Source organism: Juglans microcarpa x Juglans regia, chromosome 4D, assembly GCF_004785595.1.
Source record: "Juglans microcarpa x Juglans regia isolate MS1-56 chromosome 4D, Jm3101_v1.0, whole genome shotgun sequence".
NCBI lineage: Eukaryota > Viridiplantae > Streptophyta > Magnoliopsida > Fagales > Juglandaceae > Juglans > Juglans microcarpa x Juglans regia.
This window is the reverse complement of record NC_054600.1, coordinates 21,157,259-21,229,347: the sequence shown is the minus strand read 5'-3', so window position 1 is coordinate 21,229,347 and position 72,089 is coordinate 21,157,259. Positions and strand designations below refer to the sequence as shown.

General features: G+C 35.3%; 4 protein-coding genes and 1 long non-coding RNA gene across 6 annotated transcripts; 3 read left to right on the top strand and 2 right to left on the bottom strand.

Annotated features, from left to right (window-relative positions):
• Window positions 1-4,530: 4,530 nt before the first annotated feature.
• LOC121259435 (putative DUF21 domain-containing protein At1g03270) lies at window positions 4,531-10,989 on the bottom strand. The gene is made up of 13 exons (XM_041161030.1): window positions 10,647-10,989; window positions 10,491-10,567; window positions 10,265-10,348; window positions 10,062-10,175; window positions 8,724-8,807; window positions 8,446-8,517; window positions 7,942-8,009; window positions 7,229-7,316; window positions 6,549-6,622; window positions 6,094-6,466; window positions 5,583-5,629; window positions 5,419-5,494; window positions 4,531-4,921 (listed from the first exon to the last, which is right to left on the bottom strand). The coding sequence occupies exons 1-13, from the start codon at window positions 10,885-10,887 to the stop codon at window positions 4,835-4,837; spliced, it is 1,485 nt and encodes a 494-aa protein (XP_041016964.1). The 5' UTR covers window positions 10,888-10,989; the 3' UTR covers window positions 4,531-4,834.
• A 1,569-nt stretch (window positions 10,990-12,558) lies between these two features.
• LOC121260210 (protein WHAT'S THIS FACTOR 1 homolog, chloroplastic) lies at window positions 12,559-14,154 on the top strand. The gene has a single exon (XM_041162048.1). It carries the CDS (start codon window positions 12,559-12,561, stop codon window positions 13,771-13,773), a length of 1,215 nt encoding a protein of 404 aa, XP_041017982.1. The 3' UTR covers window positions 13,774-14,154.
• A 2,850-nt stretch (window positions 14,155-17,004) lies between these two features.
• Window positions 17,005-17,884, top strand: LOC121259436. The gene has a single exon (XM_041161031.1). It carries the CDS (start codon window positions 17,143-17,145, stop codon window positions 17,701-17,703), a length of 561 nt encoding a protein of 186 aa, XP_041016965.1. The 5' UTR covers window positions 17,005-17,142; the 3' UTR covers window positions 17,704-17,884.
• A 9,747-nt stretch (window positions 17,885-27,631) lies between these two features.
• Window positions 27,632-52,555, top strand: LOC121259437. The gene is made up of 3 exons (XR_005939587.1): window positions 27,632-27,969; window positions 36,912-36,929; window positions 52,545-52,555. It is a non-coding gene; the product is annotated as an uncharacterized LOC121259437 (long non-coding RNA).
• Window positions 52,556-67,801: 15,246 nt separating this feature from the next.
• On the bottom strand, window positions 67,802-69,456 carry LOC121259434 (adenylate isopentenyltransferase 3, chloroplastic). 2 transcript variants are annotated; one of them, XM_041161028.1, is made up of 3 exons: window positions 69,296-69,456; window positions 69,046-69,130; window positions 67,802-68,849 (listed from the first exon to the last, which is right to left on the bottom strand). In XM_041161028.1, the coding sequence occupies exon 3, from the start codon at window positions 68,840-68,842 to the stop codon at window positions 67,838-67,840; it is 1,005 nt and encodes a 334-aa protein (XP_041016962.1). In that variant the 5' UTR covers window positions 68,843-68,849; window positions 69,046-69,130; window positions 69,296-69,456; the 3' UTR covers window positions 67,802-67,837. The 2 variants fall into 2 exon arrangements, with proteins under 2 accessions (XP_041016962.1, XP_041016961.1); XM_041161027.1 differs by lacking the exon at window positions 69,296-69,456 and having other exon boundaries at window positions 69,046-69,276.
• Window positions 69,457-72,089: the final 2,633 nt, after the last annotated feature.

Sequence of the window (72,089 nt, the reverse complement as noted above, 5' to 3'; positions counted from 1 at the left end):
GTGGATCAAGCACAAAAGCAACATATATCATCAAGTTGAACCTATTTGTGCTACCCCAATACTTGTCATACTTACTTCTCATATTTATGCCCATAGTACAAGTGATAATATCACTACTCAAGCACATATCATTTAATACATCTTCAATTGTGTAAAGTTGCTCAAAATATACATTAGCAGTCACATACAAAGAACCAGAATGTTCAATGTAACATCATAAAAAAATTTCAGCAACTCTACAAAAGTCCGTGCGTTTTTCCAATCATCACTAGTGAGGTTCACAAATTGTTCATCCACAAAAACAAATTGTTCAAATGCTTGTTTATATTTTTCAGTGGTACTCAACATCAAATATGTGGAGTTCCATCTAGTAGGAACATCCAAGCAAATCATTCTCCCAATGATCTTTTTTCATTTTCCGCACAAACCTTGAACTTGGCAAATCTTGATGGCGAAAATTTTACATACCTGACGACATCCCTAATCTTTGTTACAAATTCATAAACATCCTTTAAGCTGTCCATAACAATTAGATTCAATATATGGGTAGCACACCGCATGTGAAGAAATTCACCACCCAATATAGTACAATCATTGTCTTTTATTCTCCTCCTCATGTAATCAACATCAACATCATTTGAGGAGGCATTGTCAACTATAATAGTCAAAATTTTATCAACATCCCATTCATTAATCTCAAGTCTAACACCCTCCCAATAGTTTTGCCCCTATGGTCAGGAATTTGACAAAACTTAAGTATTTTTTTATGCAATCTTTAATTGCAATTAATAAAATGTGCGGTAATGCACATGTAGTTCCTATTTTGCACCAACGTCCAGGTATCGGTGGTAAGACAGATTCTTTGACCATCCAACAATTTCTTTAATTGTATCTTTTCTTCGTTATACAACTTAATACAATCCATTTTTAAAGTGATTCGGGATGGCAAAGTAAATCGAGACTCTAAATCAGTCACAAACTCAACAAACCCTTCATGCTCCACTAGCCTAAAAGGCAATTCACACCTAATAAAAAACTTAGCGGTTGACACCTTAAGTTTTTCTGCATCATACTTCACTATACCTTGTGGGCTACACACTCTTCCCTCCGCATCCCTCTTAACACTAGATGATTGACTTTTTTAACTCCTTTAAGTCTATGAGGAGAAGTTTTACATGCATTCTGGAGGTGGTGTAGCATAGATGAAGTGTCATTCTTGTAGTGGCAACTGTATAGTTTAGCGCAATAATTACACTGAACTTTTGGGTTATCGTGGTCAATAGGTTGCACTTTAGTAAAGTGTTTCCAAATCACCAATTGGTTACTAGGTAATTTTTTTTTTATTTCTTGGGTAAAGGTGGGATGGAACGAGTAGTCTGTTGTGTATATGTGGATGAATGAGTTGGAAGACTCCCATGTTCCTCCACATCCATTGGAATAGACGAGGAGTTACCACCAACCCCTTGGGTTGTACCGACATTACAACTCACAGAATCTTCTTTCATATGTTATTAAGTAATAAAAAATACCAAACATAATATAATAAATAATCAAACACTAATATAATCTGGATTATTCTAACGATTAACACTCGTTAGAATAATCCAATTAGGTAGAAAAATGGTTTGTTAAATGAAATAAATAATACAATGGAGAAATTTCATGACAATTTAAGTTTTTAAATTATTGGGTCCCTGGAATATCTAACCTGTCATCTCTAAATAAAATATATCCACTTTTCATTCTTTAGTCTTGGGGTCACAGATTGCACAAACTGCCTAGATACCAAATTAATTGCTCAAATCATAATTAGATTGGAAAAATCAATTGCAAGTATAAGATTTTTCATGTAAAAGGAAGCTACATTTAGATGTTATGAGATGAGATTTTCCTAGATAAATGGGTTGTAAACAGATATATTGTTCTGTAAACAAATATATTTAAATCTACCGTATACAACCTAGTGACTTAAAACCCATATTTTAGAGGCCTAGTGATAAATCAACACTGCCATATACATGATTCTCAAAATATATGATTATGCCATATACATGATATACATGGTAGTCAACATTGCCATATACATGATTCTCAAAATATTTTATGATTCTCAAAAGATATAAATATATGATTCTGCCATATAAATCAACACTGCCATATACATGATTCTCAAAATATTTTAGGGCCACCTTATACATGATTATGTTTGATGAACTCAACAATATATAAATCAATTAGCACTACTTGAGCAGAAGAGGAAGCATCATCCATTAGACAACAAAAGATACTAAAATAATTTTCAACCCAAACCCAGATCAGACTCATGGAGAAACCCAAAATCCAAACCCAAACTCATATCTGTTTGATACTTTTCTCTCTTGGAAAGCCAAAACTAGAAATCCAATGGAGAGAGAGAGAGAGAGGACTCACGATGGAGGCAAGGACTTAGGGAAAGGCCAACGGCGACGGAGATGCGGCGACAAAGATGTGGCGACGAAGATGCGGCGGCGACAATGGGGTCGCAGTGATGAAGAGGCACAGACTTAGAGTTTTTACCTTTTTGCAAGCGTAAAGAGAGAGAGAGAGAGAGAGAGAGAGAGAGAGAGAGAGAGAGAGAGAGATGGATTCGAGGGGGGGGTTTTCCTTAAGAGGCGTAAAAAGACCCAGGTACCAGGTTTAAAACCCGATACCTGTGTTTGTAACCTGTATTCGGGCCGGAAAGGTACGGATTTTTCAATCCGGGTTCTGACCCGGGTTTGATTCGGGCCGAAACCCAGAACCGGATCTAGGTTTTCCGGGTTCTGGACCGGGCTAGGAAAAAACTTGGCCCAGTTGAATAGACTTAGCTTCGTCTAGGTCTGTTTGGATAGAGAGTTTAGATGAGATAAGATGTTTTTTTTTAAATTAAATAAAATATTGTTAGAATATAATTTTTTAGTATTATTTTTATTTTAAAATTTGAAAAAGTGAATTGTTTATTATATTTTTATATGAGAATTTGGAAAAGTTGTAATAATGAAATGAGATAATATGAGATGAGATAGGTTTTGGTATCCAAACCGGTCTACCTTTCCCTCTCAAAGGACGATCCCAACCCCGAGTATATATCTCTCTTTCTAGAAGACCGTCGTGATCAGTGGACGAAAGGCCCTGATAGCCAATCTACCACCCAAAATCCAAATGGAGGCACCCGCCCCCCATGGAAGGCAGGGCCAGCGGCCACCTATCTGCCGGGTGCAAGTAGCACCCCTACTATTGATAGTGATATGATTAAAATAGTTATGGTCTTGTGACTCTTGTAATTCGGGATAATGAAGGACAAGTTCTAGCCACATTACGTGCATCTTGAGGTCTTAGAGCTTAAGCTCTCTTGTGCTGCATGCTTGGCTCCGAATTCTGTCAAGACCTCTCGGCATACCGCGAATTCGATCGGTTAAAGGGTGATGCTAATTTACAAGTGGTGAATACTCTCATAAAGGAGGAAACCAACTGGAGCTTCGTGGGTTTATTGATTGAAGACACAAGGAGAGTCCTAGGATTATTTAGAGGGTGCTGGAATGTGAGGCATGTGAATCGATCGTAATGCAAACATGAGCGCTGGCTCATTTGTTAGCTTTGGATTCATTATTCATAGTTCTAATTATATATATTGTAGACATTGAAGAAGTACCAGTACTACCATGCATTCAGTCAGTAACTATGGTTAAATAAATTTTTTTTTTTTTTTTTATTAAAACAATATTAATAGACTCTTCAATTGATCGAAAAGGCCGATCTACGCTAAAACTTTATTGCTTTATTTTCTTTTGTGCTCTTATATTTTTGATGATATCGGTAATTATTCATCCTTTTTTTCTTCCTTTTTTGAAAGATGGCGTCTTTCTAGATGGATTCATTATTCTCCTTGACAAATCTAAATGCTTTGCAACTCACCTTTTGACATGAAAAAACCCATAAAAAAATTAGGTTTTTTTTTTTTTTTTTTTGATAAAAAACCTTAAAAAATTATGTTTAATTGTGCGATCATGTAAACTTTTTCCTATATAATAAGTTAAAAAAAAAAATACATATTTATGAAAGTTGCTAAGCTCATTAGTCATTTTTATAAAGGATTTCTGATGTAACATCCTATACTATATTAATCAAGAATAATAAATGAAGTCATATACTGGCTTGATGGTACTCTTCAATTTTTTAGTGTAGGAGGGTTGACTGGTAACAGGAGGTTCTTGTAGGAGATTTGGATACTCATGTTTTGGTTTGTTAAAGTAGATTTAGTTTATGGACTGGAGTTTGTTCGGCCTTAAGTCTATCAGATTTGTAATTATGGCCTTGTCTTGGTTGTTCAGCCTATGGCCTTTTTGTTTCTCTTTTCGTTAGCCGAAGGTACCTGCAGTATACGTACCGAGAGAATTATCATGTATTTTCATTCTGTAATATTCAAGAACCTATTTTGTTTTCTCTCATTTTCTCTCTCACTTTTCTGGAAGAGCTCCCCTCGAAGAGAGCTAGCTATTTCCTTTTAATATTCATAAGGGATCTGTTACACATAACTAGTGAAACCTGTCTTGATCTAGTCCGAGAACTGCTACCAGTAAGTGGTAACTATCACTTATGTCTCCAACTATCACATACAAATTTACCTGATTTCAGTATGGACATGTACAAAACAAAAGAAGTAAAACCTTAAATACTTCAAAATATCTGCAAACTACGGTGCTAGCTAGTGTCGTACAGAAAAAAACAAAGCTCCAACTTCACGGCCATCTTTCTCTAGCAGGTCTTTTGACTCATCTCTCAATGCCAAGAGGCTCTCCTAAATTCCCCGAAAACTTCATTGTATGGGACTCGTCCTCCGGGAAAGAAGGGAATCATCCTCCACAAACTTCTTTCGGGCTTGCCCTTGCCTACTTTGACCTCCCTGATCAATAGCCAATATAAAATTAGATAAATACAAAGTTTTTCAGATTAGCTCGCCAGACTAAAAATCTCATGCATAGGATATGAGTCCTGGACGTAAAGAGAGCTCAGAATCATGCTAAGCACCAATGTGTATTGACGAAGTTATTTCCCCTACTTTTCTCTGAACCTTTTCAGCCTACCACAGAGGCATGTGAAGTTAAAGAGTCATGTGATTTCCAGGCACATCAAAAGCCCAGAGAAAAGTTGGGAGTCATATATTTCGATGAGATCTGGTAATAAACAAGAGTTCCACAAAATGCAAAGTTGGTGACAAGCTTTTTGTTAAAGAAATGGGAGACGTTCACTTATCCACCCTTCAATTGACACTGAAACATGCTAGCATATAACGTTAAAATCCCCCCTCCACTTCTGATTATAATTAATGTTCCCTGGATAAGGGTCAAGTTGTGAGTGTCATGAAAATGCACAATTAACAAATAAATGATTATTACTCACAGCAGGTTTTTGACCAGTCAACCTCCGATTTGATGGAGGCCGTGTCAAAGATGAAACAGCTGCAGCCACACGTATCCTGCACAAGTCATTACATATTTTGCATTCACTCATGGCTCATACCTGACTGCAAATAATAAACTAAGCAAAATCAGAAGGAATCATACCTTTTATGTACATCAACATAAACATCTGTCTCATCTACAATTTCCTCCTGCACTAAGAAAAGGTATTATAAAGAAAGAAAAGCATCCATAAATTATGGATAAAAGGTGCAAATTGAAATAATATGTGCAGTTCTGTTTGAGACATATAACATCAGATTGTGAACAACCCCCACAAGGTACATTTTTCTGTGAGTCTGGGCTGCTACTCAGCAAAGGTAATGACAAGTCAACAGAGAAAACCCCTAGGGGTTGGCTCAAGTGATATGGGCCCTGATATTGGTGGTATGCTCCCTCCAGATCTAAGGTTCGAATCCTCTTGGGTGCAAACAATTTCTAGAATCGCACTGGGGGAATTTTCCCTTGAATTACCCAAGATGCACTTGCGGGAACTCCTTGTTGATGGCCTGTGCACCCTTGGGATTAGTCGGGACTCTTTTCTCGGACACCCGGTGCCAATTAAAAAGAAAAAGAAGAGAATTCTAGATCCAAGAAGTGTAGAAGCTGAACTTACTTGTAGAAGCTCTTCAAAAACATCCTCCAGAGTAATAATACCAATTACTTCCCCATCTTCAATATCCTCAGATAAATGGAACACGGAGTTTGTGGCAACACCATTGTGTTGAACATTGGGTCCGTTTGTGATAGGCCTCGGAGGTTTCTCAATGTCAACGACAACTCTTTCTGATTTCTCATCATTGCCAGTTAGCAAGGGGGTAGTCAGTTGAGAATTTCCATAAGCAACTTTGCCCTCCTCAAATTTCTCCCCTTCAACTATAGGATGAGGGTTCTTGCTCTTTCCTTTAACCTTCACTACAGCTGCCATATGACTGCTACCCTTTTGAAACTCATTGAGGATATCATACAAAGGCATATCTGATGGAACCCTGGGACATGAATGCATGAGAATTCATATGTTTCACATAGAAAGAAAGGAACAGAACAGATACTGAGTAGACGAGGGCACACCTAGGAACTCTTCGAATGGAAACAGCACTGACTGGAGTTTCTGTTTCTGCTCGCACTGTGAGGAGACTTTTCACCTAAATCTCAAATAAAGATATATTCACAAAAAGGAATAACAAAATCCATAATTGGCTTGCTAACAACAGCAAGAACCCAATTCTTCACATGTTAAAAAGAAGAAAGGAAAAGGGAAAAATATATGTGCACCTCCTGAATTGCCACCCCTAGTGCAACATGGTATCCAAACTATCACTTTTGAGATATTGCACCCCCAAACTACCATTTATAACCAAATTGCACACTCTTCTGATCCTAATGTTAAGTTGGACGGAAAATGACATGTGGCTAGCATGTGTAATTTTTGAGATGAAAGGAGGCAAACTACCTTGTAGTCTATTTTTAAAGAAAAGGAAAGGAAACAAAAGCTAAAAGTGAAAATTTGAAAGAGAGAGAGGTTGCAGCCCTGCCAATGTGGGGAGGGGGCGAATACCGCCCCCTCTTGGGATTGATTGCCCACATGCAAGCATGCATGTCTGCCAGACGTAGTCTATTTGATGATGAGCATAGTCTGAAGGCACAATATCTCAAAAATGGTATTTCGAGGTATTATATTACAAAATGAATAGAAGTTTGGATGTGCAAAGTATATTTTTCCAAAAAAATGCATCAGTTTGATAACGCACCAGCAAGAGACCAATAATATTTTTCGTATTTCCAGAATATATGGGGACACGACTATGACCTCGTGCAAGAATTTTCCCAATTGCTTCCCTGCTTACAAAGGTGATAAACATCTTTTTACGAGTTCACTTCTGATCTATAAATAGATATGTAAACCTTAAGGAACAAACCATAACCAAATAACAGGGAACAAAACAAAATGGTTATGCAAATCTTGTTCACTGGCAGATGGTCCTAGAAGTCCATCTCGTTTCCTACATTTTGCTGACAAGAGCAGCAGAGACAGACAATAAGCAACCAGGAACTTCTCCTGGAGACTAAGATAATGTCCTTAGGCCTAAAACAGCACTCCCATTAATAATTGTTGCACATCCTCTCCATGCCAATATCCACTGCCAACTTACTTTTCCCATTTATAGATACAGTATTAATTTAGAAACCAGATGAACCCTTATTCTTGCATAAGAACAAAATAGGCCACTCCAGTTTTAGACAAAACAGTACAGAAGACATATTCATGAAGGCTGGCCATTATGCGATAATCATTTATATTTCATTCAATTCTTCTGCGGCCAACAATAGCTCCTAACAAGTAGATTTGCCATCCAAATGCAAAATTAACATAAAAAAAAAAGAAGAAGAGTTGTGTCACCACTATACCACAACCAAAATGAATAGGAAGTTTAGAGAAAGATCAAGCTGAAGCCAAACTGACCAGTCCAGTTTCGAATTAACATCCAAAGAAAATGTTGATTCTATAGGTGTCATAGCCTCCTCTGCAGTCTGTGTATTCCGGGGAACATTATTATGATCATTTTATAAAACAAAGGGAAAGTTAATAAATAAAGAAAGATTTTAAAATTAGCTCTCAAATGGACACAAACCAGAAAACTGGAGTCAAACTAAAATATTTTAGAGCAAACGAAGCATAAGAAGAAGTTTTGAACAGACACCAACAACTAAGTGACTAAGACTATATTATGCATTGACCAAGAAAGAAACTGTTATGGCAGATGATAATAACAAGAGTAAGGACCCAAACTGGCAGATATTAGGAAGTACCACCTCGAAAGAAAGTAGGTGTCCAAGTTAGAGCCCCTAATCTTTTACTTCAGAAATGCTTTGAGTACTGCTTCGAGTATATGAATTTTTTACCATGAAATGCAAGTACAGAAAATATCTGAAGCCTTTCAAACGATTCCTTGATAGCAACAATTACCTTTTCAGTCAAATCTAGTGCTCCACTGATAATTGTTGTCTCATCATGTGTGAGTTCGCCACCCTTGCCCGCCTAAAGTTCCAAAGCATAAGCTAAAATTTGAGAGAGAGAGAGAGAGAGAGAGAGAGAATTGGATTCCTAGCTGTAGCCATTTCAACATTTGTTTACAACTTTAAATTCACCCAGCTCATATTGGTTCAGTAACAAATATTTGAACCCATAAATACAGGCAAGCTAAGTTGTGGCCCATCATCCAGACTTCAATATGAGCAGGTTACCTCCTTGCTGTGGATAGAGACAAGGGCTTTCAACTGAGCTCGTCTGAACAGAGCATCATTATGTCCAAGTACAGCATCCAGAACCTGAAACCGGGTTAAACTTTAATATATGCTCAAAATCAGTGACTACCTAGTGAAATAGAAGTTTAAAGTCAATTATGCAGCTGACCAATGTGAAGAACCACCATGATACAAAGTCATGCATACATTATTGCATCCAATGTAATGCTAAATACTATTCCACTAAGGTTAAAAGGTGTCTGCGCACGTGAAATATTTTTTATTTATTTATTATTATTTTTTTTGGGGGGGGGGGGTGGGTTCGCGGTCCAATGAGTTGGGCCTCACCACTAAAAAATGTACGACTAAAAGGATGGAGTTTACTTTATACCGATTAACATCTGAAACTCTACATTAAGTGTCCTTGTGCACTCTCAGATGAGTTTCCTTTTACAAAAGAGAACAAATTTTGAAAATGAACAGGCCATTTCAAATTCCAATTCAGTCTTTATTTTATATTATATACTCTCCATGAATCACTAAATGATGCCTAAATATACATACGAGTGGCTGCCATATTGTTCAAAATCTCTTAAGTTCGGTGCACCTTGACAATTGAAAGAAGAGAGACATTTACGAGGTCCAGCCTTTGATTCCCTTCGTTTTACAAAGCATTACCATTATGGTTCCCACACCTCTAGCAGCTCAGAAGAATCTCACGGAGCATAGAGAAAACCATATCAAGTTCATTTTTTTTTTTGATGAGTAGAAAACCATATCAAGTTCATACTAGCCCCTTCTAGACTATAGCATAGCATGTCCTGCAAACTTTCATTTGCTTGTATCTCAACATCTCTATTAAGATGACCAATCGCAGTAGAGTTAATGAGCAGAAAGGAAATGAATTTGACCGATCAAGTACAAATTTTTGAAAGTTAAAACATCTGTGGCAAAATTTAAAAGTGAAGCATCTAAACTCCTCTCATTATCATGTTTCATCTCTTATAAGTTGTGTCCAGACTTCAAAACATTTTCCATCTTGCTACGTTTTAACCAGGAAAAGGTCAAATCTAACTTATAAAAAAAATCATATTCTAATGTACTATACATTATTTAACTTGTAAGCAACTTTGACACTCCACAGGAGTTGAACCCGATAACTCATCGACCACCCACACTTAGTATGGAAGTGTCATTTATCCCAAAGGCTTTTTGTTCCTAATCCAATATATTCTAAACGTCTTAGGGCACCCAAAACACTCATGCAGCAACTAGTGGTAGAAAGTGACCTTTTCCATGTTCACAAGATATCCATTCATTTCAGTTGTGAAACGTTACCTTTCCAATAGGGTAAGCAATTGGATAACAGATGATCATCAGAACACGCACAAGCCGCACAAAGTTTGCACCCACAGAGAGTCCGTATCTTGAGCATATTGCTTGCGGTATAACCTGACCCAATATAGTTACTTATACGTTACTCCCGGTTCAGGCTATAGTAGTTAAAACCCGAAGCCCTATCAATTACAGAAATACTCTACCTCTCCAAAAGCCAGAACAAAAGTTACAGACAGCAAAACAGCAACAAAGGGGTGAAAAATCTTATCCAGGTATATAGGAAGGGCCTGCAAAGAGCGGAAACCAAGCACAGTAAAAAAAATAAAATCAAGGAAATGCTACGAATTTGACACGCTCTTCCATTTGTGAAGTGGGTTATCTCTTTCTCCCACCAAAAATAGCTCGGCAGTAGCAAACTATTAGAATTACCTCCATAGCGCAAGCATTACACAGAAGCAAAGTAACCAGAAGTTGGTGCTGCTTTTGCACCACCGGTAAAATAGCAGCTGCACACATCAGCAAAATTAGCAAAATCTAAAAAATTTAGAGCTTTCGAAACAGGAAGATTTTCGGGAATGGACGGACCGGCTTGCTTCTTCTCGGTGGGGGTGCCACTACGCTGAAGGATCTCGAGCTCGACGGGGCCCAATGACATGAGGCCCAAAGTGAGGCCAGACATGATGCCGGCAAAGAGGACGAGCAAGCACGAGAAAATGGCGTAGATAAACCACCAAGGAGTCCCGAACGGGATGTCCTCCGACTCTAAAACGATGTCGGTGGTCCGGAACATGGTCCGAGCTAGGGTGAGGGCGTTCAGTAACAGCATCTTCCAGTTTCAGTGGTTAGAGTCGAGGCAAGACAAGACAACATTACCAGGATTGGCGAATAAAAATAGAGTGACGGTTTCTGTCTTGTTGTACGGGGAGGGGGCGGGGAGGACTTTATATGCGGTGGGATTTTGACAACTTTTTTAATTATTATCCTGTTTTATAATTGTTTTTTTATTTTAATTTTTTTTTCCTAAATAAAATAAACTTTATTGTTAAATATATTTAAATATAAAAAAATTATTTTCATCGGATACCATTCATTATCTCACATCTTATAAAAAAATTCCACAATTTATAAAAAAATTATAAATATAAAATATAAAAATAAATAATAATTAATGCATAACATTCATCTTATATATTATATTAAGAATAGGATTTATATGCGTGGGATTTTCACAACTTTTTTAATCATTATCCTGTTTTTGAATTTTTTTTTATAAATAAAATAAACTTTATTGTTAAATATATTTAAATATAAAAAAATTCTTTTCATCAGTCACTATTCACTATTTCATACCTCACAATCTATAAAAAAAAATTATAAATATAAAATATAAAAATAAATAATAACTGATGCATAATATTCTTCTTAAATATATATCATAGGAATATATTCCTCTAATAAATACTTTATATGTTCTAATAAAAGTTAGAAAAGAATTATTAAAAAGGAAAAACTTCTTTGCCTACTTGATTTGCTCACTTGTTTTGACCGCTGGTCATTTTTTATTATTATTATTATTATTATTATTATTTACTTAGTGATTAAGAAAGTGATTTTAAGTGTATTGGTATATTTTTTTAAAAAATAAAAATATATTAAAATAATATGAAAAGAAAAAAAAAAAGACTGGGCAGCACGCCCAACGATAAATGCCAGGCAGCAGAGTAGCATTGCCCTTATTAAGAGCATTGGCAATAGACTAGCCAAATGCCAATGCAAGTCCAAACTTTAGCTAGATGTGAGAAAAAGCCTCCACATTGGACTAGCCAATAGTCCAAAGCTTAAGACTTGATGAATAGTAAATCTTAAATCCTCTTCAAACATGGCTAGTTACTATTCACAATGGAAAGCAATATTTAATTATTTCATCACTTCCCTGTCTCTTTAAATGGTAAAACATGTATGGTATGCACATTATTTCTACTAATTGATAGAGTAGACACATTATTTCTACAAAGCATGAAGATCTAAGAAATATATAAATTGTATTTGTAAAAAAAAAAATAAAAAAAATGAAAAAAATTATATTATATTATTATTTTAACTTTATAATGGTTAGTCCAATATGAACTCACCTAGTCAAAAATTGATATTATAGCAAAAAATTAAGATTCTAGCTATTATAGGCTGAAAGCCCATCCCAATCTTTCGGTTAATATATATCGCAGGAATATATTCCTCTAATAAATACTTTATATGTTCTAATAAAAGTTAGAAAAGAATTATTAAAAAACAAAATAGCCTTGCCTAATCTACGGGATGGGTCATTATAGGCTGAAAGCCCAACCCAATCTTTCGGTTGGTTGGTTGGGTTAAGCTCAAAGACGAGCCCTATATCTAAAACCCAAGATTTCTTATGCTTCGCCCTCTCTCACCTTCTACACCAAAATTCTCTGCAGCTGACTCTGCGTGGCTCTGCTTGATCATTCAATTTCCAGGTATGCTCTCGAAAACGCACACCATTTCTTTCTACTTCAATCACAACCTCAAACCCGCAACCACTTCTCACACAAACCCTTTTGTGAAATCCATTTCAAGCCTCAAAGTAGTCTGGCGCAAGGACCGGAAACTAGACCAAGCCATTGAGAACGACAAGCGGTACAAGCTCTGTGCCCGCGTCGTCAGAGAGGTACTTAACGAACCGGGCCAAGTAATCCCACTCCGGTACCTTGAGAAACGCCGCCAAAGAATGCGGCTCACTGTGAAAATCAAAACCTTTCTTGCCCGAAACCCAGGTTTATTCGATGTTTACTATGACCGAATCAAACCCAAAACCGAGCCGGTCAGGTTTCTCCGAATGTCGGAGGGGCTCAAAGAATTTCTCGAATATGAGAAAAGGATTTATCTTGAACATGAACCATGGATAATATCCAAACTGTGTAAGTTGTTGATGATGTCTAAGGATAAGGTTCTTTGTGCTGATAAATTAGTAGAAGTGAAGAGGGACTTCGGCTTTCCGAATGATTTTCTGGTTAACTTGGTGCCTAAATATCCGCAATATTTTAGGCTAGTTGGGTGTCCGGGTGAAGGGCAATCGTTTTTAGAATTGGTGTCATGGAACTCAGAGTTTGCGAAATCTGCCATCGAGAGGAGGGCGGAGGAGGAGTCGAGGTTGACGGGGATTCGAGTTAGGCCCAATTTTAATGTTAAACTTCCGTCGGGGTTTTTCTTGAGGAAGGAGATGAGGGAGTGGGTCAGGGATTGGATGGAACTTGATTATGTGTCTCCCTATGAGGATGTCTCACGTTTGGATCAGGCTTCAAGCGAAATGGAGAAGAGAACGGTAGGAGTTCTCCATGAATTGCTTTCACTTTCAACACATAAGAGGGTTCCAGTGCCAACATTGGGGAAGTTTAGTGATGAGTATAGGTTCTCAAATGCGTTCTCGAATGTGTTCACAAGGCATTCAGGGATATTTTATATGTCTTTGAAAGGTGGGATAGAGACAGCAATGCTGAGAGAAGCATATAAGGATGATAAGTTGATGGATCGGGATCCTCTACTTGAGATAAAAGGTAAGTTTATTGAGTTGTTGGAAGAAGGATGGCGAAGGAGAGCAGAGCAGTTGATGTTGCAAAGGGAAGAAGTTAAGAAGGACATGGAAATGATGGCAATAAAGAATGGCATTGATGATAGGTATGCCTTTGATGAGTGACTAAAGACTTGGAGAACTGCAATGGTTGTGAAAGGCATGAGTGGCAACATGATCAACATTTGCTGGAAAGGAGGACTTGATACATACCTAGGATGATTGTTGAGGTTAAACTGCATGTTGTGTTGAGAAATTGTTGTATCCTGGTGTGTACAGTCCAAATTTTGCATCCAACTTAAATGGAGATTTGTTGATGTCACTGATTTTTTTGGACGGTTAAATTTCTTTCTTCTCTCAATGTAGTTGGTAGGGAGTTGCTTTCCGCAGGGTAGCAATGGACAGCTTATAGTAATGCTTTGTAGATTGCCATATAAGAAAATTCTTCAACTGGCATCCCATCATAGATAAATATTTGTACTTCTACTCCTATTGGAGTTTGTTAAATCATGTGTATGTTGAGGATTTTACTGAAAAAAGAATTCAAAATTTGTTGTGTAGGTGCAACTCATGGGTTGCATGACCAAGCATCATAAAATTAATAGCTTGCACCAAGATTGTAGCAATTAGAAAAAAAAAAGAATAATAATATTTATAGTATAAGAGTTACAATAATAATAAGAACACTGCATTACATAGCTAATGAACTTTTAAATACTTCTGTCTTCTTCGTGTTGCTGTTGCAAATCAAGTTAGTCATGAGTTTTCAACATTTATCCTTAGTTATGATGCTCTGACGTTCTGTATAAGAACTTACAGAAATCTATATCTTAAATTTGGCTGGAGTTAACAGATTCTAATATCATAATGTTAGAAACTCAGAAAGTTTTTATGCATTACGCTTCATACACTCCTGTACATTGATGAAGACATATTAAAGCCTTGCTTGTGTTGGCTGTGCTTAAGAAGGCACGGTGAGAGATGACATTGACATTTTGTACACTCTCAGACTCAGTGAAGTCCCGACATTTTACCATGATTGTTGTCCATGAAGGAATACTTATGGAGCTGAATAAGTGAGGACTTTTAGGAATGGATTGATCTAAGACTCCTTTGCATGTCATTATGATGATAAGAGGGGGTGTACTAGTGATAGGGCACAAATTGGGGGAAAGGACAAAGGAAAGAGTGATGCTTCTCTAGCGTGAGGCTCCTATTTACTCCCTGAAGAAATGATATTATCAAGGATATAACACATAAAATAAAGAATTCAGATAGATGGGGTAAACTAATGAGCTTAGATATTAATGAACTTGATAAAAAAGGTTATTTATTGGAACAATACTCTTATTGATCTATTAACAACAAGTAGATCTATGCCAGGTGAATTTGTAATGTATCAGGAGATATTGGTACAATCATTTGGTTATGCCATTTTGAGGTTTGCTCTAACTAAGATATTGCATCGTTTGCCTCAATGATGGCCTTTTTGATCTCATCTGTATAGTAGCACATATATGTATTTAGTGATCGTTGAAGGGATAATGAAACCAATTATAGAGTTGATGACCTAGCCTAGCGACATCCATCCCTTGTCTCCGACCGGGAGATAGAGATTAATTTGTGAGCTACTAAACATCCTGATCTCTGATATGATATATATAAACCTATGTTCTGGGATGGAAAGTTTAATGCCTCTGAGATTCGGCAAAGACCCTAGGCAAGGCAAAGGGGAGCCTTTTGTTGGGTTTCTTGCTTGTTTCCTTGGTTAGAATTTGACCTTTATAAGAAGTTTGTGTTGCATTAAAGATGGTGGTTAAATCAGTGTCGTGTTATAAAACTTTGATAGCCTATCTTCTTGGGTCTTCTCATAATTATGACATCCCATTGCAGTTGTGAGAATTTGTGATAATCATCAATTTATGATTCATGGGTACAGTTCCTGGAGGCCCAACGCATTTTTGCTGGATTCTAGTCGTATAGTTGTATCTTAGGGTTCCATGTATTCTACCCATAGCGTTGTTTCGTAGGACTCTAATGAAGACTCTTTTAATAATCCCACGAGACAAAGTTCCTATTTATGCTCTTGGTCACGTCATGATGAATGGCACTAACAGTAACTTGCTTCCAGTGTAGTGGGGATTTCAATTTTTGTGAAAGCCTTTGAATTTCAGCAACATGTTATATATTCAAGTTGAAGGAAAAATGCTTTGATTTCTGAGATGGTGAATGGGATTTTTATCCAAAGTTGCGTTTTGTTGAGTATAGCAGTTGAAAGCATTATGGTATTGAGTTGACTGTGGTGTCCTGAAGTGGACGTTGAAGTTGTTGCATTAAAGTTCCTTGACTGCACTTAGCTCAGCTGGATTTGGTTAAGATTTAGACCTCTTTTAATATCCAAACACTCAATTCTCAAATCAATAAACTCATATCAACTCAAAATCTCTTTATACGTGAGACCCACAACCTTTTTCAATTTTTCATAAATATATCTAAACTCATTTTAACATCTAAATACATTTAAACTCATCTTAGGTGGACTCTACAGAATTCACTTCACCATCTCAACTCACTATTATTCATAGAGAGCTTAACTTAGCTTAACTTAGCTCAACATCCAAATGTAGCCTAAATTGATGTTCTTTAGAGCATTGATAGTTCGATCTGTCTTCCAATACCAATTCAAGATGGTTATTTTTTTAGCCACTCGGCTTGTGTTACAAAATAGTTCATCCACAGTATATTTGGCAATTTGGGTTATCAGAAGTGTACTTCCGAGAAATTTCTTGTAGAGGACACGTGCACCTTCAGAATTAGTTGAGATTTTATTTATGCTCACTTGGTACTAATCAAGAAAAAATATATGTACGAGTCATGCTACACCTACTGGGTGTAGCACGAGAGATGTCACCGATAAGGCTAAATGACTTTTTTTTCCATCATTTTTTTTCATACATTTTTTTATACTCTTAAACATTTTAAAAAAATAAATCACAACATTATTAAAAAAATACGTACTTAATCATTAAGTAAAAAGAAAATGAATAACCATCCTTGAATATTTCATCGGTGGCTTTAGCATTATTGTATATGTATATATTACATTGGCAACGTAGAGTTTCAGGTCTAGTGCATTCAAGTACGAGTTTGGTTATTTCTTGTTTTCCAAGCTTTTATAAGAGTGCATTCTTTTGGTAGGAAAGAAGTTGGTATTGAGAGAACTTTTAATAGCGGCTTGTGAGTTACCTAACAGACTCTTCACACGAAGCAAATGAGGGGCTCTTTATTCAGAACCTAAGCTCTTCCATACGTATACCGGCAAACAAAACCTCATTCTCTTGGTCATCCCACCAGTGAACCTAACTAAAGGAAACAAAAAAAAGCCAAAGCAGCCCACGAATGCAACTATTTAAATGGAAGCAAGGACCAGTGTTTGAACAACTTGAACCATTCTCTTCCCTATCTTTCTGTATGTAACACTTGAAACACATCGAGATGGCTCATATGGAGAAAGTCAAGATTGTTACTGTTACATTGATACTGTTTGCAGCGTTCATGGTGCTCCCGCCAAAGACGGAGTGCATGCTAAGGCCGCCACCACTGAGGCCACCACAACTGGCTCCCCGTCCTCTTTGTGCGTCACAATTTTCACTTGCAAACTATGCTTGTGCACTACTTCCCTTGAACCCATTACCACCCTCTCCTCCTTCCCTCAGCGTTAGTGCTGTTAATGTTGCTGCGGATGACGACGACGACGACAATGATGATGATGACCATGACCATGATCATGATAACGAAGAGCACCATCACACCCACAGGCATAGGCGAAGTCATGGCGGGCACCAGCGTAGGCATAAGCAACACCATCATTCACAAACCGTGGACAATTGTTGTCGGTGGGCAAGTCAGGTGGACAGCCAATGTGTTTGCGAGCTGCTATTTCTCTTGCCCGGTTTTGCAAACTTCCTCATGAGGCCTTTGCACGATTACACCCTGCGTATTAGTGACTCTTGCAACGTTACATACACGTGCGGTGGGACAAGAATAAGAGCTTGAATGGTGCATTTACGTCACGATGCAAGGTGGTGCTTGGTTCATACTTAAGTTTGGTGTAGTTTTGGTTGTTTTGTGGGTTTAGATTATAGTCATCTGCAGGTACTACCTATTATTATCACTTAGCTGTTTCGGTCTATTAATAATTTTGCGCATTCGTAATAAATTGAAGTTGTTGGCATGAGATTATACTCCAATTTTCTAAATTCCCATGAGCAGTAGCAGTGTTCAAATTCCTTGGGAATCGTATCATATAGCCTTTTGCGGCAAAACACGAACGGGAGAGAGATGATCTTGTTAGCTCAAAGCCTTTCAATGCAAAAACATGTGCACAAAGTAAAAACTATGGTTTTACTTTTATATAGAGTTACAGCCCTTCCCCGCTCCCTCAAACCCTTCTCTCCTGAAAAATCTTTTATTACTCTATTAACTTGTTTGGAATATTTGTTTAATTTGTCGAGATTCAGAAGTTCTGCGACATTCGAGCTTTGATAAACACTTCATTGGCATTGTTTGGATTCAAAAAGTATCTTAACTAATTTCATCTTATCTAATTATTACAATTTTTCTAAATTTTTAAATAAAATACAATAAACAATTCAACTTTTTCAAATCTTAAAATAAAAATAATATTAAAAAAATAATATTCTAACAATATTTTATTCAACTTTCATCTCATATCAATTCACTATATAGTCGAGAGTTTGAATCCAACTTAGGCCTGTGAAACGAGCGGACTGGATGTAATTTGACAATTGCTAGATGCATGTAGGACAACTACCTCCACAATATATTCCCGACAACCTTGTTCTTTAAGGATGACAATATATGACACGTGCAATTCGCGAGCTTAATATGAACATAATATAAAATAAGTGGGTTTGCTTTAGATATAGGCGAGTTTAGATCAAAATGGGTTGACTCGACAATACTTGATTAATAAACGGGTCAATCTGTAAAACCTACAATTAATCCGAATAACACGAATAAATTATATTTTTAAATTTTGTAAGTATTTATTTTATGTTTTTAATGTTGTTGGGATGTAATATTAATATTAATATTTGACTGCTTAATTATTTTATAAAAATATTAATTTTCTTACATTTTATTGGTTTGGATATTGAGTATAAGATATTTTATCATGAATTCAGTTGTAATTGTAAATAATTTATATAGTTATACATGTAGTATGCATGAAATTATATTAATGAAGTCAAAACAATCTACGAGTAAGTTCAACCCATTTATTTGAAATGAGTTTAATGAGTTGTGTTGTTCAAGTTAACTTAATAAAACTTAATTATTAAATAGGTTATGTGGGTTTTGTCATGTCATACGTTATTTTATGAGTCGTGTTAGGGTTTTAACTAATAGAAATGCTAAACCCATACATGGGGGCTCCCGATAGTTTTTTTTTACTTAATAATTAAGAAAATATTTTTTAATGATGTTGTATTTTTTTTTAATATTTAAAAGCGTTAAAAAAATACATGAAAGAAAGCAAAAAAACAAAAATTTCACTGTCCAGATCCCCTTGTGTGGCTGTAGACCCACTCTTTAACTAATACTCATGATTTGGAACTACACGAATTGTCACTTGCTTGTAATAGATTGTCAAACATGTCCACCACAACACATTTCTATTGACTTGTCGCCATTCATAAATATTGAAAATATCACTTCTCAAACAACTACTATTAAAGCTAATTTTTTTTTTTGGTCGCGGATGAATTAATAAAACTTATTTTAGTGGAAACAAGCCTTCAAGTCCAATTTTTTTATAAGTGCTACAATTACAAAAAGATTCCACAAAAGTAAACTCACAAGTTGACATAGTTTCATACGATATGTTAGATCTACTTTACAGTAAAAGTAGTTTTACAATCTAACATACTATATCAAGTTATGCCATTTTGTGGATTTACTTTTGTAGAATCTCTTTATAGCTAAAGCATTTAGAAAAAGTCTGGATGTAGGCATCGTCTGCAGCTCCCCGTGCACTACTTCATACGTGGATTCAAAACGCACCGTTTAGAAGAAATAAAACGGTGCGTTTTGAACTTCTTCTTCCTTTGCTAGATGCCTGATTTCCCTTCTCCCGGTCTACTTGAGTTTCTTCTTCCTCTTCTCCTCCTGTACATCTCCTTCTCCTGGTTTGTAATACAAAACCCATTGCCAACAAAGTATAGTCTGCAATACGAAACTCAGCGGTGCAGAGAACTGCTGGATCTTCTGCAAGGCGCGGGAGCTTCTGCAATGTGTCGATTTCAATTTTGTCCTAGGTAACTAGCTCACTACTCCATCTCAGTCCATTTTTGCATAGATTTTGCTGTGCTTGAGGATTTTTCCATGGGTTTCCTTCTCACTAAAAGGAAATGGAGATATTAGACAAATATTTTTATTGATCCCGACCAAAATACAGGACCATTTTCCATCACAATGGCTGGGGCCCTCCATTACCGTATGTTCTCCATCATTTACATTTTGGATTTACAATGAAACCCTAGGTTTTCATTTTTGCTCCGTTTCCTTTATTTATGGAGTGCATTTGTTGAATTAGAATGAGTAAAACTCAAATTTTATTTATGGAGTGCGTTCATTTTTTATTGATCCCAACCCTAGATTTGTTTTATTAATGATTAAAACTCAAATTTTGTTGAATCATAGAAAGACTTATAGCCCCAGTACATAGGCATTATAATATGCTTGCTTAGTTAAATGTTGTTGTGCATGGGATACACAAGCAATATTTAATATGCATGTATAAAGATACTTAATGGTTTGATATGGGGAGTCAATATTGCAAAGTAGAAATCATTTACTAGAGTGGATAAAAATGAGATGGCAATGAATGACTTGGTGAAAAGTTGGATTTTGAACCTAATTTCAATTATAATTGGTCGTTAAAATATTAAGACAATTATTTCTTAAACCCTTTTTCTTGTTTGTTGTTTTGTTTTGTTTTTTGGCATAAACATCTTATTATGGTTGTTTGCTAGTACTTACTGAGATGAGACCCGAAGTTACTGATGTGGAACTAGTTAAGGTCAGTATGTAGTAGTTATGAATAATTATAGTAATTTTCATTAATTGTTGGTGTTATATGTTTTCTTTTCAATTTATTTTTTAATTTTTGCTTCTTGTTGTTTGTTTATTATCTGAATTCTACTCACTTTGGAAAGCATTATGTTTAAAAACAACCTGAGGTTTGAATTTGTGTTACAAGCATCGTGTGCTGATGTTATTAAACTCTGTCACATGATGTAAAGAACACTAGCAATAACAGAGGCTTTGCTTTTGTTGACTATTATAATCATGCATGTGTTGAGTAATCAAGGCAAAAGATGATGAACCCACAATTTAAGCTAGGTGATAATGACCTAACCGTGAGCTAGGTTGAGGCAAAAAATGCTGATTATTTTGTTCTCTTCTTTTTATTTATTTACTTATGAGTGTTTATAGCTTCCTGTTTTTTCCAAATTTGAGAAGCAACTATTTCAGTTTATGTTACAAGAAGGTAGGGCGTTGTAACAATTGTTTTTGTCACTAGTGAAGGAAGCTAAATTCTTTTTTAGATAATCTCACATTCTTTGTATACTCAGCACATGGCATGATTATAATACTTAGCACATATTCTCTTCATTCCTTCTTAGTTTTGTATACAATCACACATAAGGCAGTTTATTCTAGCTTCATTCCCAGATTTATAATGTCATTAAGGACGGAGGAAGAACTTCAAAAGAGAGAAAAAGAGATTGGGAAGAGGGAGTTGTCACTACACAACAATCAAGCCCATCGTTGTAGTCAAGAAGCCGACATGCAGCATGCACACACACTTTTTCATGCCTATTTTCTAATATCCATAGTTATTTACTTGTATTTGATACGCTCGAAGTGAAGACGACTTTGTTTTTGTGTTTGATAGGAACTTAGCATTTTTAAGTTGAGACTTTGTTGTTATGTACTGAAGACTTTATTTGCGATTAGTGATCTTCAATCCTGAGACTTTATTGTACTTTAATGTGCTACCTCTTTTTAACAAAGTTTGTATCTGCGTGAAATAAACTTGCTAATAAATCACATGTTTGTGGATTGCCAATAAATTACAAGTTTATGGATTGTCAATAATTACAGGCTTATGGAATCAAATTCTAAACTTTCAAGCATTGTGATGGCATGCCATTTCTATGATAGAGAAAGAAATACTTCCATTTTGGCCATCTAGATTTTGTCTGATCTTTAATATATCCACATCCAGATGTATATTTATAATTTATACTCAATACATTAATCCAATGAAAAAAAAAAATAAAACAAATATCATTCCCATACATTGAGTACTTGGATACAAAGTCAACTTTACACAAATAGAGTACTTGGATACAAAATGTAGGCTCAAATACTAGGATTCATAAAGTGAGCTTAATTTTTATATCTATATGCATAAGGGAATCTTCTCGTGCTCCAGTGAAATGTCGACGTGACACCCAAAATAATACTCTTTTGTTGTACCTAATATGATAAATAAAACTAGAGTTAGATGTTTGCATAACAGTTTGGACATATTAATTAATGAGTAAATTATAGAAAACAAGAAAAATCACTCCCAACACACAAGTTTCAACAAACCACCAACCACATAGGTTTACTCTAACAAACCACCAACACATAATACACTCCAACAAACCACCAACAATACATGATTTTTAATTCCAACAAATAGCCAACACGCAACATACTCCAACAAACCACAACCAACACACACCATACTCCAATAATAGATCGAAAAATTCTTGCTAAGAGAATATATTTGGCTGTGTTCCATCTGCCATCTCTAGTTGTGTTTCATCTATTCCTAGTTGCATCTGTGAATGTAATAGCAGATAAAATAAGACTCACATAAAAAAATACAAATACAATGAACTCTTCAAAGTGGTAATTATACACTTTCTTGTATATCCATCACTGGATTTTGTATACTTTCTTGTGTCTCCATCACTTGTTGTTGTACATTTTCTTGAGCTAATAGTTTAATGTCTAATCCACGCCTCTGACAACATAAAAAATAATTATCACTTTTAAACCGAGTTGAAATGGTACGTTATTATCAAATACTTTTTTTATGGGTAAAAATGTATGTTATTATCAAATACTCAAAGAAAAACATTAGGTAATAATGAAAATAACTTAAAAATTAACAAGCACTCACCAGTTTACTTTTTCCTGTATCTTTTTTCTTTTTAACAGCCTTTGCTTTTATTTTTTTCACGTGTTCCTCCATCATCGACATTCTCCTCTTACATGGGGTCTTCCCTTGCCTCTAACAACATGGAGATTTAGCACATTTTTAGAACTTCTTATGTGGCTGCATTTACATTACTAACTCCAACATTAGAATCCATGTGGTGGGGTTTCAAGATGCGGTATACCTCATTCATCGCATACAACTTCAATACCATATTTTCAGTATGCCTATCACACGATATTGCATTTATTATTATCTCATAACAAATTGTCAATAGACATTTATATCTTTCAGTTTTAGCCCTTTGATCAACAATGTCATAACTGCTCGAAATAATAATATACATGTGTTTTATGTCCTTTCTCCATCGGTCCAATATATACTTTTCCGGCAACCCATGAACTTTCTTAGTTGAAAATATGGAAAGAATATGTCTGCATATTATCTATTGCATATCAAACAACCCGCAAACACACTTCACCTCACACTCAGCCTCATTAAAGTAAACAATAGAAGTAACTTCCTTGATAAAATTTTCAGCCTTAACTTCATCATCGACCGAGTAAGTTGCGATTACTCCATCCATTTTTTGGAAATGACAATGACAATATATCATTCTCATTATCTCTTGTTGAACCTCTCTAAACTTTGCATTTGTATATACCTCTTGAAACTTATTCTCAAGAGCCAAGTGTGATATGTAAGGAATAGTGAAGTTAAATGAATGGAAATCTACTTGGTTTTCGTTCTCAATTTTTTTCTTCAAGGTATTGTCGAGCTGATCAACAAACTCTTTAAAGTTTGTCCTGGCATGTACATAGCCATCAAAGATAGCGTTCATGCTTTCACTATGCAGAGTTGTACTCATTCCAGCTCAAAATGAGTTTTTTAAATATACCAGCCCAAAATTCTTTCTCCGCATATAAGCTTTGCAACCATGCATTTTCATGCAAGTTGAACATATCCTTCACGACATCCCAAGAATTCTCAAACTCATTGATAATAAGGGAGTTATAGACACAAGATAGCAACTTACTTTTCAGGCCACATTGGTATTGAGGATGGAAACAAGCTTTTCATGGACGTTTTGCAATATGTGCTACAAGCAATATCTATGCCGCGTGTTGGGAAAGAAAATGGAGATTGCATTTTTGATTGCGCGATCTTGATCTGTAATATTGATTGCGCGATCTTGATCTGTAATAATAGTATTCGGCGCTTTTTCACCCATGCAATCAAGCCAAGTTTTAAATAACCATACAAATGATTCTGTATCCTCACTTGAAATAAGGCTTGCACCCAAAATGATTAACTGTCCATGGTGATTTACACCCATGAAAGGTACAAATGGCATTCCATACTTATTTTTTAGGTATGTGGTATCGAATGTTACAACATCTCCAAACTAGATGTATGCCCCTCTACTATGAGCGTCCGCCCAAAATATATTTTTCATCCTATCATCATCATCCACATCCATTAGGCTGAAAAAATAATCATTCTTCAATTGCATCATTCCAAAATACTCAAATATTGCTTGAGCACCACCTTTACCAAGGCATAGGTATCGTGCCTTATCAATATAGTTACTACAATCTTTTTCTTCAAACGGTAGGTTTTCAAACCCACCAACCTTAGTCACAAGAGCATAGAAACTCTTATTCAATCATATACTAGCTTGATTATTTGTATCCAGCACCCTCCTAACAAACTCATTAGCTTCTCTATTGCATCTGAAGAACCTAGATTTTTTTGGACTGAGCACATGATTGTGTATGTTAAAGATTGATGTGACACACAACTTCCCATCCTTCAACAACACATTCATCCTTGCCTTACAATCTGTCTTGATTGTGGGTCGAGGCTTGGAGACATTTTACTTCTTATTCCTTGCCTTGCCACCACGAGCACATCCCAGAGTGACATATTTGATAGTCTCATCCTTCTCCCTTCTACTCCTTTGTGTCATTACTCCAAAACCATATTGTTTTCCGTAATGTTTATAGTAAGTCATCAACTCATTCTCAGATTCAAAGCACATTCATACTTTTGGCTCCTTAGTGATATCACCCCCATCAGTAGGATCCACATGTAGTGATCCAGAACTGCCAGATTCTTTGGTATCAACAATATTACTCAAAGATGCAGTACATTGTGCTTCAACTTCTATCGAGTCTAGTGTGGTCTCACTAATTTTTTCAATAAAATTACTTTGTTGCACTTTATTTTCTTGCAAATTAGAAGAAAAAATTATTGTATGATAATATATCTTCTAATAATTTAAAAGACACAACATATGAAACCGCCATTACATCACCTTGCCAACACATGGATCTGGTTTGGCATTTGTCAGAGGAACAACTGCTACACTAGAATTTACAGCTACACTAGAACTGAAAGCTACACTAGAGCTGGCGCTGGTTGTGGGACTACACATGGGAGCAGAAGTAGACATGACAGCAGAAGTATCCATTGTAGCAAAAGTAGAGTATGGGTGTTGCTACAGCTAAAAACAAAAATTTAAAAATAAATAATTAGACTAAATATTCAAGTTTATAAAATTAAAACACATGAACTGTTTTACCATCCAATGATCACTTGGTTGTTCCATGGATATGGGTATGTAGTTGGAGGAGGTCTCAACATTGGTATGACGGAACTATACAAGGTAGCAGAACTACTTAAGGCAACAATGCTTGACATAGCAACGGAAGTAGAGTTCCATGGTTGTTGCTGCAGTTTTTTAAAAAAATTAAAAATAAATAATTAGACTAAATATTTAAGTTCATAAAATTAAAGCTGATAAACTACTTTACCATCCAACGATTACTTAGTTGCTCCATGGATATGAGTATGCAATTGGAGGAGGTCTCATCATTGGTATAGCGGAACTATACAAGGTAGCGGAACTACTCAAGGCAGTAGTATTTGAAGTGGCAGCAGAAGTAGAGTTCCATGGGTGTGGGTTGGCACTTGGAGGAGGCATAAAATGTGGTAGCCACAAAGGAGGCATTGTACTGTAGTAACTTGGCATGTAGTTTGAAAAGTCTAGATAAAGTGGTCTTGACCTGTCCTTACATATAGGAGCATAATGTTAATCAACCCAGATGGGTAGTGACTACATATATATTAAACACACGCCAATTGTGTGTGTTGTGTACAATACTTGGGTTGATGGATTGGTGAGAGGAGGTGTTATGGGGCATGCATTTTCTTTTTCTTTCTCCATCTTCACAATTACAAATAGAAGTTGAAATATTTACTAAAATGTTAGAAATGTCTACCGCCGTATCTCTTAAGAAAAAGATCATCTCAAGTACATTTGAAATAGATAGTTGATCTAAAATATATGGAAAAAAAAAGTTCAACAATATTTCAAACTATATAAGAGAAAGAAAATTCCAAATGCAACATAAAAATTGAATGTGCTAACATTATTATGAGCTTCCAAAGTTAGGAGTCAAATGCATTTAAGAACTTCAAAAATCTGCTTTTTGGTATCCAAGAAACTTGAACCCATTTCCTGAACCTTTTCAATTGTTTTCTGCACCCACCCTCATGCTTTGCTCCCTACTTTGCAAAGCGGGCCCCTAGCTTATTACCTTTTTGACATTTTGGTGTTGGATCTTTGACTTGAAGTTCCCCACACTCACACAAATATATATATTTATATTTAGTTACAATAATCTTTAATTTGTAGTGTTTTCAGTTTTAGTAGATGCCTGATGTCCACCTCCAGAGATCTCTCACATTTTTTTTCACATTCCATAAACAGAGATGTCCTTTACTAAATATTTGTGGGAAAATGTTAAATATTCTACCTTAATTATCATGTCCAAAATGTGGTAATATTTATTAATCTTATATTTAATTTTGGAAAATAATAAAATTCTATCTGATTAAATTATTATTAAGCAACACTATATAAATACGCAAATTAAGCACAATGCCATAATGATGATGATGATGATGATGATGATGCTTAAATAGGGAGTCTGCATGGGAGCTCTACCTCCAGAGGAGTTAATAAGCAAGAACACAATCACATTTGGTTCATCACATATTTGGAAGGCTTCACCGAAAGCAAGAAAAGAACAAAAAAATAATCGGCAACATTTACCAAGAAAGAAATGAGCTTACTTAGGTGAGAGAAGAGACTATGTAGTCCTTGGGGAGACTGAGATTGCAAGCCAAGTCTTCTTCATTTTCTTTGAAATTTTGGAACCTTATATGGTTTTCCCTCTTCAACTGCCTTTTTCAATTTTTTTTAATAAAATGCGCCATGTCAGCACGGTGCACAGGGACTCTGCATCCATACACTTGTAGGTAGCGGGATTGAAGCATTTATCTTGCAAGAGAAATAAGGAACATGTTGCAAATTATTTGTAGCCACAAAGATTAGTTATATATTATTAATCATTGCTAGTGTCGTGTTTCCCACAATGTAATTCACAAGAAGTAATGTATATTTGTTTGCATAGTTTATAATTTGCATCACTTTCTAAATGTATGTTTATTTGCGATGAAATATCTTTCTAGAAATAATTGATTGCGGGATGTTTATTTTCAATGGCAACAAATTGTGGGAAATAACTCTGTTGAATTTTTAGGGCATTTTTTCATTTGCTGAGAATACAATTAGCAAGGAAGACGCAAGTAAACTTGTAAATATTATACTTTTTTTTTTTAAAGAAGATGACATAATCCCAATTTTATTGATAGCTCTCACTTATGGCGGAGGAATACCGTGGTTACAAGCAGATGCCTAGGGGTTACATACAATCATAGAATCCAAACCTAGGGATCAAAAAAGATATAGACTAACTCAAACCCTATACAGTTATTCAATATAAACAAATAGAACTCAAATCTTAATGAATCAATTTAAACCAACTAGATCTGAATAAAACTGAATAGTGTACTAAAAACCTGCATAAAACCTACACAGAAAATTGCATAATCCAAATTGGTCTTGCTGAATAGCTTCAACAAAGAATAATAATAAGAAAATAAACGTGGAAGTGAAAAGTCACAGCACCAGACCCCTGCAACCTGCACTAAGCAAACTTCAATCTCAAAAAAGGTGAAGAACATTTATCAAGGCGCAACAAACCTTTAAGTCTTCTAGGAATAAGATTATGAGCACGAAGATCCATACAACAACTACGGACTCATTCTTTAGCAAAAAAATAAGCCACCATATTGCATTCATGAAAGGCATGACAAATACAACAATTAAGAGACCGAATAAGCTCAATCACCTCTTCCCAAAAATCCCATAAGTTCCAGTGGGAACATTCACCACGATGAATCCATGAAAGCATCATCATAGAATCAATCTCAATTATTATATCCGATAATCTTAGATCTTTACAAAGTTTAAGGTCATTTCTCAAAACCCAAAATTAAGCTACAATATTGGTCTGAGTTTGGTAGTGGTGAGAAAAGCCTGCAAATTAATCTCCTTTATGATCATGAACCACACCACCACTGCCAGATAAGCCGGGGTTAACAAGTGAACAACCATCTATATTTAATTTTCAGTAACCACAATCAGGAGGTTGCCAAGCAAAAACTTTAGCTATAGTAACCCGTGGCATAATGATAGGACATTTAATGCTCCGCAATATCTCTTGGTCCCAAGTAGAACAAGACATGAACTTCATAGACACCACAAACACATTTTGAATCCGCAATAGAATAGCTGACACAATATGCTCCCAAGTGAATTTACCATTTTTCCATACGAATCTTACAATGGAAAAACCAAAGTCTCCAAATAATCATAGTTGAAATAAGACCACGAACTATCCCCAGCTGAGAAGAGCATTTGGCTTTCAACCACCAAAGAAAAACTCGATCAAAAATACTTTGACCTCTCCTATATCGCACCTCTAACCTCTTAGAAAAGAATTCCCAAATTTTTTCAATTAGAAAACCATTCCCAAACAAATGTTCTTCCGTTTCAATAGCATCTTTATCTACACAACAATGGCAGCGGGATGGTAAATGAATACCGAGATTTTTAACATTTGCATCAACAGGTAATGCATGATTCCAAAATTTTCAAGCAATATAAGAAATTTTATTTGGAATACCTCTAAGCCAAGTCCATTTTGCCCAGTGGGGAGGGTCTAAATGAAGTCTGAAAATATTTCATGCCCCCTTAGTCGAAAATTTACCATCTGATAAAGGAACCCATATGAAAATATCTGAACCTTGCTCCAACCAAATATTAGATTGTAAGATTTCACTGCATAAATCAGCCCCAACCAAAGTAGAAAGACGATAAGAATCCCAACCGACTGGAGATAATAAATCACAAATCTGTAGCAAAAGGGACTCAATCACTTGAGCCCGACTAGCTAGGACACCAGATGGTTGCAAATATTACACTTTGGTATGTACATCCATTAATTTCATTACCAAAAAGCTACGTATATACGTACATACATTGAACTATATAATAAATAATTATAATGAGGGAATACTCCTCTAAATTTTTGTCATAATGTATTAATTTCTTTATGCTAGTAGTTTGTATCTCTAGCGTGATAAAGGAGAGCGACATCTTTAGTGGCCAAGCTCCCTTCTCTTTTCCTTTTGAGGTGTTAGGTGGTATGCCTGGAGTTAAGGAGCAATGAAGGTTGGCTTTAAGGCCAGTCGTGAGTTACTAAATAAGAATTGATTATTTATAATGAAAAAGAATGTATACATAATACTTTTCACAACATTTTATACAATTATGTTTTAAAATGATCAATATTTTTATAAAATACCTCATAAAAGTATCATCATTTTACAAAAATATCATTATTCTAAAACATAATTGTGAAATATATTGTAAAAAGTGTTGTACGAATATCATTACTTATTTATAAATCAATCATCCTTCCCAATATTGGTGGTAATTTTTTTTGGTTTTTTGAAGAACTCTCTAAAAAATCCATTCTATGTGGCAAAGCATCTAGGTTGTGTGCATTTTGAGTATCTAGTTTATCTACATAGTACACTCATGCACCGTGTGGAGACGAACTCAGATCAATCGAAGATTGATAAACAGGATTCACTTGTGGAACAACTACAAAAACTAAGCTTGAGATTCTTGGGTTATATGTGGAGACTGGTCTGTGAGCAGAATATTGAAGAACAATGAGTTTGCTCAACATACGCTCGACAGTGGGCTCGAGCGATACTCAACCTGTGAGTTTGCTCGAGATGCGCTCGATAGTGGGCTCGAGTGAGACACAAACCCTAGTGTTCGCTCGACCCACACTTGACACCTCGCTCGAGCCAGTGTTCATTGGTTGTTCACTCGATGCGCGCTCGACACGCCGCTCGAGTAAATGACATAGTTTTTGCCAGATTAGGTTTCCATAGCCATTTACTATAAATATGTTATATTTGACTTATTTTGTATGACTTTCAAAATATTTTGAGAAAGAACAATTATCAAGTGAGTGTATATTGTGTGAGAGAGCAAAAAGTCCTAGACAGTGTGAGTTAAGATTGAGTGATTGTAATCTCCTCTGGTTAATAAGATTTCTACAGCTCTGTCGACGTAGGCAATTTGCCAAACCACTTATATTGTGTGTCGTGTGCTTGGTCGTGTTTGCTTTTACTTTAGTTTACCATCATTGGTGTGTGTGTTTTAGCACAAAAACTGGTATCAAGAGCCAATGTCAGATTTAAAGGAGAATGATGGTTGGAAATAAAGTGAAAGCACTCAGGATTGAGAAGTGCAACGACACTGATTTTGGGTATTGGAAAATGCAGATCAAGGACTATTTCTATGGGAAGAGGCTCCACCTTCCACTGTTGGGAAAAAAGTCAGAGAGCATGGATGATACTGAGTGGACCCTATTAGATCGACATGTTTTGGGGATTGTTCGGTTGACCTTGTTTAGAATAGTGGCACACAATGTCAGTAAGGAGAGAACCACGTTGGATTTCAATGCGACTTTGTCAGGTATGTATGAAAAGCCATAGGGGAATAATAATGTACACTTGATGAAGAAATTGTTCAATCTGAAGATGTCAGAAGGTATGTATATGGCCCAACATTTGAATGCATTCAATACGATCACAAATCAACTATATTCTGTGGAGATTGAGTTTGATGATGAGATCAGAGCATTGATTCTGTTGGCATTGCTGCCAAATAGTTGGAAGGCCATGAGGATGGTTGAGTAGTTTAGCCAGCAAAATGAAACTGAACAACGACGATGTACGTGACATGGTCCTTGCTGAAGAAGTACGTAGAAGAGACTTGGGTGAATTCTCGGATTCAGGATCGGCCCTGAATATTGACAATCGAGGCAGAGGACATGACAGGTCAAGCTCTAAGAGCAGGGGGAGCAAGACTAGATCCAGGCACTAGATCACGTGCTGGAGTTGTGGCAAGCCAAACCACATCAAGAAAAACTACAGGAATCAAGAAAGTGCTGAGGATGATGCTGTGAATGTAATGGCAGAAGAAATTCATGATGCCCTAATTCTTGCGTTGCACAGTCGATTGATGATTGGATATTGGATCCAGGGGTTTTGTTCCATACCACCTCACATCGAGAGATCATGCATAATTATGTTGCTGGTAATTTTGGGAAGATGTATGCAGCTGATGGAGAGGCACTAAATATAGTGGGAGTGGGTGATGTGCACATCACATTTCCAAACAGGGGCGTGATGACTTTACAACAAGTCAAAAACGTTCCAGATCTGAAGAAAAACTTGATCTATGTGGGACAGCTTGATGACAGCGGTTATGTTATAGTGTTCTCTGGAGGAGCATGGAAGATCACTAAGGGTTCATTGGTTTTAGTGCATGGTAAGAGATCTAACTCTTTGTATTTCACCTCAAGGTCCAATGATGTGTAGGGAAATACAAGAGTGCAAAAAGGCAGACTTGATCACGCGAAACATATGAGGAAGCCAAAGAGAGTCAGCTTTGTTGTTCCTCATGTAAGCTTGGGAAAGTTGGTTGAGGTTGTCAAGATTCGTTTAAGACTGAATACTCCTAGTGCAGTGGGAGTTATGAGTTGCCCAGTGGATGTGCTGACTAAAGGCGATGTACGTGAAAGACTGAACTTGGATTTGACTTCAATGCTTTTTCTGGCTTGAAGACAGGAGTTGTGAATTGCAGAGATGTTAGGGCTTGACTGGAAATAGTGGCTGGCATATGAAGACCCAGCCTCCAAGTGGGAGATTGTTGGGTTGCATGTGGAGACTGGTTTGTGAGCAGAAAATTGAGGAATAGTGAGTTTGCTCGACATGCACTCGACAGTGGGCCCAAGCGAAGCTCAACCCTTGAGTTTGCTAGAGGTGCGCTCGACAGTGGACTCGAGCGATGCAGAACCACATATATTGTGTGTCGTGTGCTTAATCATACTTGTTTTTACTTTAGTTTGTCATCGTTGGTGTGTATTTTAGCACAATAGAGATATATTTTTCTTTCTACTGTGAATTTTTTTTTTTCAATCCCGCTATGTACATGAGACTTTGAGCAGGAGAGCTGTGCAGGGGGCCATATTAGCATACATTAAAAAAATAAAAAAACAAAATAAAAGAAGGAAAAAGTAAATAGAGATGAAAAAGAAAAGGAAAACTCTACACACACACAAAAAATTCAAACATTTTTTGATCCGAGAACCTTCAAAACTTCGAAACTGTAGTTCTCCATTGCTGTAATCCATCTCCTGCGCAAAGCATCTAGCATTTTCCGACCCGAGAACCACCACCTCACCAGTCATCTACATCAGGGTTATCTCTGGCAGTTTTGAACACTTCACTTCTACCAGGCTTCATCATCATCTATGGTAAGTGGATTCATTTCTCCCATTCCTATAAAAGTCTATTTTTCATGAATTTGTTGTTTAATCTTTAGAATAATCTGTGGAATGTTAGGGAGAAATTTTTTTGAAATAGAAAACACTTCCCATGATAGAGATGGAATAGAAAGCTTGCATCTTTCATTACACTAGCTATACATTAATCTAACCAGACAAGGGGATTCAACATCTGCCCTTATGTTGATGGTAGAAGTTTCCCCTGCCGTTTTCAAAGGGCCCCCTACCACACACCTAACCAAGATCCCCCATTTAATTGTTTTACTTTTATACACAAAAATCAAAATCCAGAAAATCCCCTTCCCCTGCCCCATACACCCAGGTTAGCTTGATTGCGAGTTTTCTCATTACAGTTTGGGAAGAATATACTTGAAAACTTTCACACTATTGAGTTTCCTTCAACCCATGCATTTTTTAAAGCATGTGAAGTACATTTTTTAAAAAAGTATAATTTAAAAAGTTGATCACATTATGTGTCCCTTTATTAAAACAACAAGTTGTACTGCTTGTTCACAAATTATGAATCATCTATGGAAATATACATTTTTCATCTTCAAACAAGTAAAGATTTTATAATTTGTACCCAAACTTGCAAGTATGATGCATTACACGGACCTTATACCTAGAAATTATTGATAATTGGTACCCTTCATTCAATTATTGATCTTAAATCTAGATTATAACTATTAACTTATGTTATATTATCTTCACATATGCATCTTGGAGTGGATGGAACACAACTGGATAATAGGGATGGAACACAGCCAAATGTTGGAGATTTTGCATTATGATTTCGAGATGTATTTAAGTGTATTTTGGAGATCTATTGTGATTGTAAACAACATGTAAGCTCGTGATTGCAATGTGTAGCTTATGAAACCATTGATGTATGAACCATATAACTAACTACTATATGTAAATATATCACTCTTTCAACATGTTTGTAGTAATCACAAATCATGTTGTCTTTAATATTACAGTAGTGTAATATAAGGAAGATAATGACTCTTCAATTTGTACAATATGTCCAAATCAAGTATTCCAAATAGTTTCATAATACACAACAGTCCAAATAGTTTCATAATACACAAGTAACAACATTCCGAATACTTCCATAATACACAACATCCCAAATAGTTTCATAATACACAATATTCAAAATAGTCTCTTACATACAATGTACAAAGTTTCCATTAAGTGGGGTTTCATTTTGATTGTATCAAGTACATGGTTATTAATATGGTAGTAACCCAATAAACACAAAGTAGTGTTTGTTCATGCCGGATGTCTAATTGTTGCCTTTCAATTTCAACTTCTTTGTTGTGGACTTCCAACTCCCTCTCACAATTTCTTTCCCTCTTTGCTGAAGCTCTTCCTCCTTCCAATCCAAGTAAGCTTCTATCTTTACCAGTTCTTTTTATCAGCCTTCACTACTATCTGCCCAAGTAAACTTCCAATCCATAATTTAGGCATGCAACCACTAAAAACAAGGCAATGTTAGCAAAGCAAGTTAATTTATATAATTGTTGGCCATCCCAACCCCACAAATCATTTGGCTATAAGTTTTAATGGCAAACACATCAGATGCCATTGGTTTATTCTCAAGCCTTGCTCTCTTTGCCAAACTGTAAAAAACCAAGTGTAATGAACTGTACAAGAAAAGAAAAGTGTTCGTTAAAATAATTGGTATAAATGACAAGCTACAGAAAATAGCAAGCAAATTGATATCTTCTTGCCTTCACTAATAAAGCACTATAATATTTGGACATATCTCATCACCAACTAAAATAATATGCCCTGCCCATTTCTGATGAAAGGGAAGGAATTAAAGCTAGAACTTGGTGACACAAATTACAACATTATAACTCACCACTGAATTTGTCTAGCATTAATCTAGAAGAGGCCCTTTCATCATTGCACTGTCTTTGGCTCTCATCAACCACTGTATTCTCTAGATCAACTTTTTATGTCTACACAGTAGGTGCATAAAGGAGAATGATGGTATATAACCAATGTGTCATCAATGCCCTGAACAATGATACTTGTTTTGTCATGATGTAACCACAAATTAACTTTAGCACCAATGCTTTTGCTATGAAATGTTTCAGGTCTTGTATATTTTACTGAGACTTTTGTAATAGTGAGTCTGTATTAACTGGTTTAAAATAGAGACAAAAGACAACAATTTCTCAGGAATTTCCTTGCACTCATATGACTTGAGAAAGTAATCACTAATCGCCTAGTTAGAATCAGCTTACCAAAAAGAAATTGGTTAGAATTATGCCTCCAAAAACAATAATAAACTTACTGAATTAAAAAATGAAAAGTAACTATTATTATTTTGTATGTAACAATACCACTTCTTGTAGAAGCACTAGGGGCGCAGTCCAAGTACACGAGGGTATATTTCCTCATCCATTCCTACTGCATTCTCCTTACGGATTGCTAAATTTAACATCAAATCCATCCAACAAATAAAAGGGAAAAGAACCCTGCTTTAATGATTTATATTATAGCTCACCTTACAAGATGATAGACTGAAATGTTCAAGTTCATGGTAAGATAGGATTGGAACTGATTATTTGAAATGAATACCAAGTGTGTTCCTGAAACGCATAGTATCAAAGGATATCAATTGATAGAACCTAATATAGGGGACCTCTAGAATTCACTAATTTTGAGAAATCCCTATTTATTCAACAAATTAATATACATACACATAGAAGATATGACACCTCTAATTTCAAGGATATTAAACCAAATCCAAATATTAAACCAAATTCTTCCTTCATGTTCTTAGCTTTTGCCTTTGCTTCCTGCAAAAACGTACCCATGAAAATAACTCAAATAAAAAAAGAATAACTACAAATCCAAATCATGACCCCACAAACAAAAACACTAAAGAAGAGACTAATCATTGACTTTAAAGATTCAAACCACATGGACATAGTAATTGAGAAAGAACCCAGAATCTGAAGATGGCATGCCTGTCTTGTTAGAGTTTCTAAAGCATATGATTGCTCCTGAGATGTTAAGCGGGTCCAAACCTCCTTCAACTTCCAACGAAACCACGTTCTGTCGGAAGCTCTATTTCTTCTCATTCAAGTCCTTCAACAAAGGATCAATCTCTCCAGCCGATACCAGTCATGACGAAGAAGACGGAGGAGGGAGATGGAGGGGGAGCACGAGATGGGTTTCAGAAACTGGGAAGGGAAAAAATCGAAAACGCACTGTATTAGTTCCACATAGACTCCCGAGTTTTATTCGTGCGCATATCTGCGCAAACTCTCCTGCATATAAAGTTTTCCTTTTTTTTAGACATAGCATTGGTATTAGAGCCTCTATTTTGTTCATGTTATAAGCATGCCTAATATTTTTTTTTTGGTTATATTTATTGAGAGCGAGGCACTGTTATTTTTTCATTCCTGTCTCTCTATTTGTTGATGAGTGTTCTTTTTTTTTAACCATGAATCGCCATGATGGAGAGTCCCTTTGTTAATAATCAGTTTTACAAAATTGAGTTTGACCCTTATAAAATTGAGAAACTCTTATGAACTACGCACGACACATGCTTAAGCACCATGACCAGGTGCTGCATGCCATCGTACGTAGCAGCCACAAAGAAGTGCGGAAGGCACGAAGAGGTATCGTGCGCGCCGTGGTGCTGCACAGGGTGATGGGCCTAGTCTTATCATACATGTAGAATCGGCGGTGGTAGCGGTGCTTCACTACCACAATTTATCTGTTTTTTCATGGTCAGTGTTTGTGCTAGAATACTTAAAAGTGTAATTGTATTCAATTGATACAAAAGCAATGTACAGAGTTGCCTTTTATAGAATCTAGACTACAAAGAATCCAGAATATTCTGAAGTATAAAAATCTATTATACAATGGCAATAAATATACGCATGCAACGCATGCACTGCAGAGTTTGTTACGATGGAGTCAAGATCAAGTCCTGCTGCTGTGATGCAATTTGGCTAACAGACAGTGTAGGGGTAGCTTTGTCCTTAACATCCCCCCTCAAGTCGAGCAGCAAAGATTGCAGATGAAGACTTGAACAGAGTGATGCGAAACAAGAAGGCGATAGAGTTTTTGTAAGCACGTCTGCGAGCTAGTCTTTACTAGAGATGAAAGTGACTCGTAAAGATTTGTTCTGCACCCGATTTTGCACGAAATGAAAGTTTATTTCAACATGTTTAATACGTGCGTGAAAAACGGGATTAGAAGATAAGTACATGGCTCCCATGTTATCGCAATACAGCAGGGGTGAACACTTTAGATGGACACCAAGATCACGATAGAGGCGTTGGAGCCAGATGACTTCGACAGTAGCATTTGCAGCAGCCTTGAATTCGGCCTCAGTTGAAGATCTTACAACTGTTGGTTATTTCTTTGATGACCATGAGACAAGATTAGAACCAAGAAATATGCAGTAGCCGTTTGTAGAACGCCGATTGTCTGGGCATCCTGCCCAATCGGCATCAGACCAAGCAGTAAGCTGAGCAGGTGATTAGAGAGAGAGTTGCAAGCCAACAGTGGACGTGTGCTTGAGGTAGCGAAGAATTCGCTTTACTGCTTGCCAATGAGGCACTTGAGGGCTATGCATGAATTGGCACACTTTGCCTACAACAAAGGCAAGATCGAGTCTTATAAATGATAGGTACTGCAATGATCCAACTGTACTCCAATATAAGGTGGGGTCTTCAAAAGGTTGCCCAGAAAAGACACTAAGCTTCTCGGAAGTGGACATGGGGGGTCTTTACTGGTTTTGCATTCTACATATTGGTGCGATGCAGCAGATTGGTGATGTATTTATGCTGTGTGAGGAGCAGACCCTTGGAGTTATAAGAAGCCTCGACCCCAAGGAAATAGTGCAGGTTGCCCAAGTCAGTGATGGGGAAGTCACGGCGTAAAGCTGCAATAAGATCATATATGTACTGCATGGAGTTCCTTGTGACCAACAAGTCATCAATGTATACTAAAACAAAAGTAGTGATGTTTGTAGAGTGATGAATAAAAAGAGAGGAATTTGCTGTAGAAATAACAAAACCAAGATCAACCAATCGAGAGCTTATGCGTGCATACCAAGCACGAGGTGACTGCCGAAGGCCATAGATGACTTTATTTAGTTTGCAAACAAATATGGATACTGAGGATGTGAGAAGCCAGGTGGCTGAGTCATGAAAACCATGTCATGGAGTGGCCCATGTAGAAACGCGTTCTGCACATCATACTGATGGACAGACCAATTTCGAGATACGGCAAGTGCGAGCACAGTTCTAACCGTTGTTGCCTTAACCACGAGATTGAAATTTCTTCAAAATCAATGCCAAACTGCTGAAGAAATCCTCGGGCAACCAATCAGGCTTTACGACGTTCAATCGAACCATCGGCAAGTCTTTTGGTTCGGAACACCCATTTGCAGGTGATGGTGTTTGTTGCTTGTGAAGCAGGGACAAGGGTCTAAGTTTGGTTGGCAAGTAGGGCTTGAAATTCTTTAGCCATGGTGTCACGCCATTCTGGATACTATTTAGCTATGGTGTAAGTAGCTAGAGTTTCAGGGATGGGACTAAGATCAGTGAAGAAGGCACAGGGTAAGGTCCATTTGGTGGTGCCATCATGAAAAGTGGTGGGTCGAAGAGAGTTGGTTTGTGAACGAGTAACCATTGTGTGTGTGTGCAATTGAGGTGGTGAAGACGATGGACTTGGTGATGGTGACGATGGAGTTTGTGATGGTTCTGCTGGAGTTGATGCAGATAACGGAGAAGATGGAGATATAGGGGGAGATCCAAGAATAGATGAAGAAAGCGAGTTTGAGTCTGTCGGCGGATTGGACTGAAAATTGGGAAGAATTGTGTGAGTGGGCTGGGAAGGGGTAGTGGGCTTCGGTAGGGATGAGTAAGGGAAGTTGTTTTTGTTAAAACGGACATAAGATGTACGTGCGGCTAGTGGGAATGTGATAGCATAAAAATCCACGGTGATTTGGACTTAAACCTAAGAAGACACATGAGAGGGAACGAAAATTAAATTTGCATGGATTATAAGATGTGGTGAGAGGCCAACATTCAGATCAGAAAACTCGTAGAGAATTGTAATCTGTTTGGGCTTTGTGAAGTAAAAAATGGGGTGAGTTATTTTGTAATGTGGGAGATGGTAACAGATTAATTAAATAAACTGAATGAAGAAATGCTTGAGGCAAAAAATGGAAAGGTACAGATGAGCAGATGAGTGGGCTAGTAGAGTTAAGCCCGTATCAACTATGTGACGGTGCTTACGCTCAACGATGTTGTTTTGAGTATGAGTATAAGGACAAGTGAGTCTATGAGTGATGCCACACGATTTTAAGTAATTAGAAAAGGGGCGATATTCACCCCCCCAATCGGACTGTAATTGTAAGATTTTTGTATTATATTGAAGTTCAACATTATTTTTAAATTTAATGAAGGCATCGAGAGATTGAGATTTTGCTTTGAGTGGAATTAGCCATGTGTATCGGGAAAAATCATCAACAAAGGTAATATAAAAACGATAATCATCAGGGGACACATAAGGGGATGGACCCCATAAATCTGAAAATATAAGCTGAAATGGTGCAGTGGATTTATTTATTCGTTGATAAGCAGGTGATCTATGATGTTTGGCCTGAGCACAAGCATTGCAAAAAGGAATTAAAGTGCACTCAAAAGGAAGTTGATGCTGCTAGAGGATGGATTGGACGAGCTTGATGGAAGGGTGTCCAAGCCTAGTGTGCCAAAAAGGAACTGAGAGATGACTTGAAAATGTAGAAGGTGGTGAAACTGGAGTTGGAATTGTATAGAGGCCGTTACTTGTGGTCCCTTGAAGAAGACGCTTTCCTGACTTGCAATCATGAATAGAGAAAGAGTTAGCATAAAATTGGAAGAAGACATTATTGTCGATACAAAACTGGAGGATAGAGATCAAATTTTTTTTAAAAGAAGGAACACACAAAATTTTATTTAGAAGAAATTGAGATGAGGAGGAGAGAAAGGTTGAACCAGAGAGTAAGATAGGAATCGAGGAGCCGTCACCAACACAAAGTTGCTCACCACCACCACTGGTGATATGGTTTGTGGCAGCGGTATCAGGATACCAGTTGGTATCGAGTGAGTAGTTGGTTGAGGTGAAGTTGGCTGTCATGGGTGATGGATTGGTATAGGCTTGATTGATACAGTACAAGCAGTCGATAGCGATATGGCCTTGGCGATTGCAGACCTGACACACCACACGTTGATCAGCGGAGGAAAACGAATTAGAAGACATGTTACCTACATAGTTGCCATGGCCCCGATTTGATCGTCCACCATTATGTCTGCGATTAAAGTTGCGTCCACCACGATTTCCTCAACCATGTGAACCAGAGGAAACTTTTGCAGTAAAATTAGCAGAGGCTTCCATTGGGAAAGTGCTAATTTCACAGTGATGAAGTAACCGGGCTTCATGAGCCAAGAGGTGTCCGAGTAATTCCTCAGGAGAAATTGGAACAAGCCGAGTAGTCACAAAAGTGACTAAGCCATCATAATCTGGATCGAGTCCAGCAAGGAGATACGAAACGAAGTCCGCAGGAGGGAGAGGACGACCCACAACTGCCATGACATCAGCAAGGCCTTTAGCTTTGCGAAAATAGGTAGAAATGGTATCGGCACCCTTTTGAGAGGCCAATTGAAGTTGGGTCTGGATGACCTGAGCTTGAGAAACGGAAGCAAACGTTGATTCAAGGGAGGTCCAAACAGCTCTTGCGGAAGAACAACCAACTACTTGGGCCATTATAGATTTAGATAAAGAAGAAATGAGAGTGGACATTACTTGTTGAAACCAGAGTGCGTAGGCTGGGTTTGGGGTTTTGTTATCAAGCATGAGTTTAGGTGGTGGACAAGAACCATCAACATATTTGTAAACTCGATTTCCATGAAGATACGGAACCAATTGGGTTTTCCAAAGTAGATAATTATCATGATTGAGTTTCACAGCAATGATGTGGGAGAAATTTCATTGTGGGAGGGAGGGAGAAACAGAGGATGATTCAGATTCAACCATGGACGATGAGTCCTTTTTAGGCTCTTGATACCATGCTAAAATATTGAAAAGTGTAATTGTATTTCATTGATACAAAAGCAATGTACAGAGTTGCCTTTTATAGAAGCTAGACTACAAAGAATTCAGAATATTCTAAAGTATAAAAATCTGTTATACAATGGTAATAAACAAACGCATGCATTGCAGAGTTTGTTACTATGGAGTCAAGCTCAAGTTCTGCTGCTGTGATGCAATTTGGCTAACAGAGAGTGCAGGGGTAGCTTTGTCCTTAACAGTTTGCAACATAAGAACCCTAAAATTAGGACAATAAAATAATTTTAACTTATTTATTATTTTTTGATATTATCATAAACACTTTTAATTTTGAATAGTATAATTTTTTCATTTATTAAAGGATAAATGTAATTAAGATTAGGTTTGGATAATGAGTTGAGATGAGATGAGTTGAAATGAAAGTTGAAAGTTCAATAAAATATTATTAGAATATTATTTTTTAATATTATTATTATTTTGAGATTTGGAAAGTTGAATTATTTATTATATTTTATATAAAAATTTGTGAAAGTTATAATGATGAGATGAGATGAGATGGGTTGAGAGACCTCTCAATCCAAACCGAGCCTTAAAATCTCCAGTTTAAAATATTCCTCATTTGAAAATCACCAATTTAGATTTTACTAAGTTTTGAATCCTAACCCACTGACCGAGTTTACCTTAAAATCAACTACCGATTTTTATACGTAACTCTCCTGTTTCTTAAAATCTTAGCCACCCCACAACTATTGTCTTATAAAGAACGACTTCCTTGTGCAATTTCATCGAGTCGGTTCCTATAGCTTCTTTATACAACTCCATCAAGTCGGTTTCTCATGTCTCTCACCCTCCCTCTCTTCTTGGTGATCACGATCGAGTCTTTATTCTATGGAAGCCAGTGATTGACTTTGAGTCGAACAACTTGAACGATTCCTCGCTCACACACGCACATTGTAGCATTCCTTTCCTCAACAACCCTGCACAAAGATTGTTGGCCGACCACCTCCGGTCGTAGCTCAGGCACCCCAAATCTGCCACACCTTCTTTCTCTCGATGAGTCTCCAACACTAGATGTTGCTCTTTTTTTTTTTTTTCCTCTCATTTCCTCAACCTAATTGTTAATGCCTTAATTTGCATAACAGAATTGAAGGAAATAATTATTTCTTATCCACGATAATGTTCGGATATCGATATAGTACTCTTTGCGTTCATCCATGAAAATAAATAATAAATAAGTAAATAAAAATAAATAAAAGAGACACAAGAATTTACATAATTTGCCATAATGACTACATCTACAGGTTGTTTGAGAGTGAAATTCACTATAATGGACAATTTTACAATCTCTTATGACCTCACGTATCTCACAATATAATAGAGAAATTTAGGAAAAATCCTTTTTGGAGTTGCTATGTGTGGTGGAGTTTGTACGTAGAGAGGTTCTATGGAGAGCCTGTCAAATTTGTGGAGATCTCTACCTTATATAGAGATCTATTTTTTTGGAGTAATTGAGTTCAACCTGCCTTGTAAAGTATTTTTCTTTTAAAAGGTTGAGTCTCTTTCTTTTTAAGAGTCTAGTGTATCTCTTTATCTTATCTTAATCTTATCTCTTAGCTTGATATCTAGTTTCACCACACGCTCCCTTCCTCTTTCAGCGTTGCACGGTGCCTTTTTCTGTCGGTAAGCCTTGCCACACGTTCTTTCCTTTCATCTCTCAAGTGATTGTTTGCTTTCAAATGGATAATGTGCCTTTAGGCCCTTTAGCCCATTTCGGTTAAGCATGTGCAATATTACACAAATGCCCTTCAGCCAATGCACGTGGCATATGTAGCCTACTTTCAATAGATGTCTTTTAATGGTTTTTCCTTTTAGCAAATATTGGGTAACCTCTAAAATATGAGTAATGTTATATACAGTTGTGAAATGTATAAATATTGTATAGTCACTTTAAAAAAAAGTAAAATTTACTATTAAAAATTTATTTTTTTATGTGGGTCATGTATTTATTTATTTTTTTAAAAATAATTATACAGTATTTACACACGACTGTAATTATTATTTCTAGTAAAGTATTCATATACAAGCTGTAACGATTAAATTATATTATTGCCCTTAAGATCCAAAGTATTACATCTAACCTTTTAAGTTGGGCTGATTTCACGTGGGCCTTGCTTTTAGGTTGGGCTTATTCCTAAGTTCAACTAGTATTTTTACGTTGGACTTATTTTTACAGTAGATTGTGTTTTAAGTTTGGCTAGTCTTATTTTATGTTAGGACAGAAACTCATATTTTTACAGTAATTTTTACAACTAAATTTCAGCAGTAAATATAAAAGTTTAATTTTATTTTGAACACTTTAATCTGATTTAAGTCTATTTTACTAAACGAATTTTCGTTGTTTACGTTAATTGATTTTGGTATAATTATTTTATTAAGTTGTAAATTAAAGTGTATATATGTTATTAGACTTTAAATAATATTATTATTTATTAATTTCGGAATATAACAGAATACTTATTAAAGTTATTTTCATAGTATATATTTAATTAAATAGAGTGTTATAGCACGTCTTTTTAAAACTTTATTGACGTTTAATATTCCGTGAAGTGAAAATTCAAAAGCAGTAATATGAGGTAAGGCCAGTTCTTTGGAAGCCAATTTTTACATACCATGCATGTCATGATATCTGTAAACACTTCATTCATCATAATTCATGATCACGTTTAATTCTACATTTTATAACTATGAACATATTATGTATGTAATGCATCTTGCGTTATATAAAATATGTAAGTTTTCATAAGATCAGGTGTAAGACAAATATCATATTACTAAGATGTTCATTCAGATGCATGGTACCAATGCAGTTAGAGTGGATGTGTAAATTAGAATCAAACGTGATCTACCACAATATATTACTATCAGATGATGCACAACCTTGCACACAAGATTATGTGTGTTGGCCAATCAGATTAATCAAATAAATCATATAAGTTAAGATCAATTGTGATAAGAAAAGTCATGCATATCATTTGCATATACACGAATAGTTAATGATTTAAATTCTCTTAAGCACGAAACATTTTATCAAAAACCTATATTTATTATGTTTATATTGTGGTAGGTTTCTTATTGATTTATTTTAGTTTTATTTCATATTTTTAACTACCCAAATGAGGATTATGATAAGCATGAGAAGGCATGCCAGACTTAGATGTAGCAAACTGATAAGATTTAGTTATAGGCTTTTTAGTTAGTTTTTATGATAGACATTTTCCAATTCAGTTATTTGAAAACTTTGATTATATTTTTCAAGACATGTTTTATTTATAATTTTTTGTGAAATGAATATTTATTGTAGTAAATTATGAGATCCCTTGCCTAACATTATTTATAAAAATAAGCCTAAGGAAATGGGGTGTTATGCTGTTCATATGAACAGTACCATGAACATGTGAGGAAGATGACTTCTCGGGTCATTAGCGTGTGAAATGGGTCCCATTCTCATGCTTTTTTCTTTAAACAAAAAAAGACCCATTTTTTTGGTCCAACTCGAGAGGCCCATAGCCTAACATTTTTTTAGCCCAACCTAAGTGGCTCATTACTGGGCTTAAACAATTTTTGGCTCAATCCATGAGATCCAATTTTCTTTTAAAATAAGAAGAATGAGCCAAGTGACAACCAAGGGTTTTTGAACCAAAGGTCTTGAGGCTAGCAAGAGGGAGGCGAACCACTAGCTATGTATACCTTTATTGTAGTTGTGCTGAAAACAAATTTTGATTTTGATTATTTTATTTTTTGACATAAGTATTTATTCTCATATATTATTATTTTATCTGTGAATTCCATGTTATTATATGAGATTAAATATTTGATATGAAATTTCATGTGAATTATTTTCTTTTCAATTGGATAACATGTGATTTATGAAAATATTTTACCAGAAGGTTTGTTAGGTTATTTATTTATTTTAGCCTACAAATGTTTTTGGGAAGTGATAAAAAGTAGAACTATGGTTGAAATTAAATTGGATTTTAATCTCCCTTACAATTTAAATTTGCCCAATAATTAAGTTGAAAGTTAATAATTCGACATTATGACAAATGAGATGATTAGGAAGCCTAGCGAATTTTCGATCTTGCAACATGTCTAAATCATTTTTCCCTTTAACTTATTTTGGTGCAACACTTGTTTTTAAGGTGTGTGTGTAATATCTTATTTATACCTTTTTGTAGTGAAATGACATTCAAGAGTATTGTTACTGACTTGAACAATGGGGGAAAATTGGATAGAGAGATATATGACATTTGGCATCGTAAGTTCTAATATATCTTGAATGAGCAGGAGGTCTTAGAGATCTTAACTCACTCCCTAGTTGAGCCTGAGAAATGGAACTCAAAATAACATCTAAATGATCACATGGTGATGCAAATCCAAATTGATATAGGGTATCTAGGTACAAATTCTAAATTGATTGCATTGAAATACTACCTTAAGAAGATGAATCTGTACAAATATCTTCATTTGACTAAGGGCAGTATTAGTTATTTTCCCTCAAATCATATATTTATGCTCATTTTTGCCTAATTTGTAAATATTTGGTTTCAAGTTTTGGAAGTGATTATGATTTCGATTTTGGCCAAATTCTTGGTATGATTCTTGTCTATTTATGTATTTATTTCTCATACAATAATTTAGATTTTTTCATTTTTGCAAAAATATCATAATTTCAAAATTTTCAGCCGTTTAAACCCGGCTTGTGGGCTTCATAAAATAATTTCAAATTTTACTATTAATCAATATTATTTAAAGTTGTTTTATCTGTATTTTGGAAGAATCTCTTATCTTCTCTGTGTTGATCATCTATTGGAACTAGCTGTCAGAATTAATCTCTATTCTGTCCTGCATCAGTTGGCATCAGAGGTTCAACATCTTTCCTGGGCTGATATCTCATCAGTTTCCATGGCTGGTGGTCATGGTCATGGTCATCATGGGTAGGTTCTGAATGAGGAAGTCTCGCACTGTCATCGTAGCGTTTAGAATGTGATGATTGTGGATTTGCAGAGACAAGTTCCAAAGTTAACCCGACGTCTAACGAAACAAGATATTGGTGATCGTGAGATGGAAGATCACGATTCCAATTCTAGTTTTGAGAACCCGTGCTCTATTTTGGGAGTATCGTGGTAGGGAGGAGCGTCATTAGGACCTCAGTTTCAGAGTTGATTTACCAGAATTTTCTAGTACTCTTCAGGCAGAAGGTTTTGTTGAGGAGGGACATTCTTCCATAGGATTGAACTCTATTCCAATCTACGATACCTATCCTGATGAAGATAACCTAGTGGATAATGTAACTATTTTTGTTGAAAACATAGAAAATCTGGAAAAAGAAAATAGTGGTGAAGTTTTGAAGTTTGAAGATCGTGAAAATACTTTTGAGACAATTAACCATGTTGATTTTCTTGGAGTTGAAGATTTCTTTTCAAATTCTCCTATGCAAAATATTTTTTTTTGGATTTAAGATGTGAGAAAGAAACTTATTTTTAGAGTATAAGATATTCAATACTATTTTACTTCGACCCAATCAAATCAATTTTAGTTTTTCCATGATCATCAGGACGGTACAACAAAAGGAAAGAAAGATTGGTCTAACTAGACATCCAAAAAATCGAGACAAGAAAGTTTAGAGTTTGAGGACGTATTCTCTCCAACCCGGTGAGAATGATGCAAGCCCAAATTGATATGGGGTATCTAGGTTCAGATTCCACGTTGATTACATTGAAGTACTACCTTAAGAAGATGAATCTGTACAAATATGGAAGGAAAAACTTAATATCTTCCTTGGACTAAGGGCAATATTAGTTATTTTCCCTCAGATAATATATTTATGCTCATTTTTTCCTTATTAGAATATTTGGTTTCAAGTTTTAGAAGTGATTTTGATTTTGATTTTGGCCAAATTCTTAGTAGGATTCTTGTTTATTTATGTATTTATTTCTCATACAATAATTTAGATTTTTTCATTTTTTGAAAAATCATCATAATTTCAAATTTTGTAGCTATTTAATCCTGGCTTATAGGCTTTATAAAATAATTTCAAATTTTACTATTAATCAATATTATCCAGAGTTGTTTTATCTGTATTTTGGACGAATCTATTGTATTCTTTGTGTTGATCATCTGTTGGAACTAGCCGTCAGAATTAATCTCTATTCTGTTCGGCATCACATGGCCTTTGAGAATTAGCTCAAGAATGATCGATGTGCTCACTTTACTATGTTAGGCAACATGCGCAATGACCTTATCAATGAGTTTGAGAAGTACAACACTGCTCAGAATATGTGGCATCACTAAAAGTAAAGTTCGAGGGAACTTCTGCCACGAGTTTGCACGGGTTGATCATGAGGTTGAATTCCTATAAGATGTATTCTGAACACACGATAAAGCAACAACTTAGAACGATGCAATCCATGATCCAATAACTCAAGGTGGTAAAAAACAATCTAGCTGATGAGCAACAAGTATAGGCAGTGATAAGAAAAAATTTCATGCATAATGAGAATATCAAAACCTTTGAAAATTTGTCGTGTTATTTGGAACTTGAGGCTGAGCCCCTAGAGGCAAACATTCATCCTATGTGGCTGAATTTGGCTCGTGCAAGGCATTTAGGCCCAAGCACAATACTAAGATTGGGGTAGCTACTAGAAGTGTGCAGAAGGAGCCATGACTTTCTAAGTGTGGCAAGTCAAATAAGGTATAATTCGACTATTCTCTTTCTATTTATGTGACTAGTCATGTAATGTTGCTCACTCCTACCCTAATGGATTATTGATTTAGGAGCGACCAAGCACATAACGCGAGATAGAGTCAGATTTGTGAAGTATCGTTGGATTCCAATTGGGTGTCTTGATATCAAGATGAGGAATGAAATTAGCATGGGGTGCTGGGGCTTGGTACATGCAAGCTAGACTTGCAAGGCAATAACACTCTATTACTCCACAATGTGTCATATGCTCTCGAAATAGGATGAAACTTGTTTGCCGTAGTTACTTTAGTTGGACTTGGTTTCCGTATTTTATTTGAAAATGATGGTGTTTCTATTTGTTTGGGCAACATTTTTTTATGATTGTGCTTTTCTTCCAGACGATTTTATGAGAATGAATTTAGGTTATTCAAATGTGAATGAATCTGCCATTTTTCTTACTACATCTAGTAATTTAAATCCATATAAATGACATGCTAGGTTTAGAAATATTGGGCAAGAAAGGATTGCTAGGTTAGCTAGAGAAGATCTACTAGGCAATCTCACAAAAGTCATATTACCCACATGTGAATATTGTTTAATGGGAAAAGGAAATAAAAACTGTTTGGAAAAGCAACGAGGGCATCTTTTCTGTTGCAATTAGTCCATTCAGATATTTGTAACCCAATGAGTGTGAGGGCAAGATATGGGGTTGTCAATTTCATCACATTTATAGATGATTTTTTGTGATATGGTTATGTATATTTGATCTCTCATAAGTCTGAAGCATTGAACTGCTACAGACAATACTTAAGCTGAAATTCAATTAGACATTAGTGTAAAGGCTCTAAGAACTGACCGTGGACATGAATCTCTATTAGAGAAGTTTAAAAGGCTATGTGATGAAAAAAGAATTAAAAGGTGGATGAAGATGTCGTGTACATCGTAGAGATTCTGCCGTATACACCATATAGTACAAATCAAATACTGCTTGAGATGATTGGGTCGATAAAGGCACAAGCAAACCTACTAATATTATATTGGACGACGCACTTTTAACTACTAGCATGACATACAGTACGAATCGAACATTGCTTGAGATGATTAGGTCGATAAAGGCACAAGCAAATCTAGTAATATTATATTAGGGGATGCATTTCTTACTGCAGCTTGCACCCATAATTGAGTGCCCTCCAAATCAGTACTTTTCACTCCGTATGAATTTTGGATCGATGAGAAACCCAACTTGAGTAACTTGGGGCCATGGGGCTAAACGGAGTTTGTCCACGATTCTTCTCATAAGTATGGGAACCTAAATGAAAAAAGTGTATCTTCTAAGGTACCTTGACCACTCTAAAGGACATGTATTGATCGGTGAACAACCTAATGAAACTGCATTTGGAATTGAATCACAAATTGTGAATTTCATTGAAAATGTTTTTCAAATTAGAACTCGAAAAAGTTGTGGATCAAGAGGAACCCACTCTAACTATCCTAGTTGAGAATGAGAGAATTTCTCAAGCTCATAGGAACAGTAGAAGTGACTTGACTCCAAGTGGTAATACATCACTTGTTGGTCATCCGTAATAGCCTCAACCATTTAGAAGCTCACGTGGAAATATTCCCCATCGTCGAATTGAAATTGAAGGAGAAACTTTCATGGTGCATCAGCATGATGACGATGAGCATATGACTATTTAAGAGGCTCTCTCATCTTCTACTAAAAATAAGTGGATGAAAACACTAAATGATAAAATAGAGTTTATGAGGACTAATCAGGTCTTAGATCTGCTTGACTTATTACCAAGACAAAATATCATTGGGAACAAATGAGTTCTAAAGGTCAAATGCAAAGTGGACATGTCAAATGAGAGGTATAAAGCTCACTTCATACCCAAAGGATATACCTAACAAAATGGTGTAGACTATAAAGAAAATCTTTCTCCGGTAGCAAGGTTTGCCTCAATTCACCTAATTATAGCCATAGTAGTATATTTGGATTGTGAACTCTACTAGATGGACGTTAAGATGACTTTCCTCAATGGAGAATTAGATGAAGAGATAGACCAACCCAAGGCCTTCATGGTCAAAGATCAGGAGCGTAAAATGTGCAAGCTCAAGTGATCTATATACGGCCTAAAACAATAATTTAGACAATAGTATTTCAAATTTCATCGAGACATTCTCTCGAATGAGTCTTGTACTATTGTCATTGTACGTTGACGATTCTATTGGCTAGAAATGATAAGGGGATGATTGTCGGCCGCTAAGAAGTAGTTGTCTCTCAACTTTAAGATGAAGGACAAGGATGAAGCAGAATACATTTGGGAGTTAAGATCTATAGAAATCGTTCAAATAGACTTTTGTATTTATCTTAACAGACTTACATAAAGAATATTTTTTAGCATTTGGAAATGAGTGAATGAAAACCCATTGGCGCCCCTACTACCAAAGGCAAGCTTATGCCAATAAATGTGTTCTGAGACTCCAAGAGAAAAGGAAAATGTGGCCCATGTTCCCTATGCTAACACTATTGGCAGCCTGATATACATAAAGATGTGCATTCAACCAGGCATATGCTATGTAGTTGGCTTGGTCAGTAGGTTCCAATCTAACCCCAAATTGGCTCATTGGAAAGCAATCAAGAAGATTATGAGATATCTCAAAGGAATTGCAGATTATATATTGTGCTATCAAGGTTTAGATTTGCAGCTGCAATGTTACATCAATGTTGATTGGTTAATGATCTAGATGAGCTCAAATCTACAATTGGGTATTTTTTTTTGCTAAACAATGGTGTCCTTACAAGGAGTAGCAATAAACAACCATGCATAGCCTTATCCACTGTGGAGGCATAGTACATATCTTGCTTAGTAGTAGTTCAAGTAGTTGTTTGGCTAGGGAGGTTCCCTCAGCACCTAGACATTAACATAGATACTTATGATGCATTGACTATTTTTTGCAATAGTCTGGCTGCTCTTGCATATGCCAAGGACCTAAATAATTATGGGAGAACCATATACATTGATATCCGATACCACTCAATCAGAGATATGGTGGCACAAAAGGATGTGATTATTAAACATCTTTCTACAAGTTGCATGATTGATGATCCCATTACAAAGTCAATAGTGAAAGATGCTTTTATGGCTCATGTTAGGAGTTTATGACTGCATAGATTGTAATTATAGTTTTTCTAGTTGACAAATAAATGAAAACTTTCCTTTGAGAAATTAATGCAATATAATTTTTTTCAATTTGTCTTTATCATATGGCATGGCTTGTACATACAAACAAGACAAGTCAACAGGTTTAGATTGGCTAACTCACACAAGTGATTGCCTTTGGTACTATGAAAAGGTAAAAATCATAGATGAGACATTGTTTCTCTTTGCACTTGTCCAGAAAAGGGATAAGTTGCATGACATAAAAGATATGTTGTCTTAGTGGAAGCCAAGATGAGGACCTCCATATTGAAGAGGATCATACATGGACACCCTACAATCTATGCAGCCTATAGTTAGTCAGATATGAGATCCTCTTTGGTACTTTGGAGACAAGAAAATAAAAAAACTCAAGTGAAGTAGAAATGGTGTTTGGACTAAGATTTGCACAATATTTGATACGAATATATGCTCTTCGAGAAAAAGAAATATATCGTAACATGTATTTCATACTAAATACAAGACTCAAGAAATCATAATTGGGTTTGTGATGGGTAAGGACCAATTCAATGAATTGGGCAATTCAACAAATTGAATTGGACGATTCATGACTATCTTGAATCGGATGATTTAGTATTTATAAAAAAATTACTTAGTGTAGTTCTAAGACTCTAAGCATCTAAAATCATATACAAATGAGTTAAAAATATTAATTAATCGAAAAAATATTATATAATTCCGATAAATTGGAAAAAAAAACCTTATAGAAACACTAAACTAAAAGTCTTTGATTTCAAACATGTAATAAAATTATGTCCCCATATCATTTTTTTGTTTAATTCCAAAAGATATGAAGTACAAATATAGAGTTAAAAATTTATAGCTCTAAGTTAGGCATAATTTTTTTTGTTCAATCGCCACTGTCGCCAAAGTTAAGTCTTCCATCTACCAACTCATTTGTAGATGAATGCTTATATGTTAAGCTAAATTCTACATTTGTCACATCATGCGCAAAAGAAGGTCCACCTTCAACATAAGAGTTTGGATCACTTGTGTTAAGATGACCATCATCCTTAAATATAGTATTTGTATCATCAGTTGGGTCCAGCATATACGGAGTTATGAGTAAAAATTATTAGATCATATTCGTTATTGAGAATAAAAAGACATCTATTATACTTCGGCTTCTTCAACAATTTAATGATAATCTCTTTGAACCATTCATCCAATGGATTCCTAAGTAATGCGTGTTCTGTGATGACATCATAAGTCTTTATTCTTCTAAGTTGTTTCTCTCGAATCCTTAAGTTATAATGTACATAAACAAGATCATTTTTTTTAGCTACACTATTACGTATCTTTGTATGAATTTGATCAAATGTGCTTCAATCCAATTCACAATTGGAGGATGAACAAGTTTGGTTCAAGAGTACCCTGATTGCAAACTTTTTTTTTTTTTTTTTAATTCTGGATAACTAATGTTGTGTTGTTGCCACCATGCAACTACAAAATAAATATATTAGCTATTTTATACATATTAACAAAAGCGTTATTTAGTTGAAAATAAACTTATATTTCAATAAAAAACATAGTAATAAAAATAATAACCTTTTTGTACAGGTTTTGAAATTTTTACTCTTATACTAGGGATTCCAAACTATACATAACTTCATTTAGCCCTCGTATCACTTGTGGATTCTATATAATCAAATGGGGTTCTCAATTAACAATTAAATTTCCTTGTGCAGATAAAATAGATTTAACAAATACCTCCATAAAGTCCTCTCAATAACGAAGCATTGGATTAAAAAGGTAAGATGTTGCATGAAGTGGATGATTCTCAATGATAGTAGAAAAAATGGTGATACTCCTGCTCATGACCTCCATGTGCTTCTTTTAACTCTCTTTTGGCTTTTTGCATGTCTTAATAAATTTTTGGCATTGAAATGAGCTATTCATTATCAACATTTAAGAGGACTTTAACAAGTGGCTCAATTGACTTGAAGACAAAATCCATATTTCTCCAAAAGGAAGCATCCGAAATGATCCATTCCACTTCTTTCTCTTCTTTGGAACTAGCTAACCTTAAATTCACTTATGAATCTGATACAAACATTTTTTTTGCTGTGTTTATACTTGCAAAACTCTCAATGGCAATGAAATGGGTGGCGAATCGAGTCATCACTGGTCTTAATAACTCTCCACCATTAGTATATTCTGTTCTCATCAAATTCAATAAGAAAATGTGATTGTAGATCATTTTTGTTATTTATTTTGCATTTTCAACAGCATAAGCAAATATGGTAACACACCCTTTGACTTGTGACTCAAGAATTCTTGGAAATACTGGACTGCACCCTCATGAATGGCCTTTGGTGAATCGAACGAAGTTCTATCAGACTTGAGCATTTTGGTTACTTGGTCCTGCTGCTTTTTCTTCAATAACGCATGAAAAAACCTTGTATTATTATCCCCTTCACGTAACCATTTAACTATGGCCTTTTGCGCGAGTATACTCTCCTCTCTTTTCTGCCAAGCTGCTAATTCCATTTTAGAAATCAGTAAATCATGCTCCACCTCTGCCTCATACCCATCTTGTAGGTGAGTCTCGAGCAACTCAATCCATTGCTCTAGATCTCGGGTTATTATTTCAACACGACCAAAAACATCTTTGTTCCATGTTTTAAATGCGTACTTCATGCGCTTCATTTTAAATGCCAGATTATCCAAACCACTACCCCACCCTTCCTCTTTCCAACATTTCTTGAAACATGACAAAAAATCCTTATACTCCACCCACATTTGTTGGAACTAAAAAGGAGATGGCCCATATCTTTGGTAATTTTGATCACAAGACACTATCATATGAGAGTGATCCGATGTGTTATGCCCCAATTATCTCAGCACGGTTTAAGGAACTAAATCTAAAAACTTGGCATTTAAAAAACCCTATCAAGACAAGCCCAACTCCTTGCTAACCATTTTTGCCCGTTACGCCAGGAAAGACTTTTACCTTGGAATTAATATCAAGTGAACCACATCCGTTAATCCAAGTATTAAACTCCTCCATTGCTATCCTCGGACGATGGACTCCCCCCCTTCGTTCATCATCACTTCTAATTGTATTGAAGTTCCCTAGAATCATCCATGGTAAATTAGCCTGCACATCATCTTCTAGATCCCCCCATAATTGTCTACATAGCCCATAGTAACATTTAGCATATACAAATGTAATAAGAAATTTCGTGCTCCCCTCCAGCACCTTGACCATGATAAACTAGTCACTTATGCGCACAATACTCACATTTACATTATTATCTCACAATATCCAAATCTTCCCAGCCTGCAATTGATTAGACCGACCATCCTCTAAACATAGAGATCTCATCAAATTTCTCATGCTACTCTCATCAACAAAGGTCTCTGCTAGAGCTACTATCTTGGGTTTAAAATTTTTTACAAGCTTCTTCAACCTTCCCCTTGAAGTGTCCAATCCTTTGATATTCCAATACATTATGGGGCCAATCATAAATTCAGTTTTAAAGGACGGGTGATGACCTGTATGGTGCTTCTTGATAGACACAATCCACTCTTGCCATTTTCCTCTTGGAACCACTCTGATCTTCCTTAGACAAATAATCCTTTTTCTTTCCTTACTATAGCATTTAAAATATCCTCATCCTGGTCAGACAAGGATTGCTGCTCAACCTCTGTATTGCCTACTTGTATCTCTTGCCCCAATTCATCCATTGGCACATTCTCAATCAGGACAACATTCTCATCCTCACGGTCCCCCTGCTTCATGCTATCTAGAACAAACTCCTGCTCTTCATTTTGCCCATCTGCCATGTATTCCCTGTTTGCAGGAGAAACCATACTATCAGTCCCCTATATAAAAATCCCTTGCTCGCGCCCATTCCTCAAATTTTCCCTCTGTTTATTTGGATTTCATTCTCTTTCAACTACCTCTCTCCTTGCTCCTCTACCATACCAGTCTCCACTACACCATGTGCGAACTGTTCCAACCCTTCCAGCATGGTTGTCTTGGGTCCAATTTGGACCTTTGTATTATTCTTCCCATCGACTCCATTAGGAAGTTTTTTAACTTCAAGATATTGCATCCTAGTCTTTTGCTTCCCTGTTTTCTCATTGTCTCGATTACTTTTTCCCTTTCTATAGGTAAACTTGTTATGCCTCTGCAATTTACAGGATAAACAGAATGCTGGCAGAGTTTCGAATACGACCTCTTGTTTAAAACCAGAGCCAAGTGAAGAAATCTAACTACTTTATAGAAGCATCCATCTCTAGACAGATGCCTGCTCCATCCGTTCTCGTCACACAACGTGTGGAGTTATCAGACCGGATGAAATTTTCGAGTGGTGCCATCAGTATCTTGAGAAAAGAGTCATGGTAAAAGTTTGGGGGTAATCCTGGAAGCATCACCCAGACCAGAACAAAGGAGTTTCCTCCTCTTCAGTGTAACCCAGTGTCCAATGGAATACTCTGTATGGGACACCATTAATCTCGCATGCCTCACGAGAAAAGGCTTTATTTAAATCATCCTCCGGTGTTAGACGGACGAAAACATTTTTGTTCTTACTCATGGAGGAGACGACCATAGTTCCCATTAAGCCCCATCTAATCCTAATAAACAACCATATAGCATCTAGCGTAGGTCTTTGCCTGAGAAACTTCAGAACCAGAGAATATCTGAATGGTGCTGCTGACAATGCAACTTCTTCCTTCGAAAACATGAAGCAGACTTGACCATCTATAATCTTGGGAGGCCTCATTGGAAGGTTAACTTCCAGCAGAGGTTGTGGGATGGCCATGACTAGGTCAGCAAAGGACCTAGCCTTCATTGCCTACACGGGATCGCCAGGCAAGGCCAAATAGGTCACCATGACGGCATGGGATCCCTTGTACGAGGAAACCTAAAAAATCTTCCTTTTGTTTTTTTCCTCTGTCTTTTTCTCTCTCCTAAATAAGTGAGTTTTTTTTTCTCTCTCTCTATCTTCCGGGAAGGAAATGCCCCTATCAGCTTAGGGACACAATCGAGTATGGCACAATATCACGCAGCTACCTAGGAAACTCCGAGGGCTCATTCGGACGGATAAGCTAAATCTTCCCTATTACGTATTCGGTAGTATTACTTTTGATTGTTGATATTTTTGGAGTACTTTGTTTTTGGTTTCAGTTGTAAATAAGGTTTTCCTCCACCTTAAGTGAGGCTGTATTCAATAAAAGGGAGGTGTCGTCCTCATTTACAAAAAAAAAAAAAAAAAAAAAAAAAGATGTAATAAAGGAGGGGGAGCCCTTAGTGGGCAAGCCCCTCGTCCTTTCCTCTTAAGCTGCCAAGCGGTAGTGCCTGAGATTACTCCAGGCATTATACACGGAGTTAAGGAGCAATGAAGGGCAGTGAGTTCCCAAAACACTTTAAAAAATTCATTCTGTGGAAAAGGGCATTTTGAGAGTCTCTAATTCATTTAGGTAGGTACACTCACGAATTGTGTAGAGAAGAACTCAGATCGTAGATTAGTAGATTGGATTCCAAAAACCGAGCTTGAGGAATTTTTTCTTTCTGCTATAAATATATATTTTTTGAGATATAACATCTAGGAATAATATTATCCGTGGGAGCATGCAAGAAGTAGTTCATTCTCCTAGAATCTCCATTCATTTATGGAGATTTGCCCCTTTTTGTCCATCCTCTCTAGACTTGCGGAATGGAAGTGAGTCATATGAGCTTGTCGATTTGTAATCTTTCCCACCTTAATTTCTTTTAGAGAAGTCCTATATACAGTTCTCTAAAGAGTTTAGAGGACTGTTTTGCAGTCCCAATATGTAAAAAACTAGATTGTCCTCATTTTTAGGCCATAAATGACTACACTACCCCTCTTTACAACCTAAAGCCAAACAAATGAAAACATTTGAAATTATTTTCTGCAATACACCTCCGACCAAATCTCCACCATCATCGACCACCACAACACAATCTCCTCCACCATCGATGGAACAACCACCTCCACCATCGACGTAGTCACATACTTAAGGTTTGTTTTCTTTCCCTTTTCCTCCACCATCGACACCATCAACAGAACAATTATTTGGTTGTTGCAATTTTGGTCGTTTATTGCAGAATTCATCATTCCTAGATAACCCAAAACTACATGTTGTTTTGGTCATTTGTAGTTGTTTTGGTCATTAACAACTACATGATGTTTTGGTCGTTTGCATTAACTATTTTCTTATGTTGGATGGATGGATGATGTATCATGTGGTAGAAAAAAATGTGTTGCTCAGTTGCTTGAACTTGAACCCAAAACTAGTGTGAAGGAGTAGAATCATGTTCTGCTTAAAAGTATTTTCAAATGCTGTGCTCTGTGCTAAAATATTTTGGTTAGTGAGATTATCTCTTGTTTGGTTAGTGAGAAAACATAACTGTGTCATAAGGAAAAAAAGGCACTTGGGACAATTTTTTGATCTTTTAATTTGTAAACTTGTTTGTAGATCAAACTGCTTAAATATATTATTTTTCTGTTTTTTCCTTGCCTAACTTTAGTATTTATTTATTTTTTTTTTACTTTCATGTTGTGCTTACATATATCAAGATTGTTCTTGATGGACAAAGGGAAAGAAAACACATCACTACTAGGCGACCGCTATTTTTTTAGAAAGCAGTACCCCAAATGTTAGAGATGAAGAGGAAGTAACTAATGATCATGGTGTAGTGCTGGGGAATGATGATGATGATAGGGTTTCAGAACCAACGCCTGGAAATGATGATGATGGGGTGTTAGAACAAATGTCGGGGATGTTTTTTAAAACTGAACAAGAACTAATTTACTACTACAAGCAATATGGGAGACATATTGGATTCGGCATAATGACCCAAAGAAGTAAAAGGGAAGATGATGGAAGTGCTAGATATGTAACACTTAGTTGTACTAGTGATGGTAAGGAAAGGAAACGTATTACCAACCTTTCTAAACCCCGCCCAACAACGAAGACTAATTGTAAGGCGAAGATTAATATAATTTTGGTTGATGATGTCTTACGCATAACTACTATCTATAATGCATATAACCATGGGTTAAGTCCACAAAATGCAAGATTTTTCAGATGTAATTGCATAATTGATGATTCCGTGAAGAGTCAGTTAGATATAAACGACAAGACAGACATAGGTATGGCCAAAAGTTTTAACACATTAGTGGTCGAGGCTGGTGGCTTTGACAAACTTCATTTATTGAGAAAGATGCAAGGAATTATATTGACAGGGCTTGACACCTTAAACTTGGAAAAGGTGGTGCTGATGCACTTCATGGTTTTTTGATAGGATGCAGTATAAGAATGATGAGTTTTACTCATTGATGAATTTGGATGATGATGGTTGATTAAAAAATGTATTTTGGGTTGATGCACGCGGGAGAGTGGCATATGGGTATTTTGGGGATGTTGTGACATTCGATATAACATACCTAACAAATAGATATGACATGCCATTTGTCCCGTTTGTTGCTTTTAACCACTATGGACAATCAATACTTTTGGGAGTAGGCTTGATATCAAGTGAAAATACTGAAATATTTATTTGGTTATTTGACACTTGGTTGAAATGTATGGATGGGAGCGTGCCAAAAGCTATCATCAGTAATCAAGTCAGGGCCATGAAAAATGCCATTGCAATAGTCTTTCTAAACACTCGACATAGGTACTGTTTGTGGCACATAATGAGAAAACTGTCAGAGAAATTGGGCTCACATGTTGAATTTAAGTGTGGTTTGAAAAGTGCATTGCATAGATGTGTTTATGATTCTTAGACTTCTGACGAGTTTGACAAGTTTTGGGAGGTGTTTATTGACACTTACAATTTGCATGAAAATGCATGGCTTCAGAGTCTCTATAGTGAGTGAATGTTCTGGGTTCCTATATACCTGAAAAATACATTTTGGACTGGAATGAGCACAACTCAAAGGAGTGAGAGTATGAATATATTTTTTTATGGATGTGTACATTCAAGGACTACGTCGAAAGAATTCGTTAACCAATTCAACAATGCACTGAGGAAGAAAGTAGAGAATGAGATGACAGTGGATTTTCACTCATTGAATTGCACAATTCCTTGTATATCTCATTTACACGTGGAGAAAAAAATTCAAGAAGTGTACACGACTTCTAAATTTAAGAAAGTGCAGTCAGAAGTAATGAGGATTATCTATTCTCGCTGTGCTATCATAAAAACAGAATGGGTGATTACCAAGTATCAAGTTAATGACCAATGGGAAGTTGAAAATAGCATCAAGAAGTCAACTTTGCAAACGTACTTCAATGAAGATAAGTGTGAGGCGAAGTGCATGTGTGGACTATTTGAGATGAGATGAATTATATTTCGGCACATTCTTTTAATTTTCACCTCAAGGGATGTTCGAGTGTTACCAGAAAAGTACATTATGGAGAGGTGGAGGAAGGAAATTAAACGTAGATATGCTCTCATTTGAAGTAGTTACGATGATTTGAGTGGTAAACCAGCTGCTAATCGGTACTCTAGTTTAATAAAGTTATGTTATGAAGTAGCTACAAATGCATGTGAAAGCGAAGATAATTCCTTGGACATGACACAAAAACTAAAGGCAATGAATTCGATTTACACTAAATCAAAGCCCTAGACCATAGTTGCAAGCACTCATACTTCCATTGGTGCCGAAACTGAAAGTTCGAAGAAAGTGCTGAGTCCTCGTGTTGTCAGAGGCAAATGGAGGCCCTCGTCAAAGAGGAGACAACGTATAATAAAGAAGTTGCAAATCAAAAACAAAAAGGGTGGTGGCAAGCGATAGAAAAAAAAATGTGAGAAGATTTAAATAATGTGATTTTGATATAGTGTTAACGAATTTATTTTCAAGTTATTTAATTTTTTTCATGTATTCAAATGTAGGCAACATCACATACGGAAGATGTATTAAATCCCACAGATTCAGTAATACTGCATGGTACACCATAAAGTGTTGTATCGCAACTGCCTGGTACATAACAAAATGTTGTTTCTCGGGTCTATGTTCAATAATATTCCCTTTTGCATCTATCTGTTTATATTTTTCTGAACAAGTAATGCCTAATAGTTTGCATGATTTTTACAAAATATTTCAAACTATTTGCAGGTGAACTTTGAATATCATGACCCTTTTGATGATTGATGAAAGACATTATAGACTGTAAATGTTGACTATGTTCACAACTTCAAGCTCTCATAATCTATATAACTCTGTTTTGTATTTTTGTAAACTTGGTATATTGTTGGATATGTTTTCTCATTTTCGAACCAGTTACAGCTTGGTCATGTTAATGAGATTGGTGGAGATTAGATTGGTCATTATAATTTTCTAACTCTCATCATTTTCATTATGTTGAGTTTGCTATCATCGATATTTTTAGTATTGAAAACATAGCAATCCAAATTATCTGAAAGCATAACAGCAAACAATTACAATATAAGGAAGGATATCACAGATTCTAAGAGTTTCACACACAATTGTTGGGTTTGTCTCTTGTACAATATTGATAAAGGTGGTAAACCAATCTATTGCAACCTACTTAACAACATTACACAGTTTGATACACATTTACTTAATCTGTAATTGTTCTTGATCCTATCCAACAATAAAATATTAGAATTGCAGGTCCCCAATACACGCAGGGTCGCATGCATGCATGGTTAATATCTTTCATTAGAACATGAAGCTCATCCCAATCATTTTGGATGTCCTCCTTCGATTTTTGAATCTGTACCCTCCCACTTTTGGAGTTCTTCCTTTCTCTTTTGGAGGCGACGTTCTCTTTCACAAACAACTTCTCTTTTATTTTCTACTTCAATATCTTCCCATAAAAAGCATTCGCATGCTTTCGTTGCAGCAAACAACTTGTATAAATCATTGTGAAAAATTACAATGTCAAGTTCAATGTCTGAAAAAAGATTGCACACACAAGACTAATTAATGTTTACCTCTCTATTGTAAAATGGACAAGAATAAAAATGTTGCCTTGGATTTCTTGGGGTACTCGAGAATTTTAGACGTGTCATCTCTTCTCATAAAAATTTTGGAGCATGATTCGAAGAACGATTAACCAAACAAGATGAAGAATGCGATGAAGACATTGCATATCAAAAACAGAAATAGTTTTTAGCACTGTGTTATGCTGGAACTGTGTTATGCCTACAATAGATAATATTGAAAAACAATTTAATAGTAATGCATGCATCCTGTACTAAATATTAAAAAATAGTTTTTACTTTTTGGAGAGAAGGAAAAGGGGTAAGCAACTACTTTTTGTTGATAATTGAGGAGGAAATCTGAGTTACTTGTGCACTTCATACATCCATTGTAACTATATAAAGTAGAGTGTTTGTTTGCTCATGGATTTTTCAGATTATGGACACCACTTGCAATACAAGCAATAATCAGATTATGGACACCACTTGCAATTCGTACCAAGTGCCATCAATAATAATGTGATGTTGATAACTGATTCACAAATGGGTTCCATATGGACAGGACACCACTTGCAATTCGTACCAAGCAATGTATAACGTGATGTTGATAACTCATTCACAAATGTATTCAAACACATACACTGAATTACCATACGGAACCCATTCACATGTTTTTACAAACAAGTAAAGTGCACACAATCATCAATAATAATGTGATGTTGATAACTGATTCACAAATGGGTTCCATATGAACAAGACACCACTTGTAATTCGTACCAAGCAATGTATAACGTGATGTTGATAACTCATTCACAAATGTATTCAAATACATACACTAGAATTACCACATGGAACCCATTAACATGTTTTTACAAACAAGTAGAGTGCACACAATCAAAACCAGATAACTCAAACCGTAAGTACATAAAGATCTTCACAAATTTACAAAGTGACTATTTGTACATTTCATGTGCATAATCTAAGATTTTCCAGAACCAAACACGAATTACCATATGATTTACTAGAACCAAACACAAATTTTCCAGAGCCAAACATGAAGGAAACCACAAAAAATATGAAAAAATGTTTAGGGCTATATCTTTCAATCCCACCTTGCAGCTATATGAAAAATATGAAAAAAATGTCTAGGGCAAATTGGTTCCTCGAGGAAGGGGATGGCGATGGAGATGGGGCGAGGGCAAGGGGGAGGAAGAGTGTGATTTAATCTTAGGAAGGAAGGGATTTACTCTTTTTTGAGGAAGAGGATGGCGACGTAGCATGCAATGTGGCGACGGCAACGGGGCGATGGGGTGAGGGGAGGGCGTCATCTGGGTATGCTTTCTGCTTTCTAAGAGGTGATGAGGTAAGGGAGGAGGGCAATGGGGAGTTCTGAGATGGGGTGAGGGGAGGGTGATGGGGTGATGGTTGAAACGTAGTGTTTCATTTAGTAATGAAACACTATCGTTTCATTTAGGCTTGAATTGCAATCTTTAAATGGGGACTGCAATAAGAATTTTCTTTTCTTTTAAGTTATACTTCGAAAAATGTTTAGTTTAGGAAAGAATTTTAGAAAAGTACAAAGTGACGTTGATTAATATGATATATTAGATTATAGAACTTTTTACTGTAATATATATATATATATATATATATATATATATACACACACACACACATACCGTATTACCTTATTCCATGTCATTTTATAAACTTATTTATTTTTAAGAATTTTTTAATTAATTTAGAACTTTTCTAAACTCAAGATTGAGGTTCCATTTGGATATTAAGAATATCTTAGATGATCTATAAATAATAGTGAAGTAATTTGTAAATTATAATACAAATAATCGTGAATAGTTTATTAATAATAGTAAATAATTTATGAATAATAGTGAAGTCGTTTAAGAATATTGAGAATAATTGTTTCCAAACCAAAAATTTTATGTGTAGTCATTTTTACGTATTCTTTATGCACTTTACTAATGTGATTAATTGCATCATTTTTTTTAATATAAAATAATTATTTTAACTAATCACATCAATAGATTGTACAAAAAATTCATAAAAGTAAGCATAACTCATCCTAAAGAGCCTCTATGACTGAAATCACCAAGTCAATGCCACTTGCCACGATAAGTGCAAGCCAATGAACGTTTGCTGCAGATAGTGGACTGCACGTGCGTATGTATGGACCAGATAAAATAAAAAATAAGAGAAATGATATTTATAGTTATTAAATATGTAAATATTATGTATTTTTGTTAAAAAAAATAAATAAATAAAAGATTTATATTAAAAATTTAATGTTTTAACTTTTTCAAAAATAATAGACGACGCTTGTCCAATTTATAACTTATTATAACTGTATCTACGTTAAAATGAGAAAAATAATGAAACAACTGCTCAAGTGATTGAAATAAATCGACTTGATAATCACTATTATCCGGTACCTTATGATCAGCATTAATGGTATTATGGTACTATATATTCTTTTCTTTAATAATAAATGCTACTTTAGACCCCCCTAGCTAGCTAGTGTAGTGGTCGAATAGGCTGAGATGTCATTATTTTGGGCAGAATGCTATAACTATGTGTAAATCATTTTCCAACCATGATTGTGTCCATTAAATAACCCTTACTTCCATTATTATTTTTTTTTTATATTGTATGACATTAATATTTTTTGAAAAAATAGAAAAAATTTAAAAAAACTTATATCATTTTTTCAGACATAAAAGAGAAGAAAAAGAAATACAAATATATATATATATTTATATAATTCGAGTTGTTGCTTTTTGCCCCTATTTTCGCGGTGGGGAACTTTGGGCCAATTTTATCGGATCGCATTATTCTCAGTGGGGGAAAAAAAAAAGAAATAATAATGCCATAACTAGATCTGCTCTTGTTACATGCCAAAACACACTACTTACTGATTGAAGCCGGCCAAGTTGGTTTCCCACCGGGAATTGCATGCTCTCCAGCTTTGCCATATATATATATATATATAATTCTATTCTCATGAAGTCGATGCGTAGATCAGACATTTAGTAAAGTGCTTACATGATATAATTTAATTTATTTAAAGATTAATTGATACTTTTTTTCATCAATATTCGCAACTTTTTTGCAAAGTTCACATATCAACCCAACAAGAATCTTAATAGGATTCTTTGAAGATAGCAATCACAAAATTAGGTTCGATCCAAAACAATGATAGATAGTGAACTATATATTGTCGTATTTATTTTATTCGACAGCTACGTATAGTACTTTTATATACAATAAGAATAATCGAATTGCATGTTACAACTTGGTTGGACTATAGCATGCATGCATGTGCATGCAGTCGGTGTCAAGTCTCTCCATATATTTGCACAAGTTTAAGATTATATTACGAATTACATAGCAAACCAAAAGGAAACAAAAAGGAGTACATTAAGATCATTTTTTACTAGAATAATACTCTTTCTCTTCCTAATTCATGTCATTTTGAGTCACTTAATGACATGTCAAAGAAATCATTCGAAACGTGACAACTCACCATATTTAATTGCGGATGATAGAGATTAGAATAAAGGGTAGCATTGCTCTTTTTACAAATTTATTCTCTGCAAGTACTTTAAGAGAAGTGAAGAATGTAATTAATTAATTTGTGAGGCAGTAGTACTTGAAATGTTCCTATATCATCTCCTATTGAATGGGTTATTTTCATTTATGGAACCTTTCAACGTATAAGATGAAAGAGAAGTTGATCACTTTGGCGCTGTTAATTTATATATGTTTGTGGATCTATGAGCATATCATTAAGCCGTTGTGTGTTTTTATTTTGTGATTGGAATCTTTATAAATTCAAGCTTTAAAGCTTGAATATGACAATGGTTTGAGTGGGAAAAAGACAAAAAACAATGTGTATAGATCATATTCCTACACTCATTCTCTTTTCAAATCCCATTTCGGAATAGATTCTATCATTATCCTAGACATTGAGGTATGTAGTGAAGAAGACATTGGATGCATATCAACCCTTAAAACGCGGATATAGACATGCTAGAACAGTGGTGTTGGCAAATGCCATCCATTTTTAAGATTACGTGCATTATTTGGAAAATGGAATATTAGGAACAACAAACTTTGGAAAATATTTCATAAATCCACTATATGATCATACTAATTACACATGCACCATTATAATTTATTGATAAATAAAGAGTTCTCATGTTATATACAAAGTGTATAAAGGCAGCACATTAATATATAAAAGTAGTGCTCACCTATTTGATATATCAACAAGTGAATTTGAAAAATATATCTTGATTCTTGTTATACATAAATGAAAAATTCTATTATCAAACTAGTATATAGAGCATATCTAATAAAATGCTTACATAATATAATTTAATTTAAAAGATAACTTTTAAATTTAAATTTTATAAATCAAATCTTATAATTTAAATAATATAAATACTGACTGAAGAGTAGAATAATTCAAAAGAAAAATCTATCCATTCATGATCACTATCATGAGTAATGATATTTCATATCACCTTTCTCAGACTCCATATATGCTAACTTTTTATTTTAAATTTTATATAATCAAAATCCAATAATAACAATGAGTGCATGTCCTCGTGATTGTCTTGATGAAAATAAAGCATAAAAAAATGCCGAGGACGACTTAATTAATTGGGGTTTACTATATACAGCTAGCTAGGGGGAGGGAGGAGTCAACGCGCACGATCGCTGGGTAAGCGTACGAAAAAGAGGAAGACCGCGGCATGCGCGCGAGCGCAAAGATGTGGGTTGTCGCGGGGAGCACCACGTACGTCCATGATCCATGATCCATGATCCATCTCATCACACCATACATTTTCTTTTTCAAGATTTTGGGGGGGGGAATGCCTTCCGACTGTACGGCCACTAACGTACTGATAAAGGAAAAAAAAAAAAAAAAGCCATCTTTGGATGCGATGGAGATATTATCCACGCGTCGTAACCGTGTGATTGGGATGAGTGCGACCAGTTTATTTGAGCTGCTTTAGAATATATTCATCTCCTCCGCAACAACCTTGCATTAATCATTGCTCATTCCTCGAATTCATGGGCAGAATGAGTATTTGTACCTAGAGTCTTAATGCTGCCCATCATTTTTTTATCACTATTCTTTTATCACTTTATGATATTATATTAAATGATTAAAAATTATTTATTATATTTTACTTATGATCTAATTATTTAATATCATATCAAGAGATATTGAGATAATGATAAATAAATTTTTTCTTGTATTTAGCATATATAAGAATAATGCTATTTAAAAGTCTTTACGCCACACACTATATATTCACGTGACATAATTTGATTTAGAAGATAAATTTTAAATTTGAATATTACAAATCAAATTATGTCATAGAGATGGTGTGTATGTAGTGTAAAAACATTCAAATTATTATCCCACTCTAACATTTTTTTAATAGTATTTGAAAATTTACGGTGAAAATTGTAAGTTCTTAAGAAAATTTTAATTTTTTTTTCTCTAAAATTCACATGTTAGATTTTGAATTTTAACAAAAACGTTAATATATATATATATATATATATGTTTTTCTTATTATAGATTCATGAGTTGTTTCTATATTTTTAAGGGGTAAAGAATAACATTTATAATTCTTAAAAAGAGATTAATTAAGGGGAATAAGTATTTGCTTCAAAAAATGGACAATGTTAGGGTACACAACAAATGTGCATCCCAAATATGCACACTAGTATAAATGGTTTTTTCTCCTTTTTTTTTTTTTTTTTTTTTTTTTCCTTTTAAGTATTTTTTAAACATCTTTAACTATTAAGAAAAAAATATAAATTCACTAATAGTCACTTCTTTAACTATTAAGAAAAAATTAAAAAAAAATAAAATATAAGAGTGAGCACATTTAATGGGCACATTTGAGAGTCATACTAGCATTTTCCTCAGAACATTTAGGGGGGCCTTAATTCCACTAGATACGTCCCCGTTACAATCCACATTATGCCTTAAATAGTTTAACAGATGGTTTATGATAACAAAAAATAATAATAATAATCACTTTACTGATATGATTTTATATGATACACTATATCTATTTTACAATAAAAATAATTTTATAATTTTACATATCACATCAATTCACGTAATTTGTGAATTTAATTTTGTGATCAAATCTCTTTGTAGATAAAGCATATAGAGATGTTTTTGGGATGCAATTTACAGCCATTGGATTATCGAACGATGGTTTCGTTTTGAGCGGCATAGGACATGATTAACTATTTGCTTTGAAGTTTAATTACTTCAAATATTGGACGATAATTAAATAATTATCTTTAAATTTAGAAATAATGGTACTTGCGATCTAAAGAAATCCACCAATATATATATATATATATATATATATATATATACTTATGAAAAATGATAAACACACATCATTTTTCACAATATTTTATACAACAATATTTTAAAAGGAAGGTTATTTTTATAAACTAACTTGTAAAAGTAACATCATTTTACCCTAATTAAATTATTACAAAGCAAAATACGATCCATCTACACTCTTATTTCTCATAGTAAGATGCAATTATAATTATAAGAAAAAAAAAAAAACAATCTATATAATGATACTCTTATATCTCATTTACTACTGTTTTATTATCCAGTTATTTTTTTTCTCTTTTTACTATTTGAATTTGGATTAAAAATCTCAGAATATGAACTTATTGTGTAATCTAGAATAAAATAAATTCAATTAATCAACGTAATCATGTAATTTAATTAAAAATAAATTCAATTTTATAAAAATTGACTCAAAAAATAAAAGAATGTCAATTTTTATAAAATTAAATTTATTTTTAATTAAATTATATGAGTACATTGGTTGATTGAATTTATTTATTTTTTAAATTATGCAAAAAGTTCATTTCTTCAAATTTTCAATCCAGATTCAAAGGGCAAAATAAAAAAAATAACTGAATAGTAAAATAATAATAAAGGAAGTGTAAGTATATCATTATCTTATACATATATATATATATCTAGTAAGTTGCGCTTGCAACAGCAGTTCCTACATTATTCCTGACTTTAATCCCCGCAACATGAGTTGTAGGGACCATGGAAGCGGCAACATTGTAAAGAAACTGGCCAACAATAACTGTGCTTGGCCCAGCCACCACCTGTTCCCATATTGCCTCATCTGCTTCTGATGATCTTCCTTTCTTTTGGAACACTTCCGTGGCATCAATCCTATGCATATTCCACCCCTTTATGTTTCTCAGACGATGGATTTTCCCCAGTTGTCGGCATGCTAATTTGCATGTGTTCTCCTTCATTTGATTGATTGCTTCTTGGAGTAAAATCCCACGTTGTTTTCTGTCTAAAAATGGTTCATTTCTGAAATACTGATCGAATTCTGGAACCCCAATTGCTCTCCTGATCCCCCTTGAATTATCTGCATTGGGATCAAACATGTTTCTCAGCTCATTCACCATCCCATTCTCAACCATTTGATCCACTCTTTTGGAAACAAATGAGTGCAGCACAGGCATTGACACATCCACCCAAAGAAAGCAGCAGTCATACTTCGATCGGAGCATGTAATCTTCGTTTTCAACTAAGGCCTCCATATAAGAATTCGAGCCTCCGACGATGATCGGAAGCCGGCCTCGTCCCAAGATCGACTCCACGGCGATAGAGGCCTTGTCACAGAAGTTTGTTACAGTGAAATCTGCACTGGGATTCAGTATCCCTAGCAAATGGTGTGGCACCCCACGTTGCTCTTCCTCGGTTACTTTGTTGGTGACTATGTGAAGTCCCTCGTACACTTGCATTTTATCGGAGTTTATGATTTCTGCCGGAAATCGGGTGGCGAGATCAATGGAGAGTCTTGACTTCCCGGTTCCGGTTGCTCCCATTAATATGACTACCTTTTCTTTATGTCTGATCCGGTGAGGATTGAAGACATCCATTTTCAGCCCTCCAGATGGAAACTCTAATAATGGTTGTACTGTTTGTTTGCACATGAGCATGGAGGAAAATCCCATGATGCACCTATTGAAAGAAAAAGGAAAAAAAAAAAGAAAACAGCAACAAAATTGGAAATAATAATTAAATAAAGCTTTCCTTCTAGACTACTTTACCAAACATCAAACTAGAAAGAAATCATGAGAAAAAAAAAAAAAAAAAAAAAAAAAAAAGCAACATGCATACATGCATGGTGGGTGAATTTATATAAAAGAAACCAAACCTTTCTTGGAGAAGTTTATGGTGATTATGATCAATTACAACAAGCTGGATCAAAACTGGGATCAGATCAGAATGTAGTGTCGAGGCTGTGGCAAACAAACACTTGAAGATTAATATCATAGGTCCTGAAAGGTGAACTATATATATATATGAGGGAGGATACAAAGCTACAAGATTAATGAGAAGGCTGAAAATTTATAGGGGTTTAATTCAAGGCCAAGTGGATGAATTGGGTATCTCTCATGACTCACTTTGAGCTTGGAATTTTAATCACAGTCAACATAATGAAGAGAAAAGGTGGTCTTAACAGTATTCCCTCTCAAGTTTCTTCTGATGATCTGTCTATCTCTCTCCCCCCACCCCCAATTCATGATCTCTTCTTCTTCTTTTTTCCTCATTTTCCTTAGCATATATAGATTAATGATTTTTTAAGGCATATATATGTTAATATTACATGGACTTTAGGGTAACATGGAAGGGCGCATAATGTTTTCGAGAAAGCAATGGGCGCGGATATATAAAAGTTCTTTTTTAGTGGTTTCATGCATGCAGTACTTTGGATATGCAGCAAATTGCATGGGAATAATATGGTTTCTATCATGACTTGATTTTGAGTGATCATATGCCTTTCCACGCAGGCTATAACCTATTTAATTAAGGAGTTTTTAAAAGAACATGATATATATATATATAATAGTTTTTTTTCTTAATTTTTATTTGCATTTTATGAATATATATATATATATATATAGATAAAGTACAAATTTGATGCAGCATGCGGGGTGGTTCGCGCTTAATAGTCACCCTTTGTCAGTGGCATTTGAAATATTGCATTAAGATAGGAAAGAAATGTGCCATGATGATTAACTGTAGTTAGCATTAACAACAGTCAAATCATTGCGCCATTTTATCTTGGGGAATATTTAATTAATATTGTAAGGTCAGACACTAATTGCCACTACAACCTTAAAAATAAAATTAAATAAAAAAGGTCATGACAGTATTCTTAATTCCATGACAGTACTGTATATTAATTTATAATCCACACGTACGCTTAAGATTCTGATCATAACTAAAGCGCCCGATCCATGTTGTGTTGCAATATTCAAGCAACAAATTGCACTTTTTTCTAACAAATATCCGATTCTCTTGCCCCAAGTACTTGACAAAATCAACTTTTAGTCCAGTTTTGGTATCGATTCTAATTTGAGCAATGCTAGAAATCGCATCATTATTCCGTCAATATTCCATTATATATGTTGAGGGATATATATATATATATATATACATATATATATATATATATACACACACACACTACCGTTTAATAGCTCGTGAATTTTTATCATTTTTATATAATAATTAACAAGTATTGATCTATAAGAGTTATTAATTAAACATAACTATTAATATCTCAACTATACTGTGTGATAATATATGGCGGGATATATATATATATATATATATATATTATCTAATTCGATGTTGCATGTATTTCTCAATGTGATGATGATAGTCGAAGACAATAACTTATATAAGGTGTATGTTGATGCAAATTTCAGTACACCTGTGCTACCTTGCTACGAATTACTTGACTCGATGGAAGGAGGGAGCTGGGCCCACAACTCAAGCACGAAATCAATGTAGAGTCAACAATCATCGAGAGGGGCACCACCAAGTGAGATCGAGACCAGCACCCCTGCTACCTTGTTATCTGTGAGCAGAGAATGAACTTCGAACACCCGAGAGGGATACTTTCTAGGCCTAAGAATTTTTTTTTTTTTTTTTTTTGTTTACTTTAGAAAAGGAAGATCAAAATCATAATGTCCTGTGGCTTACCTCTCTAATTCTCCTCTATATCATGGGGATGTGGCACAACTTCCCCTCTCCTTGGGCCGAATGACTCTCGCAGCCTGACATCGGCAGGTCTCCCGAGTGGCCATTACGGGACATTAAATGTGGTAATAAACCCTTTGAGCACGCGGTGCCTACTCTAGGTTTGATCTTACTACCAAGTTACCAACTGAGCCTACTGGATGTGCTCATCCTGACTAGGTTGGTTATTAGGGTTTTACCTTGGTGGGCAAACCTTGGTTTTGGGAGAAAGGGGTCTCGAGGATCAACTAATGAGACTTGAGGGTTCTTATCAGTCTTGTGGTTCTTTGCTTGCTTGTCGGATACATTTAGTATCCCAATAATGTATTGTGTATGTGTGTATGTATGAGTATATAAAACTAAAAAATCTCGAGATTTTTTAGTATTATAGATCGTGAGAACCAATATTAAATGATATAAGTCACATTTGGATACTTAGAATATCTTAGTTTAACTGTAAATAGTTGTGAAATAGTTTGAATTAAGATATTTTATTAGGACTTTGGAAAATGGACAATGTAGTTAATATATATATATATATATATATATATATATAAATTTATAGATTAAAGAGTCAAACTAAAAAATCTCGAGATTTTCCTACATTGTAGATCGTGAGAACCAATATTAAGTGATATAAGGTCCCGTTTGGATATTTAGAATATCTCAGTTTATCTGTAAATAGTTGTAAAATAATTTGAGTTAAGATATTGTATTGGAGTTTTGGGAAATGAGAGAAATAAGGTTGAATAAAAGATTTTCCTGTATTGTGGATTGTGAGAACCAATATTAAGTGATATAAGGTCCCGTTTGGATATTTAGAATCTTTCAGTTTATCTGTGAATAGTAGTAAAATAATTTGAGTTAAGATGTTTTATTGGAGTTTTGGGAAAGAGAGAAATAAGGTTAAATAAAAATATTATAAATTTAAAAAATTATTTGAATATTACTTTTGCTTTAAACTTTGAAAAAATTGTATTATTTTTTGTGTTTTGTTTGAAAAAGTTCTAACGATTAAGTAATAATTAAATGAAAAATTTGAAAATTTAAAATTGAAAAGTGTTTTGAATTGTATGATATTTGGGAATGAAATATCCAAAAACATCTAAGAACATTTAAGAACAATTGCATTACCAAACAGATCTTTTGCCCAGTAAATTGAGGGGTCTT

Coding starts and splice junctions, on each gene's coding strand:
- LOC121259435 (XM_041161030.1), bottom strand. CDS start 10,887: ATGCTGTTACTGAACGCCCTCACCCTAGCTCGGACCATGTTCCGGACC. Junction 6,623..7,228: donor ATATTATTGGTCTCTTGCTG/GTGCGTTATCAA, acceptor TTTGAGATTTAG/GTGAAAAGTCTCCTCACAGT. Junction 5,495..5,582: donor TATGTTGATGTACATAAAAG/GTATGATTCCTT, acceptor TGACTTGTGCAG/GATACGTGTGGCTGCAGCTG.
- LOC121260210 (XM_041162048.1), top strand. CDS start 12,559: ATGCTCTCGAAAACGCACACCATTTCTTTCTACTTCAATCACAACCTC.
- LOC121259436 (XM_041161031.1), top strand. CDS start 17,143: ATGGCTCATATGGAGAAAGTCAAGATTGTTACTGTTACATTGATACTG.
- LOC121259434 (XM_041161027.1), bottom strand. CDS start 69,164: ATGATATTAATCTTCAAGTGTTTGTTTGCCACAGCCTCGACACTACAT. Junction 68,850..69,045: donor CATAAACTTCTCCAAGAAAG/GTTTGGTTTCTT, acceptor TTCTTTCAATAG/GTGCATCATGGGATTTTCCT.